Source organism: Anoplophora glabripennis, unplaced genomic scaffold (assembly GCF_000390285.2).
Source record: "Anoplophora glabripennis isolate ALB-LARVAE unplaced genomic scaffold, Agla_2.0 scaffold524, whole genome shotgun sequence".
In the NCBI taxonomy this organism is placed as follows: Eukaryota; Metazoa; Arthropoda; class Insecta; order Coleoptera; family Cerambycidae; genus Anoplophora; species Anoplophora glabripennis.
The window spans coordinates 264,753-336,841 of record NW_019416606.1 but is presented as its reverse complement, the minus strand read 5'-3'; the positions used below and the strand labels follow the sequence as shown (position 1 = coordinate 336,841).

General features: G+C 33.9%; 1 protein-coding gene across 2 annotated transcripts; it reads right to left on the bottom strand.

Annotated features, from left to right (window-relative positions):
* Nucleotides 1-55,684: 55,684 nt before the first annotated feature.
* On the bottom strand, nucleotides 55,685-70,547 carry LOC108912562. 2 transcript variants are annotated; one of them, XM_018717812.1, is made up of 4 exons: nucleotides 70,463-70,547; nucleotides 68,810-68,982; nucleotides 62,874-63,011; nucleotides 55,685-56,308 (listed from the first exon to the last, which is right to left on the bottom strand). In XM_018717812.1, the coding sequence occupies exons 1-4, from the start codon at nucleotides 70,545-70,547 to the stop codon at nucleotides 56,033-56,035; spliced, it is 672 nt and encodes a 223-aa protein (XP_018573328.1). In that variant the 3' UTR covers nucleotides 55,685-56,032. The 2 variants fall into 2 exon arrangements, with proteins under 2 accessions (XP_018573328.1, XP_018573329.1); XM_018717813.1 differs by having other exon boundaries at nucleotides 55,685-56,299.
* Between the last annotated feature and the right edge of the window lie 1,542 nt (nucleotides 70,548-72,089).

The window sequence follows — 72,089 nt, the reverse complement described above, 5'->3', positions numbered from 1 at the left end:
TTTACTACAGCTTTAGGATATTTTTTATTATATTGTATTGCGCATTTGCGAAATATACAGTGAGAAGACTTAAGAGGATAACATGTTGTAAGATGTTCCATGGCCAACCTGGTCCTGGATTTTACTTAATTAATTGGGTAGATTAAAAAATCGATAAGTAAAAACTTTTTTAACTAAAGTACCTACATGCTTTATTAATGTTGTACTACACACCTACCAAACATCGTTGATGAATACATATGTTTTTGACTTTACTGTACATCGTAACGAATTGAATCATTTTCAAATAAGAAATAATATTGTCTGAAATAAAAGGTATAACATAAATTATAATTAAGTAATGCAATTATCAACTAATTATTTGCATTCATTGTAGTATTTAATAGCGAATCATCTGGGTACTTCACATGTGGTTGATGACGGGCATAGTCTAGAAACCAAAAAACACTGACCACATGAGCACAAGTTCCTACTACTCTCGCCCCTGAGTAACACGTGCAATAATATGCTAGGATTGGACCATTATCTTGATCACCACCATAATTCCATTCCACCATAAGTCTTCATCCACGTTGACGTAACTAATGAATATTTGATGTCTTGCAGCATTTCGGAATCTTGAGAAAATTCGTACTCTTAGAAGTCCTGGTTCATCTATATGTTCATCCAATCACCATCTGCTAAAACGCATTCGTAGATCACAATCCGGGGGTAAAATCTGTTGAACTGGTTGCAAATGATAGGGATGGAACAGCTGGAGCTTGAAGATGCGATGTACGGTATGAGATGAGGTTCCTACTTCCTGTGCAAGTCGTCGAGTACTAATTGTGGGGTCTTCGTCAAGATTTTCCAACACTGCATCTTCAACATTAAGGTTCACTTGCTGACCACGTCCTTCTCCTCAAGGAATAACACTTCCCGTATCTCGCAGGCGCTGAACGCACTGTAGAATTATATGTGCACATGGGGGGGGTCACGTTGTGGCCATCGTTCCCGGTACAACCTAGTCACTAACACCATATCGACACGTTGGGAAATAGTAAAGCATTGTTTTCTCTGTTCATTGTAAAACTAGTTTGTGCACAAACTAAAAAATTAAGCAGAGTTAGAAAGAAAGAATCCCATTTTTTATATAATCGGCACGCTATTCTTATTTTTTACTTCTTACTATCTGGAACCTTTAGTTTAATTTTTATAGATTATATACACCCTCTATTTTCTTTATTTCTGAAAATTTTTGTGAAAGGAATTTTTACTAGAATCTAGTGGTTACATGATATGTCTCTACAGCTTCCAATTTTTAATTTATAATGCAAACTTATACATCTTTTTAAATATACCACACTGTACAGGGAGGTACGTGCTCACCGAAACACTAAATGTGAATTATTTTTCTTTAAATCAAATAATTATAAATTTTTGTTTTAAAATATTTGTTGTTGCTATTTTGCTATTATTAATAATAAAAATAAACAAAAATGCTTGCTAATCTGATAAAGACCATGCACACAGTTAATGGAAATCGGCAACCTGTCAAATAGTCTGAAAATGAAATATTTTATAGTTTGAGATGTCTTGATTAAAAGTTGTCACGAGTCTATGACCCAAAAATTAATATTTATCGAGATATATATTCAAGTAATTTGACGGGTTGCTGATTTTCATGAACATTGTGTCCGTTATATTATAATATTTAAGGAAAGTGAAAAACCTTATTTTGCCTCTTCTTAACAATTTACATGCTGCCGTTTTCCCCTTCCTTCATGTACCAGAATTTACAATTGGTGCTACCTCATCAGAAATAAGGCTTGCTGTAGAAGTTACAGAAGATGTAACTTAAAAAAAAACACTTTGTACGTTGATGTGAACAAAATAAAATGTATTTTGAACTTAGAGATGTAAAACGTCTAGAATCCGAGCGATTAAAAAATCAACGTCTCCGTGCCTTACCGTTTGTTCGCGTTCGCTAGCTTGTGGACACACCTTAAAAAGTCGACGGTATCTTGCAATGCGCTCAATTAAGCGACAGAAAAGAAAATTATTGGAAAACGGCTAGGCGTTGCCCCGGGCGTGATCTTATTGTTCGTTTTTTTACGCAACATCCTCGGCGAAGTTCTAGAAAATAAGGCTCGCGCCACACCCGCACCTTCCCCGGTCGTATACGGGGTCACCGTGTCAAGACGGAATTAAAAAAAAACGCTACCGATTCCATTGACATTCCTCCACCCGTTCCCACCGCATCTGTGCCCTACTCCGTATCGTGCCACCGGACCCAGCCCAACAGAGGGCGCACCCATCGCGTGAGAAGTGTCCCACCGGGAATACCCATTAGCTAATAGGATCGTAGCGGGCCACGAATACGCGGAAAACAAAACACTCACGGCCTCCCGGGATGCCCGAGGAAACGACGGTTACGTAACGGATTGACTGGTTGTGGATGGAAATCCGTATCGACTGGGTGACTGAGAATTGTCAAGGGTTCAAACAATTGTGCAATCTGCAATAAATCTCTTTTTTTATACCGCAACTTTTTTCTTAATGTAACCACAGACAATGTAGCTTATGGCGATAGCTATTTTGTCTGTGTTGTAACATTGCGCTACTATTACAACGTCCTACACCCTTGTTTGTATATGTATGTTATAATATAGTTAGATAATCAGCTAAACTGAGAAAGGATAATGTTGCGTTTGTGGACTGTATGAAAAAATTAAAGAAAAAATTGCGAATGTGAAGCTGAACACTTACCCCTTATTTGCAGCAAGCATCCAACGACACCAGAATGACCAAGAAAGCACAAAATAAAACCATAAGCGTAAGCGAGCGGCGAATCGATCGTCTTGTGTGGTACTTTTTCGAATGAATCCTTCACTCGCGGACAGGGTCTTCGGTCCAACCTCACACCTTTTTGCCGCGAGTATTAATATTTAAAATAAAAGTGTTGCTAATTGTAAATATGTATATGTATATATGTATAACTTAATAACTAATTAATCGGCATCAGATAATCCTTGATAGCGACTCTTACATAAAATCCTTGTCACTCTTGCTGGTAGTAAAACTAAGAGGGGGATTTTGAAAGAGAGTTTAGTTTAGACTTTTATAAAGTCTGTTTTTTTCAGAGTACACAGAAAAGTATGTGTAATATATTTTTTTCCACGACTAGCCTATAAGCCTACCATTATCGACCTATCTTTGACGCGTAAACTTCTATCATTTTGACCTGGGTGAATAATGATGACCTTGATTTATTAACTAAGGTAAATAATGAAAATGACATTTAATAATTTTGACACTTATAGAAGTACAGAACCACAGCACGCAGAACGTGGAGGTTATGAAACACGTTTTTAATAGATAGAAAATATCCAGAACATGTCAACAGATAATTATCAGTACCACGAACTTATCGGAAATAATAGTTAATTGTGCAATTGTGGCATGTCATATTGATGCCTGCTCTTCCAATGTTGAGCGACGTAGTAGTGGCACCAGCAGCATCATCAGCTTGATTTCCGGTCACGGAGTGTCTTGGAGAAAACGAAATGCTTGGAATTATATTCGGAGTGGGCGAATTGGGTGAAACATGACACTCAACAGTGGCACTAGTAATAGTTGCAGAGGCAGAAGAGCGACAAGAAATGACGACGACGTTTGAACACCTTGCACCATTCCAGCAATGCGTCTCTTATCGGCTATTGATTCTTCAATGTATCCTTCTGCTACCCCTGAAGATCGCCACCTACCGTGACGCTTTAAGGACAATATATCGCCCCCATTTTCAGCCAATATAGTAGCTGAAGTTCTGAGAAGGGCATGACTGGTGTAATTCCCATAATTTTGGAGTTTCAAGAACTATGCGATCACTTTGGACATATTGCTAATTGTGTTGTGCCCCATATTTTGCCGTGTTGGCATCCATTTCAGAAGCCAATAAATAATGTTTGTAAATCTGGTGTAGGCCATTTCCCCAAGTACTTTTTTACCACCTCAATCCACAGGGTTTCATCACGACAAATTTTCTGGCTAAACCATTCTTAGGCCGTTTTCACACTGGCCGACACGACACCGACACGACAACGACAACGATGCCGGTGGATGCGTATTCTCATATAAATAAATGGTCATGTTTTCACACTCGTCGATATATCGGTATCGTGTCGTGACAGGTTACTCCACTGGCGTTGTCGCTGATTTTCTGTCGGTATCGGTGATGTGCTGATGTCGTGCCGATGTCGGTATCGTTATATGTGAAAACGCCCTTACTAGTAAGTATTTTTATTATAATTATATCGCTTCGAACATCCACCTCACACGTCAACATTTTGCAAAGTTCATCAGTTCTACAGGCGCCTGCAATCCCAGTGACAAGAATTACCTATAGAGCATGGAATTAGTGAGTTTTTAGAAGTTTACTAAAAAAATTACCTTTATTGTCAGAAAGGCGGCATCAGGTGCTTCAGTGAGAAATCTAGTAATATCCTCTTCTGAAATTACAGCCGATTTCTTGGGTCTGTAAGAGGTGTTCTTTCGCTTTAGGTATGCAATTAATTTATAATATTTTCCAACGTCAATATTTTCTTTTAATTTTAGAGTTGCCTTTAACATTGAAAAGTACACCATAGACTGGATGCCTTTTTATTATCCTCGTGCTCTTTAAAGTGTGCTAGTAGGACATTTTCTGAGGTATTGACGACGTTTTTTGTAAGACACCAATCTTTAAAAACTGTTTGGACTTTTCTGGCAGGAAGTGGTTATCAACATTCTCTGCCATTTTCCTCACTTCAGGAGGTGTGTGCAGCTCATTTCACTTTCACTTTAATTTTCCATGATTTATAGCTTTTAATTAAATTAATTGCAAATTTCGTTGTGCAAAAAGTCAAATTAATTGCAAATTTATTTGTGTGAAATGTCACAAAGTTTAATTTCAAACAAAAGAGTACCCACGTGATTTTTGTACATGATTTCAGCGTTTTTAGAGTATTTATTAAAACTGCATGTCAATTATTGAAACTCGATTTAAGGTGTAGTAGCTAGTAGTGGAAAAAATAAATTATCTTTTTTCATATTTATTTTGAACAAAATAGGGTGAAGATCAAAGTTTTCTTCTTTTTTATTTTCTTTTTAAGCCAAATTTTCCAGCAATCGCAGAGAAATACGAACAAAAAAATGAACTTGCGTTTTTGGAAATAGAATGTTACACACGGCGTTTACAAACTTTGGCAGGATTTTTTTAATAGAATCAAAACCGTTTGTACCACAAAACGGTGCTTAAAATTAATAATAATCAAAATTGTTAAAACTTATTGAGAACCACTGGAATAGTTATAGAAAATGAGGTGAATACTTGTGGCTGTAGATAAATAGCGCGCTGTTGACATTTTTGTAACGTTTTTTTGTAATAAGCAAGAAAATTGCTAGTTCAATTTTAGGTTATCATCAGTTCTACTTTACATAAACACTAGTAAACAGAGCCAGATGAGCTATCGGCGTAGTCAGCGGTATGTACCAACATTGTTTCTCTGGATTACAGCGTGAAGTCAGTAGACATTAAAAAAATATTATTTGCAAAATACAATTCTGCCAATCGAATTTTTGTACTTTACTTACTCTTCAAATATCTTTCTAAGTTTATGAACAACCTGTATGTTTATTAATTTAAGAAATACTTTTTCTTCTAGTTTGCACAGTATTTTAGTTCATATATCGATCCTGAGTGGATAACGTCACGAGTGCCATGGAGTCAGAATATGTATGCAATTTTTTTATGTATTTCTTTGAGATCGCAAGAAGATTTTCTTCTATATTATTTTCCATTTTTTTGTTGCAGATAGAATTCGTAAAAGATAGAGCGGCCTCCCATCTTATGGCCAATTGTAAGTAGACATTACTATACACGTATTAGTCGACAATAATGAAACTATTTTTTGTTTTTGTTTCTATGAGTTTCTAACTTCTAAGTAGACATACGAGGTCTGTTCAGAAAATAACCGAACTTTTTGTGACATGCGGTTGGCAGCATTGCGTTGCGCATAAGCTCCTCTGTAACCACACGTTCTTGGATTGTTGATATCTCATTTAGTTTTCGTGATATTGTTATTTGAGTACAACGTGGTTAAGTGTTATTGATGATTTTTGGAATGTGCGATTTTCTGGAACAACGATGCAACTTAAAATTTTGCGTGAAACTGTGAAAAACTTTCGCAGAAACGTTTCAACTTTTGAAACAAGCTTATGAAGATGATGCTCTGGGTTGTAGGCAACGGTACAAATGGTATCATGATTTAAAAGTAGTCGTTAATCAATTGAAGATAATCCTTCGACTTCAACTCATGACCCCCACGTTCAGAAAGTCAAAGATCTGGTGCGTGCAAATTACCTATTCACTATCAGGAAAATTGCAGAAGACATTAGTATGTCAACTGGATCATGCCATGAAATATTGACTGAAAAATTGAACCTGCATCGAGTTATAGCAAAATTTTTTCCTCGTTTGATGACCGAACAGTAGAAAGAAAATCGTGTGGACGTTTGTCGGCAACTCCTTGAACAATCGAATCCAAAGGTCAATTATCACAATGGATTGGCAAATAATCTCCACGACCCAAGAAAGCACGTCAAATTAATATTTTAAAAAATATAAAGTTCAGTTATTTTCTGAACAGACTTCATACGTAAATACATATGATCTTCTTGTGATAGTTTTTAGTCAATCGTTACAGTACATTGTGTGACTGATTGACGTGTGATAATGTTTCAAAAAATTAAGACAAAATATATATTTCATTACAGAGCTTAAATAACTTTTTTGTAATAAAAAGAAATATAAAGTCATTTTTCTGCTAAAGAAATTGACAATAGGTTGGGTCACTACTTTTCAAATAGAATAAAAATTACGAAAAGTAATACTGGAGCACACGCTTTCTTTTTTTTTAAATAAACTTGATTGCCAAAAACTTTTGCTAATAAAATTTTTCAATGATTACGAAAATGGCTTTACCTTTACAGAAAATATTTTTTTGCTCCCGGCAAGGCCTACTTAATTTTTTAGAAGAAAGCTATTTTCTTTCGCCTCTATTTATAACAATTTTTTAGTAAGGTACACCCTGTATATGTTGGCTCTTATAAAACTACAATTTTGTACAATTGAACACAAGCATACATTTTTTAATAAAAATGACACCATAAAATGAAAAATAAAAAAAATATATTTTTGTTAAACTAAATAAATATGAAAATGTAAGTAATTATTTTTTATTTATTTTAAAGGATCCACTTTTGGGCCATTTATTTCAAAGTATTTAATCAATTGGTCACTTTATTTTTTTAATATTTTGAGTTGAAGCTCCGTGATGAAGAACTTCACAAGGTTGATAAAAAAAACTTTTATGAGAAAACTAATAAAACTGAATCAATTTGAATTTTCCATTAAAAAAAGTGTTACAACACCGGCAGAATCTTTTAAAAGTTCTTTCCGCAACATCCTGTATGTGACGAGCGTACGTGTTTTCCTCGGCCAGAATTTTTGTGAATCCTTCAGAAATCCTCGTGCCTAGGAAACGTCGGCGACCTGATGGCAGAGAATCTCTAATCTAGCAGGCGCGCCCTAGCACTATCGACACGGAGAGAAACGCAGTTGATTATTCGGAGGAATCAGAACGGATCGCCGGGCCCCCTACGTCTACCTAATGTCGAGATGGGAGAGGCCCATCGTGTGCATGTGGAATTTAGTGTATAGGGTTGATCTATCTATGGTAAACGTTTGGAGACGAAACTGCTGCTGAATTATCCGAAAAATTCTGCTACTAAATTAATAATATTTTTCACGTTATACAATAACATCGACAAAAACTAAGTACTATAACAATTTTTTAAGTTTCTTGAAAATGTGCTCACCCCGTAGTATTTTTGTAAGTTCTACAGTACCTTCATAAATGATTACAAGCCACGTGATCAGTAATTTTATTTCCTTCGTGTATATATATTTATATTTCGGTAAAATGAAAACAATAAGATTAAGATTACATTAAACATTCTGTTTCACCGACTGGTGATTAGTGTAAATTTTCACGAGATACTAATCGACCAATCAGCGGTCGCATTATCTCGGGCCGTAGAGGTAACGGTTTGTCATTGTTCATTGTAAACGAATAATTAATATTGGTGACGCCAAGATGTAGGGAATTTTCGTTACCAGGATAATCTTTCCGAAGTCAGTTGAGCATGCAAAAAAACGTCTGGTAATAAAATTTAATGAGTTTCATAGGCGTCCCTAAAAAAATTTCTGCTAAAGGCAAAAAATTATAATAATTTATATATAATGTGCAGAAAATTTCTATTATATGTTCATTTGGCCAACAACATATTTTAATTATGTATGTCCTCAAACAATTTTATTATATTGATGGTAAATTTCGTTTTTTTTTTTTCGTTTCAAAATGTCTCCAAAATGCCATGTAATAATATTAGTATCTTATTTCTCCCTTTCGCAATTGTAATATGAATGATTAATAGAAGGTACATATAATAAATTAAAATTACCTGAACCATACCAAATTTCGCATTGATGTACTGCACTGCTAGGTCATTTGTTGACAACTGAATTTATGGCCACGTCACCCAGTGCGGCTGTGTTTGCGCCGCGTTTGCCCGCGCGCTCATTCTCATGAAGAATTGATGTTAACTAAACTCGGCATTAAATTTCTAGCACCCTGTATGCAATTAAGCCACTTTGGAGGTATGGATGGGAAACTTAGGGGTCTAGCTATCCCCCCTGTGAATATTATTGCTTTATCTTTCTTACTATAAAATACACATGGTTTGAAGTTAGTCACTGTTTCTCTCAATTTTTTAAAAAAAATTAAATATCTCGAAAACGGTTAATTTTAGGAATAAGGAAACTTCATAAAGGGCCACCTAAAATAACACGTATAATCCAAAATTGCAATAATATATAGAGTGTTCCATTTAAAATAAGCAAATTGATGGCGATTTCCGGTATAACCGGAAGTGGTACGTGGACGCCATTATTTTAGTTGAGAAGGGCATGCCCGAAAACCCGGTATCCCAAATTTTCAAAATTTAAATCGAAGTAGTCTCTGAAGTAATTCTAATGGGCCGTCACCGTGAGACACCCTGTATAAGTATGCACGTATACCTACCTCAAGACTACAGACAAATGTATTTTTAACATTCGAAACGTTTAAGGATTTAGCAGTGAAACAATAGATGTTATTAAAATATATACAGGGTGTCCGGAAATGATGAGCAAAAAATTCAGAGGACAATTCTAGACCGAAAATAAATGGTACCTCTTTCTATAACATTTTTTCCAAAACTGATTATTAAAGGAGTTACAGGGTGTTAAAGTTAAGTTTTATTTGCAGTTTTTTTGTAAATCCTTTTGCCACACTTATAATATTTTGACGAAATTTCGCATACAGGGGTTTTTCGGGATGAGGATTATAAATTTGCCCACCGTTTTTTCGCATTTTGTAGAGGGCGCCACATACGAACCTTTATTTTGATTTGAATGGTTCCAACTTTTTTGTGCTACACTTTATGCGACTTTTGACTGAATATTTTTGTTCTCCTAACCTTTTGACATAAAAAAGGTATACTTTATTTGTTTCGATAAATCTAACCGTTTTCGAGAAAAACGCTAAAATAACATTGCTTGCATGTGATGAATACGAAATCATTTTAATTTATTTTCTACATTAAACATAGCATGCTTTGGAAACAAGCGCTTAGTTGCCTTGGAAACAAGTTTGTGGAGAATTAGTTTTGACAGATAGTAATTTTTGTGAAAATTTGTTGTTACGCTGATGGTGGTTAATGATAAATAATAAAAAAATAACGTCCTCAACAAATAAAGAATGGTTTACTAACAAAATCATAAGGTTAAAATACATAAGTTACTAGAACAATACAAATACAAATTAAACATTCAAATCAAAGGTTCAAAGTGACGTCCTTCCTCTTCAATGCATAAATTAATTCTTCTTAAAAAATTCCGACGAACTCTATGGAATATTCCTTCCTTTTGCTTAATTACCTCACAATTAGCAACAATTCTTTCTCTCAGTTCATCGACGCTATTCACAGGTGTCCTGTATACAAGCGTCTTCAGATAGCCCCAAAAAAAGAAATCGATTGGGTTTAAGTCAGGGGATCTAGGGGCCCACTGTACAAAACCACCGCGTCCTATCCACCTTTCAGGAAAAGTTTCATTTAAGAATTCTCTGGCCGCTAAACTAAAATGCGGTGGCGCGCCATCTTGAAGCAGCCACATTGCATTTCTTAATCCGAGTGGTACATCTTCCAATAGAATAGGTAAGTGGTTTCTTAAAAAATCCAAGTAAACTTCACCATTGAGTCTTTGTGGAAAGAAATGTGGCCCAATTAAGTAGTCCCCTACAATACCGGCCCACACGTTGACGGAAAACTTATTTTGATAACCACGCTCTATTGATAAATTAGGATTCTCATCAGACCAAAAATGCTCATTGTGGAGGTTTATTAAGCCATCATGGCCAAATCCAGCTTCGTCCGTGAAAAGGATATTACGAACAAAATTTTGGTCACCATTATGAAGTATTCTAATTGTATTGCAGAAATTCACACGAGCAGCAGGATCTACGGCAGATAAGGCTTGCACCTTTTGGTAGTGGTACGGATGAAGGTTTTGTTCGCGTATTGTTTCATGTACGGAGCTCTTTGGAATGCCCTCCTGAATAGCAATTTTTCTTATACTTACATTGGGATTATTCTCTATCGAATTCAAAATACGAGCTTCTGCTTCTGCTGTTCTAGTATTCCGTTGTCGACCTACATCAAAAATTCTAGTTTTGAACGATCCAAATTCTCCCAGTCTTCGGTGAATAGTACTGAAAATTCGCAATTGGGGGTAGGTTTCTATTTGGAAATGCTTCGCGATACAAACGTCGTGCTGCAAGAGCATTGCCAGCAGCTAAACCGTAATAATAATGCGTCCCGCAACTCCACGTTAGAGTAATTGTTGTTAATTTTTATTATTATTTGTATGATAACAATTACTACAAAAGAACTTGTACAAAATTACTATCTGTCAAAACTAATTCTCCGCAAACTTGTTTCCAAGGCAACTAAGCACTTGTTTCCAAAGCATGCTATGTTTAATGTAGAAAATAAATTAAAATGATTTCGTATTCATCACATGCAAGCAATGTTATTTTAGCGTTTTTCTTGAAAACGGTTAGATTTATCGAAACAAATAATAATAAAGTATACCTTTTTTATGTCAAAAGGTTAGGAGAACAAAAATATTCAGTCAAAAGTCGCATAAAGTGTAGCACAAAATAGTTGGAACCACTCAAATCAAAATAAAGGCTTGTCTGTGGCGCCCTCTACAAAATGCGAAAAAACGGTGGGCAAATTTATAATCCCCATCCCGAAAAACCCCCATATACGAAGTTTCGTCAAAATATTATGAGTGTGACAAAAGGTATTGCAAATAAACTGCAAATAAAATTTAAGTTTAACACCCTGTAACTCCGTTAATAATCAGTTTTGGAAAAAAATGTTATAGTAAGAGGTAGGATTTATTTTCGGTCTAGAATTATCCCCTGAATTTTTTGCTCATCATTTCCGGACACCCTGTATATAAAGTAGTACATTTTCAAAGTACCTATAACAAATGTTCGACCGTGACCGCTGAGCGCAGGGGTGGTCCGACCGGAGTGATTTTGGTATCGTTCTGTACAAAGCTCCAAAAAAATATTCGGGTAAATAACTTGTGCAAGAAAATTTTGTCGTCACTATCCATTTCCAAATATTTATTATATCTATAAAATAACATGAGCACTTTACTGCAATTTTAATTATTTTGTTAAATTTCAAATCATGTTTTAAATTCATCTTAAAACGCGGTGAAAATTTTGCACGCTGACATCAAGGGCAAGAATATTGAAAACAGGGAGTCTGTATGGAAAACTTCTCCCTAGTCCAATGCACAACTACTTAGTAAATTCGACCCATGGATCAAGCAGGGTAGTAATTCTTACAATGTCATTTTATTTCACGACTGTATAGCAAATCTGCGTGTCAGTCGTAAAACTGCAGGGATAATCGCGTGAAGTAAGCCCTAATAAGGCCTTATTTGCCAGTCCGACTGTGAAATATAGACCGCCGTACATCACGCCCGATTTGCCTAGGTAGCCCCGACGAAGACGGATCGTCTCCCTGGCAAATGACGTCGTCAACTTGTTCGTTATGTTATTATTACGTTAGGCGACACTCCCGCCAGTCGATATCATACAAATCGGAACGTGTCGGCGGTAATATATGGTCGTTTTGATAAAGTGGAAGGCAAATAAGGTGGACTCGGTTTGTTAGGTTCGTTAGGGGACTGTTTTTCTTTTATTGCGGCGCATGTAGGCCGTAATAATGGGGGGAGAGGGTCGAGTTGCACTGCCCGCGGGGCGGTGTACCTTCAAATTACCGTGAAATAGACGTGTCGGCCGTGGCTCCGGTTTCAAGTGGAATTGTACGTGTACGGGGTGACACAAATATCAGTGAAAATTGCGGATTTATGCAGATATAAATTTTACAAATATAATACCTTTTATATTTTCAGCGGGTGTATAGTCTTTCCGAAGACAGTTGAACATGTATAAAAACGCCTAGAAATAAAATTTAATGAGTTTCATAGGCGTCCCTAAAAAAGTTTTCTGCTACAGGGAAAAAAATTAATAATTTGTATATAATGTGTTGAAAATTTCTATTATATGTTCATTTGGCCAACAACATATTTTAATTATTTATGTCCTCAAACAATTTTATTATATTGATGGTAAATTTCGTCTAGTTCTGTTTCAAAAGGTCTCCAAAAAATCATGTTGTGATAATATTAGTAAACAAAATATCTCTCTTATTTCTCCCTATCGCAATAGTAATATGAAAGATTAATAAAGGTGCCTTTAATAAATTAAAATTACATAGATCACACCAAATTCCGCATTGCTGCACTGCATTGCTAGGCAATTTGTCAACCACTTGTCAACAGCTGAGATTTATTGCCCAGTGGCCCAATGCAGCTGTGTTTGTTTTTCATTGCCCGCGCTCGCATTCTTCAACTGGGCGTATACATTTCTACCACCTCCACGTTTAGTTCGACCAGACCTGTATATGGGTATGGCTAAATATATGGGAACAAGTTTTTCAAATATTTCAATGCCGAGTTGCTGATCAGAAAGACTATACGTTTTTCTATAAGATTAATGTAATCCCACTAATTTTACATTAACGGATGCTGTGACTCTCCGATTTGCTGTTGCAGGGCTGTCTTAAATATATTGTGTGCAAAGTTATAGTATACATTAAATTGAAAATTTATCGATTATTGCGTTACTACATATTACAAGGGGAATTTTTGATTGAATGTATGTTTCTGTATGACTGATGTAATTTTTTTGTAATTTTACGATATCGACAATTATTGTGATTCTCCGACTCGTGTATTATACACATATCTTATAGATACTTTTTATAGCGTTAAAAGGTAATTTATAATTGATGTAATTTTACACTGACTACTGCTGTGATTCTCCAATTTGCTAGTCGCACGCCTCTTTTATACGTGTTCTATGATATTGAAATGAAAATTTGAAGTGGATGTCGACAGTTGTGATTCTCGAAATCGCTCGCTCGCGTAGTGCTCTCTTATAGGTATATTAGGTATACTGTTATATGTTACATTATAATTTCGACGCACATTTTTTCTGTAAGATTAATGTAATTTTACACTAACAACTCACCGATTTACTACTTACACCCCTCTACGTATACGTTTTCTGTACATTATCATATATTCTATTGAAAATTTTCAGTGGATGTGCGTCCTTGCGTGAAATTAATGTACTTTTTTTGTAGTTACCATGTCGACAGTTGTGATTCTCCGATTCGCTTATTATACTATTGTCTTAGGTGTGATCATATATTACAATGAAAAAATAAGTTTTTTTTCTGTAATAATGTAATTTTACTGTAATTTTATATTGACAGTTGCTGTGATTGTCCGATTTGCTGCTTTCAAATTATTCTTGTATGGATTCTGTGCGATAGTGTAAAAGTGAAAATTTGCAATAGATGTACGTTTTTGTCAAATTAATGTATTTTTTTTGTAATTTCACGATGTCGATAGTTCTGATTCTCCGATTCGCTTATTATACTGCTGTCTTATAGACATTATGTGTGATCGATCATATATTACAATGAAAAATTAGTTTTTTTCTGTTATATTAATGTAATTTTACCGTAATTTTATATTGACAATTGCTATGATTATCCGATTTGCTGCTTTCAAATTATTCTTGTATGGATTCTGTGCGATAATATAAAAATGAAAGCAATAGATATACGTTTCTATAAAATTAATGTATTTTTTTTGTAATTTCACGATGTCTACCGTTCTGATTCTCCGAATCGTTTATTATACTGCTGTCTTATAGATATTATGTGTAATCATATATTACAATGAAAAATTAGTTTTTTTCTGTAATATTAATGTAATTTTACTGTAATTTTATATTGACAATTACTGTGATTCTCCGATTTGCTGCTTTCAAACTATTCTTGTATAGATTCTGTGCGATAGTGTAAATGTGAAAATTTGCAATAGATGTATGTTTTTGTAAAATTAATGTATTTTGTAATTTTACGATGTCGACAGTTCTGATTCTCAGATACTCTTATTATACAGTTGCCTTTATAAAATTATGTGTTATATATTTTAAAGATGTTTTTTCTTTAATATTAACGTAATTTTACACTGACATCTGTTGTAATTTTTCGATTCATCTACTGCGTGTCTGCTATATAAATATATTATTTCATCAACAAAATCGTAATTTTACGTTTTGTCGCAGTGTAAATTCTAATATACGCATTTTAGAACTTCCTGCCAAAAATGAATATTACGCTTCACTTGGTTTTTTTTTTGTTCTAAAATGCCATCACTCATTGAATTAATTTCGCCGTAACATATGTACTACAATTGTAATTTACAATCAATTTACTTGAATTATCGTTTGATAAATTAGCCAAAGTTACTACTACAGTAAAGTGGCGAGTAATTTTATATAAAAATGTTACACTACAGTGTAATTGTAAATTCACATTTTAATTGGAATTGATATTATTGTAATTTTTGTAATTTTACCGTATTTCTGTTTGTAATATGAGATGTTCTTCAGTTATGATTTAACACAGAATCATTGCAAAGTAAATTTTAAGCAGATTTTCAAAATGGAAAAATGTGTGTACTTAGTGTCCAATTAGAAAAAACAAATAATATTTCGAAAGCCGTACATTCTTAGGAAGAATATCCCTAGAAGGAAGTAATTTTTAAGCCTTGTCCAGAAGTTCTCCGACCGTCTTTCCAAGTTGATTACGGCGGCTTCGGACTATGACGCTATACTTTTTCATTGTTTCGCGTAAACTTTCTATTTATTCCCCAACTTGGAGGCGGCCGCGGTACCGACCAAAGTCTGAACTTCGCCGGACTCGTCGTTGGAGATATGTTGCTCGGACGGCGCGGCATGGCACACATACAAAGCACGGCGATAAAGAATGTTTAAGTCGTTGCCTGTAAATTTGGCAACTTCGTTTATGATAATCGTAAATTGACGGAAGTCTGGGCGGGTTGGAGGAAATATAGAGTTTCGCTCTAAGGGGACGATGATCGGCTCTATATTGATTGCCTTCTCCGAGTTTTTTTTATTCTTTTGGCAAATATATCGGGATGTTTGATGTAGTCGCGGAAGTTGTACGTCGATACGGACTGGTCAGAGGCGAACTAGGAAACATTTTTCAAATTCTGAATAAAGGTATACAGGGTGTTAATGATAAGTTTTACCAAACTTTAATGGCGTATTCTACCGATGAAAATAATCAACCAATCAATTTGCCCTACAAAACTTTTTGATAGGACGCTTCTCTACGGAGAAACACAGTGTTAAAAGTTTCAAATATTTATATTATTTTTCCTGTAAAAAATATTGAGTAATAAAATTTGGGGGATGACATTTTTTTAGTAGGGACTATTTTTTCATGGATAACTTATTCCAAAATACACAGTGGCGTAGTTATTGGGAGAGTAGGGGACCTTTAAAAAAACGTACGCCACTGGTTTTTTAAATAATTTTAAATGTTTTTAAAATGTACAATCAATTTGTGGCAATAAAGTATCCTTGCTATTTACCACTTTCTATTGATCGCTAAATGTGTAAATAAATTCAATACCTAATATATTGGGCGGATGAAAATCCTCATATTATTTCCCAACGTCGGCGGTGTTAAAAATTTGCTTCTCACTACAGGAATCTCGGAAACGGTAAGAAGTACGAACTAGCTTAAATGGGAGCAAAGTTGCATAATTAGGGGACCAACATTACGCCTCTAAAAAAAACAAGGCTAACATGATTAGTTTTCGAAATATTTGAAAAAAAAAAACAAATTTTGGAAATCCGTTTTTGTTTCATTTCAGCCTTGTTTGAAGCGATATTGAACTTTCTCATGGCAATTTTTTGCCCTCTATCGAACGGCATAATCAATTTTTATATGTAACGTTTCGTCTCCAGGGCCATCATCAAGTTCATTTTTTTAAATACGATGGTACTTCTTCTAGAAGTGGTGGTAATTCTTCTTGTAGTAAACCTTTGTAAACCTTTGATAAGTTCTACCATCAAGGGTTCTGGGTAAAAAGTAGGGACCAATCAAGTGACAATATAATTCCAAGGGCAATAAACTTTTTAATATTAAAAAAAATCGGAATGTTTAGTTAAAAATAATTTAAATATTTAATAATGACAATATTAGGAGAAGTAGTTTTAAAATTATGGTATTTACCTCTGTAATAAAATTACGTTTTATAGGATACGTATAAAAAATCCCCCACAATGCCTGCCCAAACATTAAGAGAAAACTGTTCTTGGAGTCAACCCACGCCTGCAGAGAGACTATTCTCAGAAGCAGGTTTAGTTATAACTAGTGGCGGCTCGTGACAATAGGTGAAGCATTTTGATTGACTAAAAAAAAAGCGCCGCAGGCGAAAATTTTCAAATTTTCAAGACAAACGGCTTTAAATGAATCTGAAAATTTTAGTTGCATTTGCAATATTACCGAAAAACTGACGTTGGCGAGAAGGATTTTCATTTAGATTTTATAAAAAATAGAAATATTAGTTCGGCTCGTGGACTTAATGATAGGTACAGATACAGATGTTAAGCGGGATTGTTAAATCCCTCCTTATTCCACACGCCCGATTTTACACTCACAATTAAACTCCGCAAACAAAAAAGTTTTTTTAAATAAACACATCCGCACAACCACTTATACTCCGAATGCCATTCATTCCGAAACTTCCGAACATACACTTTGTCTTTTGACCTCCCCCTTTTTTCCACATCGAGAGAAGGTACAGGTCTTTCGCAATTTTCTTTTGTCCTCAATTTTCGGTCTGGAAAATGGCATTTCCAATAAAATACATACAGGACCGTGCATAGGAAACATTTCTACAAATTATTGATATAAAACAAATATTAATAAAGAACCATTATAACCGTGCACTGGACAACGTATCGTATAAACTGTTTACACACGATAGACAGGCGATGCGCGATGACGATGAGAATGCTGCTTCAACTTTTGCATCACTCGTTCTCCCAGGCCGTAGTTTACACATGCGTTAGCTACCTCGTTGCCATGACAACCGCTGTACGGAGAGCTACGGAGAGAAGCAGATACATACCAATTTCAATATGAGTCACTTGCTAGTATACGTTGTATGGTAGAGGTCTTTTAATATCTCATGAGCCGCGAAATGCGCGAAAGGCGTGGCGTATCCGCATAATTCTTCTAATAAGCACGTTGTGAAAACATTGACTCAGCACTAGACCATGTGCATTATTACAAGTAGACATGAACTAAGGCGCTCGGACATCAATAAAGTCAACCCGGCGAACGTTCGTTATTTATATTTTTATTGTTTAAATTAAAATAATAAAAAATAGGGCATTTTATTGATATTTGTAATCGGATCAAAGGCTTGTTTACGCTAGAGCTCGAGAGAGACTGTGAATACCAGGTGTAATGTTTTTAGGACGTAGAATAATTTAGGCAACGGTAGGAATTATGTTTCTGCGCATATGAAGGTCAAAGCTCATAAGATTTTAAAACATCTCTACGATGTTGATGTTCGCTCTCAACGAAGGCAATGATTTTTTAGAAGGCGTTCACCGCGGAATTATTCTATTTATTTCTGCGTATAAGACAAACAAACACAATACATTTTCAATATAGAATTGTACCTAAATTATAAGATTTATATAAAATTTAAAATAATTTTAAATTGCACAAACAAACGGAAATTTTTTGAAGCAGTGCGTCACTTGCGTCACCCGACGAGCCGCCACTGGTTATAACTAAAAATAGGTGTTCTTTAAAGGATGAAAGTGCTCAGGCTCTAATTTTAATTAATAGGTGGATGAAAAGTTCTTTGAAAAAAGAAATTTGCGAAGTTAATTTGTAGTGTAAGATTAATTTTTTTGTTCAATTTAATCTTTTAACACTTAAGTTTTTTGTTCTTGTCTCCATAAAATATCTTATAAAAAATTCAAATTTAGTGCAATTTTTCTAGTAATAAAATAAATTTCAACTATTTTATATCAATAAATATTGAATATCGTATATATATTGTATTGAAATCAATATCGATACGATAATATTACAAAAATAATATTTTCGATATCAATATAAGACAATAAATTCAATCATGATTCAATCGATAATTTACAAAAATATCGGTATCGTATCGTATCGGGAAGCCCTAGCCCGAACGCAGCAACCATGGATATTAAAAATTAACTGGAGCGTTACAGACCACAATAAAATTTGAAATATTAAATAAAACAATTTTTTCAAACAATAAAATGTTGAAAATGCTAAGCAGCAAGAATACCAACTAAAAATTGACAACTCGCAAATATCATTGTGAATGAAATTGGTTGGGAGAAAATAGTTAGTTGAAGATAGAGACTATACTTTACAAATTGAATAATGTCTTTATACATTATGAAGGAGCGAGGGGATCAGTTCAGATCTGACACCCTTGTTCCTACAAAAATTCCTTTATTCTCATAAACTATTTATTTTAAATGTAATTTATTATAAATCCAATTTGTTTCCTAAATTCCACATATGTACTACATTTCACCTCTGTACGCGCCACTGTTGTTTACTTGTTTTTTTGGAGGCGCTCTCTAATTGACGGCAAAGCTCGCCAGGTTAGTATTTGACGTATAACCGACCAGTTCGTACACTCGATGCACCTGGGCGACTACAGCTGCTACCAGAACACAGTGCGTATGCAGCGGTATTTCAGATTTTACATTGAATTTCATTTTAAATTTGAAATGATTTATCTTACGCCTCCTAAAAATGATGACACGATTTTCCTTTGATAAAAGACCGACAACTTTTTGCTCTACTTTGCATCGAATACGATCCTACTATAGTTACCTGAAGACTTAGAGTACTCCCTCTAGAAAGTAGGGATGCAAAAATAATTACTTGCAAAAAGCAAATAAGGGAGCAATATACCCTTATCTGGAAACATACGAAATACATACCTGATAAATTAACGTCCCAATACTCCTAAACGGCATTAGATCGGAAGAAACTAGTTACCTGCAGACATAGAGTACTCCTTCTAGAATATCTGGATGCAAAAATAATTACTTGCGAAAAGCAAATAGGGACGCAATCTACCCTTATCTGGAAACATGAAAAATACACAATTGAAAAATAATACCTATCTACTCCTACGCCATTAGATTGGAAGAAACTAGTTACCTGGAGACATGGAGTACTCCCTCTAGAAAGTAGGGATGCAAAAATAATTACATGCAAAAAGCAAGGGAGTAGGAGAGCAATCTACCCGTGATTTAGGATATAGGAGTTGTCTGTCAACCCTGCTTTGATTTGCTAACACAGCCATCCTGCAATTCGGGCATCTTCGACCGAGAGAGCAGTCTGTAACAAAAAGCCTACCAGTATCTATGTTTTCTTACAGATCAGTTGGTGTTTTCCAATCAGTTTCTAAAACAAATCACATCTCCTTGTATTTAACTAAGCCTACCTCAACAATGGCCTACTAAAAATCAATCCTGGAAGATCAGCATTCTATGTATTTATTTAGTTCAAGGGGTTACTGAGGTGCACGGAGTGCATCCCACTTCTGATGTTAGCCAAAGTAACTGGATTTTACCACAAATTGCACAATACACAACAACTTTAACAATTTATTAACAATTAATTAGTATAGAGTTGCTGTAATTAATATCTGTGGATTGCTGCTAGATAGATTTTCCTAGATAGAAAAATAAAAAATAAGAGGGGGTAGAAAGTTATGTGGATGACTCTGTACAGTTGGCTCATACCATTTTTTTCAAAAGCCGAAAAAAAAATAAGTAGAATATTATGAAACCATCAACTTGTATCAGTCTAATTCACGATTTCATTTTTGGCGTGTTTGAGATTTTCCTGTCCGCGACCAACAGCGCGGCGCGCGGCGGTTGTAAAATTTAATATTTCGACCGAAGCGCCTCTAATATTTCGTATTCGTCACCGCCAGGCCCCGTGGATCTAATAGAGCGCCATCCAGGTTACGGCTCGGTCCGCGCGGCCCATCGGGGGCGACCCAACAGGCGCCTGAGTTCGTTTAATCGCTGCGGCGGCCTACATCTGCCGCCATCCCCCTCTCCCCCCCGGCCCCGACGCCCGGCGGTCCTCATTACAATTGCGAATTCTGTATTGTGCCACTGGAAGGAGATATGTCACGCGTGCCGTGGCTGATTAAAGCCGCCATTCCGCAGAGCAGGTCGTGGACCGATCGCACGTTTGCGGGTTCTGGTTAGATAACGGGGTTGGCGGGGCGCTGAGACAAAGAAATTTGTGTCTTCGTTCTTCTGGTGCTCGAATTCGAGTGGTGATTAAGAGAATCGCGTTGGACATGTCAGGATTGACGAGAAACCGACTCAGAGTTATGTAGGGCGATGTTACTGTTACAGCAGATATTTGTTTGGACATAGTAAAGATAAAAATTGTATGTTTTTAATTTTATAATCGTTATTCTAAATACAGTGCCCCGGATCGCATTCTTTCACATCTTGATATTTTTTGGACGCCCTGTATGCTTTCCAAGATAAGCAAAAGTTTTTATCAAGAATAACTTTTTCTCGAAAAATCAACAATAAAAAAGTTTACAAGAGTGCGGTACCCCATCCGGGGACACACTGTATACTCAATATGTAGCAATGTGGGTTTATGGGTAAATATTATTGGGAAATATGTTATTCTCATTGAATTGGAATTTTATAGGGGATATACATTTTCCTGTTGATTTAATATACCTCATTTTCCTGCGTTTGCTTGTACATCAACTATCTGAACGGAGCTTCGTTGAAGTTAGATATAAAATATATCTGCTAATTTACAATTGAATTTTACAGGTTTTGCCACATGTTTTTATATCAATTTTACAATATAGTTATAAATTCATGTTTTCAGTCCACTAAGAGTAATTCTCATTAAATTGTAAATTTACTTTGGATATACCTATATTTTTCTGTAAATTTAATGTAATTTTCCTGTAATTTTATATCAACAAATACTGTGATCCTATTCAATCACGATTCGAGTGTTGGGCGATTTTTCTTGTATTATCGTGTAGTATAAAGTATATTTGCAATTTACCGACAATTTAAATTTAAATGTAATTTTACAGAAGGTTTTATATATAAGTATTTGTAAATTTATATTTTCAGTTCGGTTTGACGTTGTTTTACATGTAATTCTCACTAAATTATAAATTTACGATACATATATCTATCTATTATATCTTCTTTTATAAGTTTAATGTAATTTTTCTGTAATTTTACTTAAATAATTATTGTGACACATCGATTAATTGTTTACTTCCCAGTTATAACTCGAGTATCAAACAGACTTTAGTTGTAGTTAGATATATCCACAATTTTACATTGAATTTAATTTTACAGTAAAATCTTATCAGGTAATTGCTTCTGCTATGATCTTTAGTTTATTTCAAATATGAAATTCCTTCTAAAATCAAATGTAACTTCACAGAATGTTTTCATATGAATTTTGCAATACAATTGTAAATTATTTTCATTTAATTTCATGTAATTGTTAATCAATTGTAAATTTACAGTTAAATTAATGTAATTTTCCCTTGTTTCAATTTTACAGTAAAATACATCGTTTTGGTTAAATAACTAATTTATTTGCACTAGCTTTTTGTTTATTTCAATTGTGATATAAGATCAAATGAAATCTTACAAATTAAAGATACATTTTTAGTGTAGTTTATTAGGTTTATTTGATATATTTTACTACACTTGAGTGCTACTCTTATTTTCAGTATTTTTAGTTTTACATGTAATTGTAATTTTATTCTCATTTTGCACGAATTTTGCAATGTACATAGATGTAAATTCACATGCCATTGTGATCAAATGTAATTTTACAGTTCCATGTGTTCCATATGAGCAGTTCACAGAATTTTACCAGCGCCGCCTCCGTCAGCGATCTCGGCCCGTCTCTATGATAGGTTAATATTATAGGAATATTTATGGGACTATTTTATAAACATAGGTTAAGATTAGTGAATGTGGCACACTTAGATAGGCATTAACTTAGAACACACGTATTATTACAGCACACCATATAAGTCAATTAAAGTTGTTCTAAGAAAAGAATCTGTTTTTTTTGTTAAAAAGTGTTAAATTCTTACATCAGAATGAAGCATATAGTTAGAAATTTACATTTCGAGTTAAATTCGTTAATTTGATATATACTTACCCATACAATTTAAAGTCACAATTTATATTTTAATACACTTTTTCTTTAATTTTACGCTTATTGATTATTTTGACTTTTCATTTCGTCTGTTGCGTTATTCACAATCACTTACTCGAATACGAGACAATTGTAATTTTACATAAAAAAATACATCCCTTTGGGTAGTTAATAAATTTACTGTAGCTTTTAGTCTATTTTAAATGTGATTTTACAAAATGTATAATTGTAAATTTACATTTTCAGTATAGTTCGATAAATTTATTTAATATAAGTGCATTAAATAAACTTACATATACTTTCAGTTTTACAGACGATTTTAATTCGATTCCTTTTTTCATGAATTTTACACTGTAGTTGTAATCTTACATTTTCAGTGCAGTTCAGTGAGTTCATTTGATAAACTTACACGTGTAACTCATATTAAATCATTCGAGATCTCGTTACCTTCAGTTTTACAGACGATTTTATTTCATTCCATTTTGCACGAATCTTGCAATGTAGTTGTGAATTCGAATTTCACTGAAAATTCCGTGAATGTATTCCTGGAAACAAGTAACACATATCTATTATTGTAATTTTACAGCATTTCCTTTTGTAGCATATAAGCACTTGACTGATTTTCTTGGTCGCGAACATCGATTGGGCCGAGACCGTCCCTGCACCTTTTTGGCCAATGCACACTCTAAATTACGCCCTAAATTAGTTTCGCCTTGGTAATGAAGCGGTTCGGCCACACGTTCATTAAACAAGATAGAGTCATAAACAGAGCCACTGGATTCCGCAAAAAAATGGCGCTGTCTCGCTGCAAAAACTTCGGAGGGCCGGTCGCTGACCCCGAGCGCTATTTATTAAATAAGCGTCCCGCTAGGCGCTCCATCAGCGAGTGGAATAACGCCGTCGATTCGGTACGGGCCCCGAGATATTATGACGAATAATATTGGTTATAATGGTTACTTAAAACAGCAAAATGGGATACGGTAAAACTACAACAATTGATATGGATTATTTGTCGCCAACAAAATATACGCTCAATTGTCAATGGAATATAAATGTGTACATTAAAAATTAATGTAGAAAAGGAATAAAATTGCAATTGTAGGTATCTAAAACTTGCTTTACACTTGAGTACATAAAAATGTAGATACATCCACTGCAAATTTACTGTTTCTAAGAATTACATAAGTATGTCGAATGAACTTACCGAATTTCACTGAAAATGTAAATTTACAACTGCATTGTAAAATTTATGAGAAAAAGGAATTAACAGGAAAGAAATTACAATTGTCTGTAAAAATTAAGGTGTACCCGCTATAATAAGAATTACATTTATAGGTATGTCAGTAAACCTACTAAACTGCATTGAATGTAAATTTATAATTACATTGTAGAATTCATGTAAAACATACTATAGTCTATATACATTCAATCTTAATGGCGTTTCACATTTGAAGAAGACTATATAAGAACTATAGCAAAACAAGTTACCCAAAATAATGTAATTTTCCTGTAAAATTTCAATTGTCAGTAAAGTTGACATTTACAACTTCAAAAATCTGCCTGGCATTCGAGTTGTGATTGTGAATGATATAATAAACGTATCGAAGGTTCACATTAACTACTAACGTAAAAATTCAGGGAAATTACATTAAACTACATTAAAAATAATTACATTTGTAAGTATATTAAAAGAACTTATGACCTGCATTGAAATGTAAATTTAGAACTACATTGTAAAATTAGTGTATAACATGCTGTAAAACTACATTTGAACTTAATGATTTTTACACTTCAATCAGATGAAGAATTTAGGCAAAACGGTTTAGCCAAAGTGATGTAATATTACTGTAAAATATAAAATGCCTGTAAAATTGGAATTATAACTACACCGAAAACTTGTATAGTATTCGGGTTAAGTCTGAATGACACAATAATTGAATCGAAGAATCACAGTAACCCTTGGCGTAAAATTACATTAAACTTAAAGGAAAATGTAATTACATCTATTGTAAATTTACGATTTATTAAGAATTACATTTTTAAGCATATGGAAAAGACTTCTTAACTGCACTGAAAATGTAAATTTACACCTATATTGTAAAATTCATGTAAATACATTCTGTAATTGGATCTTTAAAGAAGTTTTGCTTTTAAAATCGACTAAAAACTCATACAACTAGTTACCCAAAAAGATATAATTTTACTAAAAATTTCAATTGTTTGTAAAATTAAAATTGTACTACTATGTATATACATAGTAGTATAATTACTATATACTGTGTACTATATACTACACATTATTGCATATTATTACTTAGACACTTACATAAATTTACAATTATGTTGTATTTTTTAAACTTTATTTTAAAGGTATTACAAATGGAATTAATAAATAATAATAGAACAAAATTATCTTATATAAAACACAAAACTTTTAGAAAAAATTTATGAAATGAAACAAATGTATTGACTATATGACTAGATAAATGTGAATTATTTCTTTACCTAATCATTATTTGCCTTTTTTTACTAAATTCCTTTTTTAAAATATATATTTTATTAGCTCTCGTATGTTTTACTTTATTTTAAACCTATTAAGAATTTGAAATTCAAAAAAGTTCCTAAAAATTTTCTGAAATAAAGTTAAACAGTGTTCTTTGATACCAAAAATCTAGGTACAAAAAAATATCTAACCTCAGACGAGTTTCGAAATTACGATTTATTTTAATGAAATTTCCCATTTGCAGTAGACTAAAAACTGACAAAAATATTTTACTGTACTTCAATGCTCAGTTGACTGTTTTGTACCTCTTCTTCTAAAATATTAAACTGTGATAATGGAATCCTAGTATGTACTTGCTTATTTCTGTGTTTCCTTTTGTTTAATTTAAGCCATTTGTTTCTCCTTTTTTATTAATCATTGCTTGTATGTATATATTTTTCATATATATTTTTTGTTGTTTTTTCTTTGTATAACTAGCCGGTCCTATAAATAGTTTCTGTCTTTGGATAATTGTATTTTGAAATAAAGAAATTATTTAGTCAAGACATCAATAATAATTATTTGCCTTATATGTCTGGTGGCTTTCTACTGGCCAATGACTCTAGCGTTAGTCCGGAGAGTAGTTATTTGCGACAATATCAGTTATAAGAAATATTAACAACAATACCGAGTTTCTTTTGTTTCTTGGGCAAGAGTTCAGGCGGCACGGCGCCTCGGGAAGCATCGCCCCGTAGACGGACCGCTCCGGCGGCGGCCGCGGCGGCGACGACGGCGTGCCGGTGTCCATATTGATCGCCTGTTGCATCCGCAGAAGGGCGCACGCGCAGTATCCGCATGTCCTACTCTGCAACCCAAGTAGGCCACGGCTCACGGCTCACAGCTGACTCGAAACTTTCGTCTGTTCGCCCGCGGTGCCCCCCAGTGCCCCCCTGGCCGTCCCCGCGACCCCCGTGCCGGGGGCAGCCCCTCTCCCCCAGGTGAGTAATCGTTGGTGGTGCATGATCTGTTGTTTTTTGGTGACGCGCCGGTTGGCGTCTAGGAAGGGCGGGCGAGGCGGGGGGCCGAGGTTAGGCGGAGTGGAAGAAGTCTTGGCAGTCTCGGGGACGTGCCGGTTTTTCGATGACGATTGATAGGGGGGGACGAAATGTGTCTGTCGGTGATGACAGCCGTCACTAGTAGCGTGTAGCCTAGGTTCTACATACATTCTTTTTTTTTGTTTTAGTTTTAGGTATTGATTTAGCACAATATGTAATTGATGATCCTTTAACAGGACCTTTACAAATTTTCTAGAAATTGCTTTGGAACGCAGAAAAATTGATTCACAAAAATTTTATTTAAATATTGATTATATGAAATAAATCTTTTAAAGCTTTTAAATCGTTCATATTTGATGTGGTATCTGGTGTCCCACATGAATCTAATTTAGGGCCCTTAGTATTTATCCTATTTATTAATGGTTTACCCAACACTACCTTCTGTTGTAAATTACTTTTTGCGGAAATTTGAAAATCTATTCAAGTATAAAGTTTCACGAAGATTGTAGGTACTTACTTATCAGGGTAACCGTATGAATAACTGGTGCTTCATTTTGTAGAAAGAAAGAAATATACACTGTGTCCCAAAACGATGGAACAAATTTCAATTTTTTTTCCAGTTCAGATTTAAAAAAATGTCTGAAACAGATCAGTTGGTAAATAGAAATTGCCACTTTTCTGCAATATTTTCTATTTTTTTGAGCCATGTTTGACAGACCGATATCCTGTTTTAATAGGAGTAATAGGACGCTCTATAGAGGGTGTCCCAGAAATGATGGGCAATCTCTCGGATATGGATAGATAATGAGAAAATAATGTCACAAGTTCATATAAATTTTTTTCCTCCGGGCTCACCCTGTAGAGTTATTAGCTCTTGAAGTTGAGAATTAAAAATGTTTTTTTTGCTGTAACTTGTATTTTTCAATAAATTTTGAAATTTTTTTGGCTGGATCTATAATTTTTGAAGCTGCTTTGGATGATAATATGAAATCCTCGATAATAATTATGGGGGCCCGGGGGCAAAGCACCCCCCACCAAAATTTTGAGAAAAAAATCTTGAAACCAGAAATGCACTGATATTCATGCACGATGGGGCGCCGCCTCACTTTAGTGCTGCAGTAAGGGACCATTTAAACGAGGTATATCCTAATCGCTGGATAGGTCGCGGTGGATCTATTCATTGGCCTGCCCGAACTCCAGATATGAACCCACTTGCCTTTTTCTTTTGGGGGCACTTGAAAAATCTTGTTTATTCCACACCTGTAACCACTATAGAAGAATTAAAAGAAAGGATTTTTTTATTGTGCAAATGAAATACGACAAAATCCTGAAATGTTATGGAGAGTGCACCAGTCTTCTGTTAAACGAGCTCGTATTTGTATAAGAAAAGGTGGAACTAATATTGAGAATTTATTAGGAATTATATTAGTTACAAAATTTTGATTGTCGTGCATTTTTCGTTTAGTTAATTTAGTTAAGTCCAAATTCTCATAATTTGAAACACTGCTATTGCAAATTATTTGTCCTTTATTCTGATATGTAAAAGCCAACTACGATTAAACCTGTGTTTTTGTTAAATAAACTGTCTCAAATTAAACATTATCGTTTTCTCTAAACTTGTTTTTCTACAAACGTCATTAAGGTTAATTTTAACGCATGCTGTCAGTCAATTTCATTTTATGATACTAGTGTTAAAAGTGAATTATTTTTAGCACTAGTGTTAAAAGTAAGTCATGTGATTTACCTTTAAGACCACTGTTATAAAATCACACTTTAGAAACTGTCAGTACACGTTAAAAATTATACGAAATTATATTTTATGGATATTCAACAAGTATACCTTTTTTACCTTTTAGTGGAACAAAAATTTTTTTTCTAGAAATTTTGGTGGGGGATGCTTTGCCCCCGGGCCCCCATAATTATTATCGAGGATTTCATATTATCATCCAAAGCAGCTTCAAAAATTATAGATCCAGCCAAAAAATTTTCAAAATTTATTGAAAAATACAAAACTTGCAACAAAAAAAACATTTTTAATTCTCAACTTCAAGAGCTAATAACTCACAGGGTGAGCCCGGAGGAAAAAATTTTATATGAACTTGTGACATTATTTTCTCATTATTTTTATTTTTATTTTATTTTTGAATAAGGAACAACCTAATTACATGTTTCTAGAAAAAAAATAAATGTATATACATGCACATACCTATCTAACTTACCTAATTAACATACAAAATAAAATTCAAAATAAACTGCAACAAGGGAGCAGCGAGGCAAATAGAACCAGGACAATCAATTTCAAGTAAAATCTATATTACGGATAACTATTAAATGTTATTAATGTAGTATCAAAAATGTCTATAGATATTCTGTCTGTGTCTATTGAAAATATTACACATATCACTAATAAGAGTACTAGAACTGACATAAAAAATTAATTGTGTTGGACGTATACGGTGGTCAGGTATATTTAAATTTATTTGTGACAATAGATAAGGAGCGTCATAACCTCCATTCAGCACTTTATGTAAAAATGTTAATTTTCGGGTAATTCTCCTATTTTCTAAGTTACAGATCTTAAACTGTTTTCGCAATGGCTCATAGGAAGCAAATGCGGGACTAATATGATATTTTTTGTAATAAAGATACTTTATAAATTTGTTTTGAATTTTTTCAAGAGCATTCCTAAGATACTGTTTTGAAGGGTCCCAAATAATAGATCCATATTCTAAACGACTACGAATAAGAGTATTAAATAAATATAAAATAGAATTAATATTTTTAAAATCAACTGTTACTCTTTTAATGAAACCCAAAAGTTTATATGAAGCATTAGTTAATTCATTCACATGGTTTTTAAAACTCAAATTAGGTTGAAAGTTAATTCCTAGATCTTTAAAGTCATAAATTCTAGACAAAATATTGTTTTATTATCTATCCATATCCGAGAGATTGCCCACCATTTCCGGGACACACTGTATTTTATAGGACAAATAGATAGCCCCTCTAACACGAATTCAGCGATATAAGGTTATACCTACTTTTTTGTCATAGTTGTCAAAAAATGGAGGAATTAAATGAAAACAATAATTTAGTACTACTTTTTATTTTATTACAGCAAATGTTCAAAGTGGCCCCCATTAACCATTACACAATGCCCAATTCGGTGTTCAAAGTTATCATTTTAAATAACATTTGGTGTTATGTTTCGAATTTTTTCTCTGATACGATTTTTTAATCGTTCGATTGTGTCTGGTCTGTTCACATACACTTTGCTTTTTAGATACTCCCACAAAAAAATCAAGTGGGGTTAAGTCAGGGCACCGTGGTGGCCATTCAAGCGGCCCTCTTCTGTCCATCGATTTGGGAAAATAAGGTAATTTCTTACATCGAGGCCAAAATGTGGAGGGGCACCATTTTGTTGCAGAAAGTTGCTTCGTCAGTGATAATTATGTGATTTTTTAAGTTGGCTTGTCTTTCAAATAAATTTCTAATTTCCTCGCAAAACTGTATCTTCTGTCTGTGTCATCTGCCCATAATTCTTGTAAGACGTTAACTTTGTAGCTCAACTAATTCTCTGGTCTGGAAACTTACGGTGAAATAAGTCACATACAAGAGGTATGTGACTACGGATTTTATCTCCGCATCCAATCATAATTAAACTTTCAATTCTCACATTTTCGCTTAAACGGGCAACCCTTTATCAAAATAATTTAACAATGAATGAATTGGAAACGATTCATCTACATGAAAATGGTGAATTTTATGTGTTTATCGATGTTTTTTTTTTTTGAGAAAAAAAACTTTAAAGTGGAAAAAAATTAATAAAGAGTAGGTGCGGTTTTTAAAGTACAGAAGAGACTATGATTATTTGAAATAGTCATCACTACGATATAAAAGACAATTTTGTAAATTTTTTTGACAACTATGACAATAAAGTAGGTATAACCTTATATCGCTGAATTCGTTTTTAAAAGGGCAATCTATTTATACTATAAAATATAGAGGGTTCTATTCAAAGAAAATATCGGTAATGTTATAGATCTGTCAAACATGGCTAAAAAAATAGAAAATATTGCGGAAAAGTGACGATTTCTATTTACTAATTGACCTGTTTCAACAATTTTTTAAAATCTGAATTTTGTTCCATTATTTTGGGACACAGTGTATAATTATGACTATAAATTGTTACAATTTCAAGATGTGACAGTGTGAAGGATTCAGGCATTTTCTTTGATTCGAATTTTTCATTTATTGTTCAAATTAATTAAATAGTGACTAATGCTAATAAGAAATTAAGATTTATGTTATGAATCTGTAAAGATTTTGGAAATATTAATACTTTAAAAATATTGTATTATGTACTAGTTAGCAGCAAATTAGAACTTGGTTCTATTATTTGGTTCAGTTTATACCAGATTGACAGTAAACTAATTCAAACAAATTCAAAAAATTTTTCTAAAAAAATATATTAATAACACAGATCCACAAAAAAATGTCGTGTTCAAATTACCAGAATACAGTATTCTCATTATTTTGAACCGCTGAATTCGTATTCGATGTCAGAATTTTCCCAGCAAGTCACAAAAATTAAATAATTCTTTAATATCCCACAAAATCGATGGATCAGCAAATAAGATTAAAATTATTATAAAATATATTTCTGCCATGCACTCTCACGGAGTTATAGGGTGTTATTAAAAAAAAATAATAACAACTTTCCGCAATAACTCAAAAACCCTTTCAGGGATTTAAGTAATTTTTGGGTGAAGTGTATATCTATTATTCATTAAAACTACATAGTACTGATTTCGATCTGACGCCAGGGCGGTCTAGGCCAACTTGTCCTCAAGGTTATGTCTTCATAACTTTTTCATATCCTAGTTTTATGTAATTGGATTACATTTTCCTGAATATGCAATCGATTCTGAACAAAACTTGGGCTCTTGTTTCATAGCTCAAAAATTAACCGTTTTCGAGTAAATTAGGTCTAAAGTATCGACTGCATTAGTTCGTAAAAAAAAGCATGTAAAGATTTTATTTCTTGTTATCTAGTAGGTACCTGACATTATAAAAAACAAACTTGTTTACCGTTGAGGTACAGTTTCCCATGAATATGAAGAAACTAAACAAGTTTTCTATGAATTATTTAATATTTGGTTACATATAGGGGAACTGAAAATTAAATTGAAAATTATGTAACAGTAACGAAATTATGTTAGCAAAATGACAATATTAATAATAAAAATAGAAAATAATTATTTCAATAAATGCTCCAAATGCTGCCCATTTACTTCAATGCATGCCCGACATCGTTTCACCAAGGAATTGTAAATCCTTCGCAAATCAACGGTTGCTTGAATTTGCTCGGTGGCTGCATTAATTTTTTGAATCGTATCTCGTGTAACTGGGTTTGGCATACACCAGTTGTTTCATATGACCACAGTAAAAAAATCAAACGGGTTGAGATCAAGGAACCTGGGAGGCCACATAATAGGTCCATTTTTCCGAATTCAGCGTTCTGGAAAATGTAAATCGAACCACTCCGATACCTTGTTGGTAGTACATTTGATTTCGCAAAGATAATTGAACATCATCTAGTACGCCATCAACAATATTTTCTAAAAAAAATCCGTATATCTCTCTGAATTCAAACGGTCTACAATAATTTGAGGAGGCAGAATGACTCCGTTGAAGATTCCTCCCCAGACATTTATGGAGCATCTTCTTCGAAACGTGGAGGGCCGTATCACATGCGGATTTTCAATGGATCATATGCGAAAATTTTTTTAATTATTTATAGCATTTCTCGTAAAGATAATACCTTTTGATGGAAATTTTCGCCATTATCGATATTTTTTAACAACCACCTGCAAAATTGTAACCTTTTCTCGGAATCACCAGGATGCAAAATTTGTACTTTATGTAGGTGGTATGGGTGCAGTTCTTTTCGGTTTAAAATTCTCCAGACGCTGCTTCGTGGAATACCTACTGGCGTTGATATTCTTCGGGCACTGGTGGTAGGATCATCAATAACAGCAGCATTCTGTATTTCCAATTTTAACATTCAACTTTGTTTTTTATAATGACAGGTACCTATAAGATAACAAGAAATAAAATCTTCACATGCATTTCTCTACGAACTAATGCAGTCGATACCTTAGACCCAATTTACTCGAAAATACTTCATCTTTGAGTTATGAAACAAGAGCACATTTTTTGTTCATAATCGATTCCAGATTCCGGAAAACGTAATCAAATTACATAGAACTAGGATATGCAAAAGTTATGAAGATATAACCTTGAGGACAAGTTGGCTTAGGCCGTCCCTGGCATCAGATCAAAATAATCACCATGTAGTTTTAATGACCTGTAATAGATACACCCTGTAACTCTGCGAGAGTGCATGACAGAAAAATAAGAATTTTAATCTTATTTTGGTCCAGTCTACCCCCTGGTAAATTTTTGTACGCTGACACTGGTACACCCTGTATAAATCTAGCAAATTGTATCAGTTATTATTATGTCGTCAGTTTTTTGCATTTCTTTCTAATTGTCTTAATTGTGTATCACTAATGTTGCAAAATTAGCACACATAAGTAGAGAAAGAACAATTTTGAAATAAAACGCAAACTGTATTCCCGTTAACATACACATTTGAAAAACACTGCTAAAGTTGATTACAACTTTTTATGTCTTTTTTCACGAAAAATTACCCCCGGGCGGGATTTAACTACAGTTTTTTGCGTTTTTCTTCGAAACCATCACTCTGACGGGAAAAAGATATAGAAACGGAAATATTCTCTATTAAATTCTACACAAAAAATGTGCTATAGATTATTAACCTATCCCCCACTGGTTTCCTTCTATCGGCGTCCAAAGTGGGAGGTAGTTTGGGGCGTTCGGCCAAAAATTAGTCCTCCGCTATTTTTCAGAACGAATATCTTTAAAAGATATTCGTTCTGCTTTGACGTAGAAAGTGATTAGAATCAAAGTTGTAGGGTGGAATTTCCTCTACCACATTCATTTGTCACTGTTTTGTTTTGTTTTTTGGTGGTAATAATATTTATACTTAAATTTATTCTGTAACTATCTGAAGATGATTTAAATAGAAACGGAAACCAAATCCGGTAGGCAAAAAAAAAACACAACATCAACGCTCTTTATAAATTTATTAAATGAACGATTAAACTAGATTTCTTTTATACGGAATCTTTTTTTTTTTTGAGGAATTAGTCTCGTAAGTCGTTTAGAAAAGCCCATGGCATCGCTAACACGATCCGGCCCTCCTCGGTGATCCGCCAAATTTCATAAACCTCCCCGTAACGGGATAGCATCTTGACAAATAGGGTGCCGCTCCCATTTAAAGCGTTACGAATCGATATGCAGCACGTCAACGCGGAAGTAATAAAAAATCGCCTCGAAGGGGTAACTACGTTGGATTAAGTGCTTACGAGCACACGCGACTCGATAGTACTAATACACCTTCCCTTCCTCCACACAGATCTTGGTTTTAGCACTAATTGTTATTAATACTATATGAAAAAAAGCTGCATATTAGATGTTGAAATTTTATTCGAATTAAACTATTTATTATAAATGCTAAAACCTGCATTTATTTCTTGTTTTTATAGTCCAGGGAACGAAGAGAAAAATAGGATAAAACCTCCTAATATTCTCGGATAGATCCGATTTTTATGAAAATTTTGAATTAATCTTATTTCACCCTGTAGATGAAAAGTTATACACCGTGTCCACCTAGTGCGCGTAAGTCCAATATCTAGGTTAATAAAAGATATAACTTCATTTTTTTTTCTACAGAGTTGCCTACTTTCCCGAGCTGCACAAAATGAAAATATATTTGCATATAGGTGTTCAGTTTTTCCTGGGCGGGTACCAACTTAATTTTTTTAAGTGGAAATCTATATTTTTATAGCATTATCGAATTCTACGTGAAAAATTAACGGGACTTTATGTTACGATCCCTATTAAAATATTGATAGTTTTCGAGATAATCGACTTTTCTTTTTTTTTCTTATGTTTCTTCACTTCTAGTAGTTGACATAATTATGATTGTATGACAGCTAGAATTTCTTTTTTCAGGAACTGTAGAGTGAAGATGGCTCTTTCAAAAAACTTATCAAAAGTTGACCTGCGATATACAGGGGGCAAAAAAAGTCGTGCCAAACCTGATAATTTAAAATTTGAAAAATGTCGACTTTTTCAAATAGAATACCCTGTGTTTTATGATTTCACTAGATGCCTTCCTGTAGACCCTACAATTTTTTAATAGCTTTCCCTATACCTAAGTTGCGTAGTTTTTGCAAAAAAAACATTTTTATGTAAAATACCGGATTTGCGACTATGAGTATTCTTTTTTCAAAATTCTATTCATCCAAATTTTTTAATCTCCAATTTCACTAATAACTTTCCTAACTACGGTACTACTAACTACTGCTTGATTTTCAATATGATACGGATGAAACTTCTTCAATATTTTAATTGTCAAGCTTTTGAAAACTCCAAGGTTACTACTAATTTACTGGCACTAATATTTGGATTTTCAACAGCAGACGCCACAACTTTAAACTAAATATTATCGTTGTTACTTTCATGTCTCCTGGTAGTTTTCTCATAATTCGCAGTTGCTGTTCATTCAAACCTTTCCTTCACATTTTCAAAACAGTGGGAATCTCTGTAAATTTGGATTATTTGCTTTGTAAATACGTGCAGCTAGCAAAAATTTCCCATATTTTGCTAATTCTTAATCACTTGTAGCGATTTTATGGTTTTTTGATTTTATTTACAAATAAATGGTAACTTTCCATAAAGACTTATTTATTATACTCAAATATCTAAATTTTTCAGTTATTAATTTTTATTTTAAATAGTGTAGCTAGACAACTAATAAATTTAATAAAAATAAATACCCTTACAATATTTTTCCCGACAAAGAAACGGGCGCAAATCCGGTATTTTACATAAAAATGGGTTTTTCGCAAAAACTATGCAACTTAGGTATAGGGAAAGCTATTAAAAAATTGTAGGGTCTACGGAAAGGCATCTAATGAAATCATAAAACACAGGGTGTTCTATCTGAAAAGGTCGAGATTGTTCAAATTTTAAATTATCAGGTTTGGCACGATTTTGTTGCCCCCTGTATATCGCAGGTCAACTTTTGATACGTTTTTTGAAAGAGCCATCTTCACTTTACAGTTTCTAAAAAAAAAATTATTTCTGTCATACAATCATAATTATGTCAACTACTAGAAGTGACGAAACATAAGAAAAAAAAAGTCGATTATCTCGAAATAACACAAAGTCCCGTTAATTTTTCACGTAGAATTCGATAATGGCATTAAAAAAATGGGAGGCCATCATCAGCAAGCATTTTCCTTTAATGTTTGGACGAGTTATGTAGGAGATCATCAATAATGGTCAATCATATCGTGATTATCTTGAAGAAGACGTTCTGATTCAATTAAGAAACGAAATACGAGTATGGTTCTTGCACGATGGTGCTCCAGTACATTTTAGTTGCGCGTCAATTCTTAAATTAACGGTATCTGCACCGCTGGATAGGTCAAGAAGGCTTGGTCTCCAGATCTAAATGTTTTGAGTTATTTTTTCTTTGAGGTCACTTGAGTATAGTTCACACTACACCAGTTGAAGAACTGAGGAATCGCATTACTACTCCGGGCATGGAGTCACTCAGACGTAGGTTGGAAGCCTGCATTACCGTAAGAGGAGGCCATTTTCAACCAGTGTTGTGATTTTTGTTGCTTATTTGCTTAGTTTTGAAATATTTTTTGTCATGTTTTCCATCATAAAACGCAGTTTATCTTGAAAACGGTTCACGTTAGAGCTTTTGATGATGAGTACCTTTTTTGTGTATAAAACATTGACGGTTTAAAACATGCTTTCAAAATGCCAATTTTCCCATAGTCGTAAAAATTAGGGACAAAAGCTCGCGCAATTATAAAATCTCCGCCACTGTAATGCTAATAAAATTTGAATTAGGCTTCAAAAGTAGCTAGTATTAATGATAATACGTATACAAAATTTGAGTTCTGAAACGGATCCTGAAATATCGTCAAAAAACTGAAAAAAAAACACTTTTTTGACAGCCTATATCTCGAAAACGGTGCGTTTGCGGACTCATGTTAATGACAACTTTTTTTTCTAAGAATCACACCTTTCATTTTCCGACATATGTTTTGAAACACCCTGTATAATACGTCCTATGACGAAACACTCTAGCACTCGTAAATTCTTTGAAATAACCTTAAAAAAAACGTATTGTACTTGAAATAAAAAACTACATTGTAGCTACTTTATAAAATACAGGGTGGTCCCGAGGTAATGGGCCAAAATTCATGGGTAGATTCCCGAAGCAAAAATATTGCGATTTAGCCGAACTTACCTTAGTCCAAATATTGATAGTTAAAGAGATACAGGGTGTTAAATGTAAAATATTATTTTAGTTTATTTCCATTTATTTCTTAATAAATGCAAATAGCTACACAAAATTTTGGGGTTTGGGGTTCTTTGGGTAGAGGAATTGAAATTTGTTCACATTTTTTCTATACTTCATAGAGGGCGCCAGCTGCCGTAGATTGAATATGTTGAAAGCGACATAACTTTTTTGTACTTTAAAGTTTCTAATCTTTAGTATCTTATATTTTTATTTTCCAACTTTTTTTACACAAAAAAGGTAAACTTTATGAAAGTAGCTGTCTCGCACCGTTTCCGAGATATTTGGCTTTACAACTTCCAATGCTAATAGTTGAAATAATTAAAATAATTTAGAGATGTCAAACAGTTATGTTTCGTGGCTCCTCCTATATCAGTACTTTTAAAAAGACTAGAAATGATTAAAGCCTCAGTTTGACCATTTTCTAATCTTGAATGGAAAAAAATTAAAATTTCAAACAGTTTCTTAATTTGTAATAATTTAGAAATGTCAAAAACAGGGGTTTATTTAGAATTAAAAATTGTAATGAACAGTAAAATAGTAAACATTAGTAAAAAAATATGCCTTTTTGACAATAATTGCTTAATAACCTCTAACTTTAATACATTTATCAATGCGCTTATTAAAATATTGTCTTATTTTTAAGTATAAAACCTAAAACCTTAATGCGAAATGACTGCGGCATTTAAAACCTGCTGCTAAAGTTCGTCTCAGGTGTTTATAGTTTCTCCATAAACAACTGATTTCATGTAACTCCAAAAACGAAAATCTCGGCATGCTATCTCACATTTATGTATATGAGTATACAATTTAAATTGTAAACTATGATGTAATTTTAATTAGGTACGAATAATACTTAATAGAAATGAGCGTACAAATGACAAAAGGAATGTGTAAAACGTCAATTATTTGATTTTCGTCCAAATCCTATTTAAGAAACTTTACCGCTAAATTAATAAACCTGTAGGTACTTTATTGTAATTTAATGCAACAGCATTGGAAGTTTCAAACTCAAATATCTCGAAAACGGTGCGAGATGGCTACTTTCATAAAGTATACCTTTTTTGTGTAAAAAAAGTTTGAAAATAGGAATCTGTTGAACAGATTTCAATTCCTCTACCCAAAGAACTCCAAACCCCAAAATTTTGTGAGGATATTTGTATTTTTTAAGGAATAAATGAAAAAAAAAACTTAAATAATATTTTACATTTAACACCCCGTATCTCTTTAACTATCAACTTTTGGACTAAGGTAAGTTCGGCTAAATCGCAATATTTTTGCTTGGAGAATCTATCCATGAATTTTGGCCCATTACCTCGGGACCACCCTGTATATTATTACAATGTAATTATACAATTGATTGTAATTTACAAATTGTAAAAATTTCAATGTAAATATGTATACTTTTTGTATTGTATGACGACAAATCAATATTACAACGGTACGAATTAAATAAATGTATTGTACTTGAAGTAAAAAAACTACGTTGTGGCTCTTTTATAAAATGTATTATTACAATCTAATTTGCGATTTTACAAATAATTGTAAAAATTACAACGTAAAAATACTGCATTATACCTGTATAATCACAAAGTAAAAATACAATAGCAAGACGTAAAATTACACCTCAAATAATAGTAATAACAACAATGGAATTGTAAAGTTACAGTTGGTAAGAATGTTGCAGTAAAAATGAAGGGTAAATAAATTGCCGTCTATTTTTACTATAAATTCTTTTTTTCAGTGTATCTTACCAGTCATTTTGGTACACTTCGTTATCTAATAAAAGTACCACAACGATCCAATCATGTTCATGTTCTTAACGTCCTTATAACATAAACAACAATTATTGTTAACATTATTATTTTTAGTATTTTCCTAAATATTGGTCATGGCAAAGAGTTCCGACCGGTTTTTCTAATTTTTCTGGAAGTTCGGGGGGCATTAAAAATGTACGCCTGGCGTAAAGGGCACCGAGTACCGACAGGAATTAAAAACGAGAAGGGCAAATAAAAGAACATCGGCGAAAGGGCGAAAAGAATAAGGGATAAAAAAAGTTGATGAGAAACCGGCGCCCCCTGCATAATTGAGGCCCTCGTTGGAAAAATAGGGCACCCTGGGAGGGCGCATGTAATAAGAAATCTGGATACTTCAGTAATAACGCCAAATAATTAAGGGCGGGAGGTCGATAAGGCAGCGCTCCACTCTGACCGGTCGAGATTGAGGTCTTTTTCGTGTTGTGCCAGTTTTCCAATGTGAAGCGAAATTTAGTCTTCCAGGAACTTCGTTTTCTAGTTATTTAAGAAATATCTCCGGAAAATAAGAACAATTGCCAGAAAACCTTTATATTGTAATTTCCGCAGAATAAAGATATTTTTTGGAACAGTCCAAGTCTTATTCCAATGTATTTTGACACACTCGATAAGAATTTGACACTAGTTATGTTTCGTGGCTCCTTCTATATCAGTACTTTTAAAAAGACCAGAAATGATTAAAGCCTCAGTTTGACTATTTTCTAATCTTGAATGGAAAAATTAAAATTTCAAACAGTTTCTTAATTTGTAATGTACTGTTTTGTCCTCGGAACGACCTGGGTATTGGGGTTTCAAACTCTTTTCGAACTGCTGTCTTCAGTTTATCTCTTTATTAACCGACAGAAGTCTGCGTTGGTATCTTACAACAATTTCTTTTAAGGCTTCCAAAAGATACGGCTGAATTTTTGGCTGCGGCACTAAAGAATTGAAGATTGTTAGTGCCAGGAACGAAATCAACTTTTTACATCGAAAAATGGAGAGAAGTTCTTTAGTAAAGAAGACAAAGACTGATTGGTGTACTGTACAGATGTTCATGGTTTAATGAACGAATTGAAATCCAACGTTTACAAATCTGATTGGAGATTGTTCATAGAATCTTCCAAACAGAGTTTGATGGCGGTTCTGCACAATGTAAATAAATACGGTTGTATTCCTATTGTACACTCAACCACATTAAAAGAAATTAATGCAAAATTAAATATGCAGAGTATAATTGGCATGTCTGTGGTGATTTGAAAATTATATCAATCATTTTGGGGCAGCGGTCAGGATTTACCAAGTATGCCTGCTTCTTGTGTCGAGACCGAAACAATCACTACAAAAAGAAACAATGGCCGACGAGAGAAGTACTCAACCTCGGAAATCACAATGTTCTAGAGCAACCTTTGAACGAAAATTCGAATATGCTCCGTTCCATAAATAACTTGAATTGATGAAACAATTTGTCAGGACTTTGCATATAAACAAAAATTGTTTCCTATTCTTATCTAGTCAGTTTCTGAATTTAAGTGATGAAAAATTGAAAGAAGGCATCTTCGACGGACTTCAAATCCGATATATATTTTACCATGAACATTTCATAACGACAATGGGAGATATAGAGAGAGCAGTGTGGCTGAGTTTGCGCAATGTCGTTTTTCCAATGGAGATTACAAAACTTTCAATGGAGCTTTATTTCCAGCTTTTCCCAAAATACTTATATAGCCAGGAAGGCCCAGCGTGTCAAAATACATTGGAATAAAGGCGGGTATCCACTTGTGGCAATGCTCCGTAACGTAACAACCAACATGTTACGGCCTGTTGCAAAAGGTGACATGGTTCGCTGCGAAAGTATGTGTGGTTTTGGTCGTATCATTCATTTCATAACGTAACAAAATAAGGTTACGAGACGACACAGGAATATAAACTCGCAGTATGAACTTGACTGCAATAATGGATTCGTCACTACAATTGCGGTTAGCAGCAGCGTCATATATTTTTATTCATCATACAATTTTGAAGAATAAGAAACGGAAATCTCCGTAAATCTTTTCCTTACTCCACTCCATGGCACAAACACAGTAAGACACACTCTTCCTAGTCACTGAAGAAAACAGACTGACCCCAGACCATATAAAAAAGACTGACGAAACAAAAAATAAGACAAAATCACACGTGCAATAGGCAACGTTACGGCCAAAAGGGTAAGCCCGTCTCAACATGTGGCAGAAAGTACTGTTGCATTCCTTTGATGCGACGACTAAAAACCGACAACTGATGGTTTGTCCCGGATTTGTTACGCGTGTCAAATTTGTTACACGTACCATGCAACAATTTTCTGTCTCCACTAGCTGTAATGTAACATGTTCGGTATTACGTTACGGGGCATTTGACACAAATGGATACCCGCCTTAAAACTTCATCCAGTTCATATTTTGATAAACGATTTTTTTGGGATTTTCAGCTGTTTTTGCGATTTATTAAAATCATGTAGGTTTGTTTTACATGCTACTATTTTCAGATGTATATTGAATAAAAAAACGCATCGGAATAAATCTAGGAAGTACTTGTTAGGAAAATTTAATTCAAAGGATTTTAGACCTAGATAGGAGTCAAATCTTTGATACCTTTTCGAATGCGTTCAGATAGGGTCGTCCTCATATGAAATGTTGTACAAGATGTTTCATAATTAGTTTGTCAAAGTTTATAATTAGTTTCAAGGGCAAAAACAAGAAAAAACTTAACATGGGCTCAAAAGGGCTTCCTAAGAAAGCCGCAACCCTTTGAGGGTACGGATTTGAGGATGGTTTTTGTTCAAATTGAAATATTAGAGACCTACTAACTACATTATTCTGGTAGGTGGACAATAATTCCAAATATAATTTTGGTTTGGGAATAGGTCAGAACTGAGGGGAATTGTCCCATTTTTTGTGGGTAGTTTATTCCAAGTTTTATCATAAAATTTTACTTCCAACGTATCGTTTTCAAGTAAAATCGACTTAATAGTTCTGCCGCCCTACGGAAATGTCACAAATCGTATTAGCCTGACAAACTGCAGAAGAAAAATTTTAATAAACAGGTCGTAAAGTGCAAATGAACAGTACAAATTTTTATATAGGGTGTTTCAGTTCGAGTGAATCAAACTTTAACCACAAATAGAACTCAGTAAATAATTGCTTTATAAAGCAAGGTTCTAAGTCTCACCGTTGCACTGCACAGGGCCGTATTGGCCGGTTTTTAAAATCATATTATTTATGAAAACTTTGCTATGCTTATAAAGAATTGATTCAAATTTGGTGTGGTGTTAACATTTACACATATGCGTAATTTACTGTAAAATTTACAAATTTTTGTAGGTCAGTGGCAGGAATGGGTAGTAAAATGCGATTTTTTTACTCCAACTTCTATGGCAATGAACTAATGATCATTTGGGATTCATTTTTAGATTAAATTTAGACGATATTTATTTATTTATTTATTTATTATTTATTTATTTATTTATTACAATAAAATATCCAACGGGACAAAAGCCCAATTACAGGATAAGTAAAACTATGATAAAAAAACACAAAATAAAAAGATAAATAACTACATTAAAAACTCGACACCTATATGACAAAAGTATAAATCATACAAACTTAAAAAGGAATAGGTCAAACGCAAGAAGCAAGAAAAGCTACAAAAAACAGCGCTTCACATCAGCAAGTGTGCATGAAAATATGTTCAAAACATTTTCAACGGCACGATAATTATATATCATTTGATACAATGGAGATTTTAACAATACATTGGTACGGGCTTGAGGTAGAAGGAATGCATTGCTAAATCGATTGTTAAGCCTAGGCACCCTAAAATTCAAATACGCCAGCAAAGCATCGGAAACAACTAAATAATGTACAATCTTAAAGAGAAGCCGTACACAACACATTTGACGCCTCGAAATTAGGCTTTGCAATTCGAAACGGTTATAAAATATAGCCTGTTGTGTTCCTCGCGCAGGATAAACACCGTCCAATATAAATGCTGCCGACTTGAAAAATCTTCTTTGAACCATTTCCATCGCGGAAATCTGAAATTCATAGATCGGACTCCATATGACAGAGCCATATTCAAGTTTAGATCTAATGAAAGTTATATACAATAATCTAAGCGATGTAGACTCTTTAAAATCCCTTGCATTGCGCAGAATAAACCCCAAGTTCTTATAGGCCCGAGATATGCAGTCCTCCATATGACGCGCAAACCTAAGTTTTGAATCAAAAATAATTCCCAGATCCTTTACAAAATCAGGCCTCTCGAGCACACAATCGTCAAGCATGTAATTAAATAAAATTGGATTTAATAAGCGATAAAAAGACATTACTCTACATTTGGATGCATTTAAGGGTAATCTATTGTTATTACACCAATTGCTGAAGGTCAAAAGATTGTTTTGCAGATCGTCACAATCATTAGGGCTGTCAATTCTACGGTATAATTTGACGTCATCAGCATACAGAAGGTAATGCACATTTAGATCTTCAACAATGTCATTAATGAACAACACAAATAAAAGAGGGCCCAATATCGAACCCTGAGGAACACCAGACGTCTGAGAGAACTTGTTCGATCTGAAACCTCGAAATTGGACAAACTGATACCGATCAGATAAATATGATCTAAATACACTCAACAAGTCGGTGCCAAACCCAAATCGATTAAGCTTCTGCAAGAGCAACGCATGATTAATCTTATCGAAGGCTTTAGAGAAGTCCGTATAAATGACATCCACCTGACCCCCTCGATCTAGAACTTCAGATATAAATTGTGTTTTACATACCAGATTAGTAATAGTAGATCTACCCTGAACAAAACCATGTTGTTCAGATACAATCATATTAGATACATGATGCATAATATGTGAATGCAAGATTACCTCCAGTACCTTGCAGAAATTACATAAAATCGAAACAGGTCTATAATTAGCAAAATCATTTTTAGCTTCTTTTTTATAAATGGGTGTAATTCTTGACAATTTCCATAGAGTGGGAAAGTTACCCGATGTTAGTATAAGTCTAAACAAAATCGCCAAAGGTTTACAAAACACCGCTGAGCAGTCTCTGACAAGAAAGGCTGGGATTAAGTCAGGTCCCATGCACATATTAGCTTTAATCCTTTTAATGGCAGCGAGTACATCCGACTCAGAAATGCTGGGTTTATGAAGAACAGAAATATGTGCATCATCAAACAACACATCGACATTGTCTACGGAATCAAAAGCGTTAGAGAAGAAAGTAGCAAACGTATTTATAATATCCTGCGGATCATCAATGTTAACATTATTGAGTGTCATGGTAGATGGAATAGATGTAGTACCACGCTTAGAATTTATGTATGACCAAAAAGTATTTGGATTAGTTTTCAGCGAACGCTCAGCATCAGAAATGAAATTAGTATAGGCAATGCTCGCCCGACTCTTAAAAGAAGCTCTAATATTTTTGAATTCTTCATAATCAAAAGGAGATCTAGTGGACTTATACAGTTTATATGCCTTGTTTTTACTTTTCCAAAGTGAAATAACTTCTCTTGTGAACCATCTAGGAAATTTCCTATTATAGTTTGAAAATTTAGTCTTGGGAACATGTTTCGTTAAAATATCATTCAATATATTATAAAAAGTTTCAATAGCATTGTCTACATGTGTAAATGAAGATATTGTTGCAATTCGGCCTTTTGCCATTGAGGAATTAAAAATTTTTCTAGATGTTAACGTTAGTAATAGAGATTCTACAGTTAAATTCACTTTAGAAATATAAAAAAATATGCTTTACACTTTCTAGATGTTTTAATTATAAAAATGCATCATTCTTTTGAAGCAGGTACATATTATATGAAACTGTTGCACAAAAGAATGTATGATGATTAATTATCTCAAAAATTTTAATCAATGATGAAATTCACAAAAAAATGTACTAATAAACAGTCAAGATCCTGGGAATTTTTATGACATTTTTAGAATATTGAAAATAAAACAAACTCGGCAAGATTAAAAGGAATTACCTATACAGGCTGATTCAAAATTCAGTACAAAGAATTTAGGGGCTATTTTTTGGTCAAAACAAGACTTTTTTTCCTATAAACGTGAGTCCACAAATGCTTAGTTTTCGATATGCAAGGTGTTACAGTTTTTTATTTTTTCGGTTTTTTTAGGAATAATTTCCAAACAGATTTAAATGTTAGTATAAAACTTGAGTTCCGGAGTTTTTTTTAGGATGATTTTAAATATGTAATTGCTTTTGACGCTGCTTGTAGAGGACGACACCTATAAGGGTACGCTTGAAATTGGCAAACTTTTTTGCTACCCTCGACAATGACGTTTCGTATTAGTGCGTTTATTATCCTATCAATTTTAAGCAAATAAGGATTCTTGGTCGAAATCCCTCAGACCAACCGTTTCCGATTGTCTGATGAAGAGTTAAATGCACATCATATTTTCAAATTTTATTAACTATTTACGGAGAAAAATTTTAAAATTTATTTTCACCATCTAACCAGTAATGCAATGATCTTGAATTTTAGCTCTTTATATTTTTTTAATACAACTAACCGTTTTCGAGAAAATCACTGCTAACTAAACAGTAGCACTGTCACTAGTCTTATTTGTCCCTAAATTCTTTGTACTGAATTTTAAATCAGCCTGTATAATGAAAATGAAAATTCCACATATTCGTGCATTATCGAAAAAATTGAGAAGAATAGGTAACAACAATATTTGAACAGTTTTTCAAACAACTAATTCTTTAGGGACTTTTTGTCTGAATAATGATAATCAAAATTCAAAAAATTGCATTATTACCATACATTACCTTATGAATGATGTGAAGTTGTAGATACCTCTCGATATGTAAAGAATAGATAAACCCAGTGGTTTGAGAAAACAGAAATTTGCGAAAATGGTTACATAATTCAATGAGTCGCACTAAATGACGTCACAATACGTTCTTGATCATGTCACAAAATTTAAATCCTTACATGATTTTGAACATCTATAAATAATAATTTGTGTCATTAAAGAAATTAATTTTTTCGCCACTGCAAACCCACGCACTTTTAAAAGAAATTAAATTTTCATTCAAGTTGTCTACTAGAGCTTCAGAATAATCAGTTTTAGAATTAAGAGTGTTTTTAAGGTTAAGAAATTACATTACGTCTACGTCTGGAATCAACTTCATCCACTTTAATATCCTCAATTGCAATTCTTATTGACTACAAAAAAATTAAAGGAGTAATAAAAAAAATTAATATCAAATGATGTCTCTAACAGTGGAAACAGATACACAAAATTGAAACTATTAAACATATTTCAAAGTGACCCTAAATTTTATTTTACTTTACTTTAAAAATGTTTTAGGCATTTGTCTGTTTTTTTTTCATTGAGATTTTTGGTCATACAAAAAGTTCCATAAACTCAGAAAAGGTGGTTAAAAAAATTGAAAAAATTCATACATAGGTTTTTTGGGTCTCCGAGTCCGATGTCGGTTAACCTCTATCACCTCATGTCCAAGGTCATTTAAAGGTTAAAGTAAGAATAGAAGGTACAAAAAATTGGAAAAAATGTCTACGAATACTTATCTGTCTATTTTTGTCTGTTTATCTGTCAGCCTTTTTATTTGCACTCCTGGTTTGTTTGCTTGTTAGTCTGTATTTATCGTCCACCTGTATTTTCTCTCTGTCTATCTACCTGACATCCTGCCTTTCAACCTGCCTTTCTGTCGGTAATCTTCCTGTCTGACTAAATGACTAAATGTTTCTATCTGTCTGTTTTTCTGCCACCCTCTATCTAAGTGTCATATGAATCTGAAACTTCATGTTCTCTATTCTCATCTTGATCGGCTCCCAGAAAATCTGCATTCCAGGAACAACGTAAGCGTTCTCGCCCAAATTTCGATTAATACACTTATGCTGAGAGAAGCTAATTTATTTGTTGAAGGCTTTCAGAAGTTTTTTTTAATCTAGTTTTTGTACAATAACGCAAACCGGGAAAGGATGGTGGGCAGAGGTAAGAAGACAAACTGACAAGGAGGCAGACAGTCAGCGGATATTTATACAGAGGGTGGTAGAAAAACAGACAGATAGAAACATTTAGTCATTTAGACATACAGGAAGATAGACAAAATTACCGACAGGAAGACAGGATGTCAGGTAGATGGACAGAGAGAAAATACAAACTAGCAATGAGCAAACAAATAGGTATGCAGATAAACATACAAATGCAGGCAGGTGGGCATTCGTAAAAAATTTTCCCAATTTTTTTCACCTCCTATTCTTACTTTAATCTTTAAACGACCTTGAACATAAGGCGATAGAGCTCAACCGACATCGGATTCAGTCAGCGAACCAACAAACCTATGTACGAATTTTTTCAGATTTTTTTCAACCACCTTTTCTTAGCTTGATCCTCAAATGACCTTGAACCTGATGTGATAGAGCTTAACCGACCTCGGCATCGGAATCAGCGACCCCAAAAATCCTTGAGTACCTAGGTAGAGTCCGGTGTTTTTTTTTCAAACTAAATGTTGACCTGTATTATTGTTTTACTTTTTTCACAGGTGGGAAAGTACCCAAAAACACAGAGAAACAAGTATTATATATTTTAAAAACCTTATTCTTTTATATCTAAAAAAAAAGAATAGAGATATTTGGAGGGGGGCCTATGATCTTGTAAAGGCGGATATCCATTTGTGTCAAATGCCCCGTAACGTAACACCGAACATGTTACGTTACAACTAGTGGAGACGGAAAATTGTTGCATGGTACGTGTAACAAATTTAACACGCGTAACTAATCCGGGACGAACCATCAGTTGTCGGTTTTTAGTCGTCGCATCAGGGATGCAACAGTACTTTCTGCCACATGTTGAGACGGGCTTACCCTTTTGGCCGTAACGTTGCCTATTGCACGTGTGATTTTGTCTTATTTTTTGTTTCGTCAGTCTTTTTTATATGGTCTGGGGTCAGTCTGTTTTCTTCAGTGACTAGGAAGAGTGTGTCTTACTGTGTTTGTGCCATGGAGTGGAGTAAGGAAAAGATTTACGGAGATTTCCGTTTCTTATTCTTCAAAATTGTATGATGAATAAAAATATATGACGCTGCTGCTAACCGCAATTGCAGTAACGAATCCATTATTGCAGTCAGGTTCATACTGCGAGTTTATGATCCTATGTCATCTCGTAACCTTATTTTGTTACGTTACGGAAAAAATGATACGACCAAAACCACACATACTTTCGCAGCGAACCGTGTCACCTTTTGCAACAGGCCGTAACATGTTCGTTGTTACGTTACGGAGCATTGCCACAAGTGGATACCCGCCTTAACAGTTCTGCGCGGGTATTACGAACGTCCTCAGAGGCAGTTACATAAAGTTTTCTCGAGGGAAAACTCTCCGTCTTGGCCTTGTTAATTTATTTTTTTGAAACGCGCCTTATTTATTCGGTAATTAACGTTCCCATCGTCCGCCCCCTCCTCCCGGCTAACAGGTCGTCGCCGCGGCTCGTCCCGAGTGTTGCGCCGCCATATTTCAAACGGGAACCGCCGGGTCGCTGCCGCAGATATCACCAGACGTATTAAAAATAATGAGGCCGTAACTAATGGGAAATTTTCCGAGCAACCGACTCCGGGGGGCAGCGAGACGCTGCCGGATCCCACGTCTGATTTTCAGCCGGCGCGAATCCACTTCTAACCGATTAATTAAGGTGAGACGGGGGGCGGCAGGGGGGTATCGCGTTACACGCGCGCGGGGGGTACGGTCCCGAAACGCGTAACTCCTGGATGAGAATATTATCCGGTTTATTCCAGGCGGACGTTCTCAAACTCTTCTTACATTTTTGGTCTTGGGAGGGCGTGTTGGTTTAATTAAAGTTAAGAGTAATTTTAATGCGGAACAAAATTAGGAACGTTCTAAATCAAAACCAGAACCGTCCAAAACTAAAACACGTTAAAGAAGTACATTCTGGTCAAAGAAGTCATATTTTGAACGTTACCGAATTGTTTTTTCAGCTATTTTCTGAATAAATCTATAGTAGGATCGTATTCGATGCAAAGTAGAGCAAAAAGTTGTCGGTTTTTTATCAAAGGAAAATCGTGTCATCATTTTCAGGCGGCGTAAGATGAACCATTTCAAATTTAAAATGAAATTGAATGTTAAATTTGAAATATCGCCGCATACGCACTGTGTTCTGGTAGTAGCTGTAGTCGCCCAGGTGCATCGAGTGTACGAAGTGGTCGGTTGTACGTCAAATACTAACCTGGCGAGCTTGGTCGTAAATCAGAGAGTGCCTCCAAAAAAACAAGTAAACAACAGTGGCGCGTACAGAGGTAAAATGTAGTACATATGTGGAATGTAAAAACAAATTGGATTTATTACATTATTACATTTATTACAATATTACATATTGGATTTAATTACATTAAAAATAAATAGTTTATGAGAATAAAGGAATTTTTGTAGGAACAAGGGTGCCAGACGTGAACTGATCCCTTTGTCCCTTCATAATGTATAAAGAAATTATTAAATTTCTAAAACCCTTAAAAGCGTATGGCACTGGATCCCTTGACAGGCAATGATTTATTACTTTGCATCGAATATGATCCTACTATAAGAGTGTTCAAAAACAGAACTGAGACTGTTCAAAACACTATAAAATTCATTCTTATGAAGAACGAAAGTCATGGTCATATTCTGACTGAGAACATCCAGTTGAATTGATTAAAACTGATTGTGAGAATAACTTTAGTGCGGATTTTAAGTATTTTAGAGAACAATGCTAGGAACGCCCTAAGAACAGAACCGCGCGTAACTAAATAGTTCTTTCAGTTTTGTTCTTGAAAGGATATGCTCAGAGAAGCGAATTGATTTGTTGAAGGCTTTCAATTTTTTTTTAATCTAGTTTTTATACAATCACACAAAACCGAGAGAGGATGGTAGGCAGAAAGGTAAGAAGACAAACTGACAAGGAGGCAGAGAAACTGTTAGTGGACATTTAGACAGAGGGTGGTAGAAAAACCGACAGATGGAAACATTTAGTCATTTAGACAAACAGGAAAATAGACAAAATTACTGACAGAAAGGCAGGATGTCAGGTAGATGGACAGAGAGAAAATACAGGCGGACGATAAATATAGATTAACAATAAGCAAACAAATAGGTATGCAGGTAAAAAGACAGACAGATAGACAGACAAAAGTAGGCAGGTGGGCATTCGTAAAAATTTTTTCCAATTTTTTTCACCTCATATTCTTACTTTAACCTGTAAGCGGCCTTGAACATAAGGTGATAGAGGTCAACCGACATCGGATTTAGACTCGGCGAACCACCAAACCTACGTATGATTTTTTCAGATTTTTTCAACCACCTTGTCTTGTAAAGAAATACATTCTTGTCGAGATCAAAAAGCACATAGTCACGTTGTGACCAAGACTATTCTATTTATTTATTTTAGGAATCGCGCGCGTAACTAAATAGTTCTTTCAATTTTGTTCTTGAAAGCATATTGAATTCCTAAAACAGGATAACGAAATACATTCCTGTTAAAACGCAGTCACATTCCGTCCGAGAATATTCCATTTGTTTCTGCATTATTGCGAACGTTCCCAAATCGTTCGTTCAGTTTTATGCCTCAGGACAGTGTTGAATTGATTAAAATTTAATGAGGAACAAGGAACTCCATTCTTGTCGAGAACAGAGAGTACATAGTCATGTTCTGATCGAAAACCTCAAATTTATTTCAGGAATCACGAACTTTCTAGAGAGACACTGAAAACTACACTTTTATTTTTATTTTTGGGAGACGTTTCTAATATGCGAGGTATCCCAGACCAGCCTTCCACCCCTTGTAAAATCCAAAGTACATGGTTATGTGAAAAATGATTCAGATGTAAGTTACTGGTCTCCAAAAGGCACATATTGCCGTGACCTTGAAAGTCATTGTCAAGGTCATTTCAAGATCAAATTAGTTTTTTTTAATGGAAACCCTTCCTTATTTTCAACCCCGGACTCGGAAAGAGCGGAAAATTCTACGTTGAGATGATGTATCATGTGTGGGGTCTATTTGAGATTGAATCTTTCCATCCAATTGACTCCGCAAAGTTAAGGTTTATCAAAAAATGTCAGATAAACGTTGAAACATTTTGAAAATACATGTTTTGACAATTTTCAAGGTCATTTCATGGTCAACTTCGATTTTTTACGTAAACCCTCATTCTTAATTCTGGATTCGGAAAAAGGAAAATTGTAGGTACGTGACCTACAAATAAATCGGGGAAAATAACTACGTACCTAGGTAGATACATAATAATAACAGTAATGAAAAAAAAATCAGTTTGGCGAGATTAAAGTCTTTAATCGGAAAGCATAATACCTCGATTTTTCTTACAGTTGCATCTATCTCAATTACAATTAATGTGTAACATAATAACATAAAATCACTTTCAATGATAATAAGATAAAGCTGTTTTTTTATGTAATACCGCTGAAAAAGTACCCAGATACAAAAAGAAACCACGAACCTCTGTAATCAAACACTTTAGTGTTTTAACTGTGCTCCGCCTCGCAAAATAAACGCCTGCACTCTTCTTTCGAAGTCATCAACAGCTCGTCCAATTTCTGCAGCCTCTAGTGCAGGGGTCGGCAAGTAATTTTAGGTGGGGTCCGGATACTTTTGAAAATTTTTAACGAGGTCCAGAAAAAAAATTCATATTTCTAATTTTTTTAATTTAATTTGGACTCGAATTTAATCTGCTTACTAATTAAGAACTCAAAACACTCAAACAATTGTGAAATACTAGAAAAAATGATAAGATTGGCACTTAAACGTAAAAATCATTTTTTAAATAATTTATTTGAGTAATTTATACTTTCAAAAAATTTTTGGCGGTCCAGTATTTTACCTTCCGCGGTCCGGACCTGGACCGCGGTCCGCCAGTTGCCGACCCTTGCTCTAGTGACTCCGTAATTCTCTGAATCATGTTGGTTCTTGTCGTTCGGACGTTCACAGTAAACTAAATCTTCCTCACAAATAATAATCCAGGACTGTATGATCAGGGGATCGAGGTAGATAAATTGACGGGACCATATTTTCCGATATATCTGTTGAGGCACATATGATTCAAACTTTCTCGGCAGATAAGCGCCATAGGTATGTGAAGGGCATGCATCTTGCTGAAACCACATGTTCTGACGTAACTGTAATGGGAGATTTTCCAAGAGAACAGGTAACTGATTTTCATTGATGTCCAAGTATCCAAAGCCGTTCAGATATTGATTTAAAAAAAGGCTTCTATGACATATATTTATAGGAACTTTTCTTTTTAAAAACATGTGTTCTATCGCCTGTTAAAGTTTGTCTATAAAAAACTGACTCACCCTGTATATACGGAGAAAGGGAAGTATACATACACCTATCCTGCACTTGTATTCAGCACCGTGCTATGAAATCGTTAGCTTCAAAGCTCTATATCTTTAGACCTACACATAGGATCGCTTTGGACCCATGACAACTTTTGCTCAGGAAGGTGAGAGCTATATCATATTTCAATTTCAGCCATTTTGACCGAAAGTCATTTTCCATAAGGTTTGTGCGAGGTCCTTTGTTTTAATGTTACATGTCAAGGTTATCGAAATATGTCACTTTAAAATTTTGCAACGTTTATCTGACACATGTTTCGCTAAACTTTAACTTTACGGGGTCATTTGGGTGGAAAGATTCAATAAAACAAAATTAACCTTCACGTGACCTTGGGTGGTCAAATGGATCCCACGCATGATACATCATCTAAACGTAGAATTTTTCGTTCTTTTCGAATCCGTGGTTTCCATTAAAAATAAAATAAGTTGACCTTGAAAAGACCTTGAAAATGACATTCAACAGACAAAGTCACGACAATATGTGCCCCTTGCAGACCAGTAACTTCCATCTGAACCATTTTTCACATAACCATGTTGTTTGGATTTTAGAAAGGGTGGTCTGGAACACCCCGTATATGGTTATCCGTAAACAGCACGGGTTCATTCATGACCGATCCTTAATTTCGAATATGGGTCAGGAGTTCCTCAAGGGTCCATACTTGGACCTGTACTATTTGTGTAGTACCTACTGTAAGAATCTTCAAAGTAATATTTCCTCACTGAATAAGTGCGACAAAAACAAGTTATGTACCTCTTGTATGCTATATTAGCAGTAGTGTAACGTCATGTCTTGTCACCGCATGTAAGTAGCTATAACATTTATGTTATTACATGGCAGTACTCTTAAGAGGTATGTCAATGTTTAAGGCATCATTTTTTATTCAGCTAAGTTTTTTTACAGCACATATGTGGTTCTTTAGCTGCCGCAAATAAGAATTTGGGATTTGTTTTGCGAAAGTCAATGTATATTACGATTATCATTTACGATATTTGTGAGATCAGAAACTTGAATACTGTTTGGTTGGTTAAATGGAACCCAATTCCAGAATCGTTTCATACAGAGGTCCCAGCAACCTGGAAATAATGCTTTGTTTATGTCTTTTGCTCATACCATATGCTAATAAAATTGCCTTTATATCAAATGTTAAATGCCACTTTTATAAGGCATCCTGAAAGTACATACCTGATTTGGAATCTTTATGAGCTTATATTTGTGAGGGATCCGTAGAGCACCTGGTATGGAAGCTTTAGGTGCTTATATCCCTCAAGATCTTCATCGCAGGCTCAGAAACTCTTGGATGATAAGACTTATAAGAGCTGTGAGAACGTAGAGCTCATTAAATTTTTTGTAACAAATTTTTTTGAATTCGTAAAAATGGTGATTTATTGGAATTTTTGGTAAATTTACAACAAATGAAACAAGTAATAATATCCGTATGCAAGGTGAAAGCAAACATTTCAAAGGTAAATATTAGCATACTGGTCAGGTATCTATGCCTGGTTTATAAGCTACAGGGTTTGGGCTCACGTTCGAACACAGTGCAGGCTGGATCCGCGAAGATTCTGTGATGATGTTCGCTGTGAAAATGAAAAATTGGCCTGCTTGAAAAACCCATCTTATGATTGTGACCGTCTCCCAAGGGTTATTGAACAGAAAATTATTTTGGTTAATGGCGGCCATAAAGGCCTTGTTTCAGTTCGAATTTCGTAAAATATGGAATTATTTTATTTTTCAAAAATTTGAAACTGTTAGCAATCGGTTGCGTGCTCAGTTAGCACTGTTTACTTCGTTTTATGGCGTTTGTAGACCAGCAAAATAAGCTGGAAAATGACCATTTCGCGACTTTTTGTTTCGGCAAGCCGAATTTATTACTATAGATGCTAAATATTATGTATAATAACATATTAGTTTCCACAATAATAAAAATGGGGAGAAGATTGTTTACAGGGTGGTTAATTGTATAATTTTTACGTAAATTCACGTTTTTCGCTTATAACTTTTTCCGTTCATTTCCACAAGAGAACAAACAGTAAAGTCCTTTTTTTTCGTCTTCAAAAGACCTACAAATATAGCCCTCGAGCGTCAAAAAATATTGATTAGAACAAAAGTTATAAACAGAAGTTTATTAATGACGAATTAAACGTTTATAAACTGCGTTATTATTGAAATACATTGAAATCTATCATTTTTTTTAAATTTCAAATTTGCAACCTGGAATTTTTTTTAATTTTTTGGCGTTAGTTGCAAAATGAAATTTACGACGCACGAGCGTGATATAGTTATATATTATTACATATTCGGAAAGTTTATGAAAAGAGCTTTAAGTTAAAAAAATCGTCAAGATTCGTTGAAAAACAACGGAGTTACAGACTGTCAAATATATTATTTTCAAGCGAATTTCGCTTTTTTAACGGCAGAACTATGAATATTATCGTCATTTTCTTCGGACTCGCTGTCATTCGCTTCCCCCACCCTTACGCCGCGCCACGGCTCGCCGAAAATCAAGCGACCCACTGACTTTTGACAATATTGCATATGCACTTAACATACTTCCACAAATAAAATATTTTTCCCTGGGAATGTACTCGGGTTGTCGGTTATGACAATATTTTTTTGCCGCTACCAACGTAATTTGTTTAACAATACGCCGTCAACTTTGACAATCTGTAACTCCGTTGTTTTTGCCGAAACAAAAGTCGCGCCCAACTGTATATTTCCTAGTCTATTGGGGACAATTGGGGCTTCGTATAGGAAAAAATTCAAAACATTGGTGAAATTTTGGTTTTCCGCTCTGCGCCTTCCGATGTGCTTCGTAAGTCATTTGCGACTTCTTGTTCATGGTTTCGTAGTTTTCGGCGGAATTTGTCCCCAAAGGTTTACCAAATAATTTTGAGAAGATGGGTGAAAATTCAAAATCAGCTCCAGACTACATCAAAACTACGATAAAACCGAAAAACGTTCTTAACATTAGAAGAAAATCACAGTCCACCCAGTACATCTCGCATTAAAATAATAGGAACACTCGCAGTTCAATAGGTCATCACTGCGAGTTGTTAACGCTTCTAAATTGGAAGCGAAATCACGGCGAACATCGTGACTAGCAAGGCTAGAGAGATACGCTGGCCTCACCTCTGGGAGGAACCGCAGACGTCGAACCTCTCGATTTGAATATATAAGCACTTCGGAAAGCGTCCACTCCCCGCACGGCGGCAGATTAAACGGGAAAACAAATAAATGCATCATCCGCATCCCTTCGAATATCAAATTTCGAGCCCGGAGAGGGCGGCTTCGGGTAGGCAAATAAAATAAAAATGAAATCGGTGAAAAGCCTTCGCCAATACTTCCGCGGCCTTTTCTCCCTCATCCGGGTTACACGGTCTTACATCTTTTTCAAGTGGCCAATCGATATAATCCCAACTTTTGACTGATGCCACTCAGTGGCGTACGGAGGCATTTTATTATTTTTCAAATAATGTTGGTCTAATAAACACTCCGCATCATCAAATTATGTACTTTATTTATTCATAAACATGTGCAGACATTAGATTAAAATCTTCAGTAACAGTACAGTAGAACTTCTTAAAAAAAAACAGGTGCTTGTAAATAAATTAATAAAACATAACACTTCAACAAAACCATTGAAGTATTCAAGTATTTTTTCTAAAAAAAATATTTCCCTAATCAAAACCATAATCCGATATCCGTTATTCCCGCCAGACCAAAATCCAATTGATTAATTGTTAATACTCGCTTTTAAACGTGAAAAGTGTCGACCATCAAAAATTCTTGTTCAGAATTGACAAAAACGTGTTATTTTTTTATATCGAGCATTTATATCCAGTGGCCGATAGTGGTGGATGTTTCCCTTTATGATCTTAAGGGTTTTAGGGTCCTGGTCGGGGGAGGCGGTATCCTGGAGAATCCCGACGAGTCGAAAACGGGCAGCAGTTTTTCTTTACTGCCTCTAAGCTGTTCCTTCTTCAGCGGCTCCGTGGGGAAGTACGTGGCACCATAAAAGTCGAGGCCTTGCTGGAGGAGGCTGTTGTACTCGTCGAGGGAGGCCACGGTGATGCGAATGGCGGGAGGGGAGCCGGGCGGCTGGTCCATTCTGTTCTGGAGTCTGGTGACTTCCACCTGGAAAAACTTTTTTATGAACGTTTAAATCTATCGATTAAAAGTTACGTTGATTGTTATACCTGGGCGATGATTTAAACGTCTAAAATGTGTATATGTTTATTAATTTGTTAAAAAGTTGGACATTTATCGGAAACTGTTTTTCCCTGTCCTCAAACGTTGCAAAGATTTGCATATTTAAACGTACGAATTCTTGCAAACGTGTAGAAATTACTTCCGAAGAATTTTAATAGTTTTCTGACTAAACAAGGGAAACGTTTTACATATTTCTATAACAGTGTTAGAATTTTGATAAAAAATGTTATACGTTTATATATTTAAACATTTACAATTGACGTAAATTCATTCATAACGAGTTGGTTTGTTATTGTGGATAATGGAAATGTTATAAATACTGAAAAACATTTGTCAACGATTGCACTTCAAAGATGCATGAAACGTTTTTATATACGTTTTTACCTAGGTGCTGCTTTAACATTTAAAGGATGCATGTGTTTATTAATTTATCAAAGAGTTATTTGGTATTTATTGAATACACTTTTGCCTTGTCTCAAATCAGATAATGATTGATATATATGAGATATTTAAACGTAGGAATTCTTGCAAGGGTATAAAAACTGCTTCTGCATATTCAAGCTAGAATTGATTTAAACGTGTATGTCTGTAACGGAATAGTTTACTTTGTGAATATTATACTAAAAAACATTTATCTGAACGTTTAAATATCGTCACTTGGAAGAATCATTAAAAGTTTTTAAATATATTTTTACTTAGGTGGCGATTTAAACGTCTAAAATATACATCTGTTTATTAACTTATAAAAAAATTATACGTTTATATATTTAAACTACAATTGATTTAGACATATATAATGTCTGTAATGGAATGGTTTGACATGTGAATATTCAAATTATTCTGAATATTGAAAAAATATCTGGACGTTTAAATATTGTCACTTGGAACGTTTAAAATATGCATCTGATTATTAACTTGCCAAAAATTTGTTTGTTATTATATACACACCGTTTTTGCCCCCAAACATGACAAAGACTTACGTATTTAAACGTGCAATGACATAAGGACTATTTCAGTAAAATGTAGTAAACATTTTTGATGCGCGCAAATAAAGCAAACGTTTTAAGCATTACTGAAATAGTGTTACAATTTTTATAAAGTTATACGTTTATATTATTTAATCGTTTATAATTGTCCTACACATACAGAATGGGAAGAGATGCCTTTGTGCTTATAGAAAATATTTAAAATATTGAAAAACATTTAAATACTGTGATTTTAAAGTTACATTAAATAGTTTTTTAAAACGTTTTTATCTAGGCGATGAGTTAAACGTATAAAATATGCATATTATTAATTTATCAATATGTTATATGATACATACAGTTTCGTCCTGGCTACAAACGTAAAAACGATGTACTTATTTAATCGTGTGTATTTTTGCAATGATATACAGATTACTCATAATAAATATAAAATGTTTACATTATAAATGAAACAAAAATTTTAAATATTCCCGAAACGGTATTGAAACACCTATATTTTCATATTTAAACGTTCACTTATTGATTTAAAGGCGTAGGATACCTGTAACGGGTGCTTTGCCACCGCGAATATTATTTTATCGAGCAGAGCATCCGAACATCGGCTTAAGGGTATATTAGAGGAACAATCTAGGCCACAAAGGCGTTCCAAATGCACATTCGTTATGTACACGAGCAGGGGGAGGCAGTCACCTCATGAATACGTTACCGAATAGTGTTACAAGCAAAGCGTGGCACCGGCGAACCAACGAGGCAGTGCATGAGCCCCATCCGCATTCAGAAGCCGTTCGAGGAAGCCAGTTCGCACGTTTCGACACGTGCACACGCTCGGCTGCACGTGTCGCCTATCATAATTTGCCTTCTGTAATAAATAACGTGTATATCGATGGGCGATAAGAAAGGCGATCGCGGGGACGGAAATAGAAACATCAAAGCTAATCGAAAGTGTCGAGATGGGGTGGTGCGTATACGCGGTCGTCTTTTGTTTTAGTGTAGGGCTGTTTAACGGTCTGTAAATGTTTCTTTCTCGACACTGATAGGAATTCTGGAAATTTACATGGGTTTATGTGTTTGCAACGCTTTTTTGTACACATAGAATGTAATTGCATTTAACATGCATACTACATTGTGTAAAGTTTTCTTTTTAAGATGCAATGTTACTTTTACCTTGTACTCTTATATTTTTAAAATCTATTACTCCTAATCTTTTGTGTTTTTACTATATTTTGTAAATGTTATGAATAAAAGTTTGAATTTACACTTTCTTATTTGTTTTGGTTCAACTACAACGGAAAAAAGTTTAATATTTTAAGTAAACTAATATACAGTGTGTCTCACGGTGACGGTCCATTAAAATTATTTTAGAGACTACTTCGATTTAAATTTTGAAAATTTGGGATACCGGGTTTTCGGGCATGCCCTTCTCAACTAAAATAATGGCGTCCACGTACCGCTTTCGGTTATACTGGAAGTCGCCATCAATTTTTTTATTTTAAATGAGATACCCTATATATTATTGCAGTTTTGGATTCTACGTGTTATTTTAGGTGGACTTTTATGAAGTTTCCCTATTCCTAAAATTAACCGTTTTCGAGATATTTAATTTTTTTCAAAAAAATGGAGAGAAACAGTGACTAGCTTCAAACCATGTGTATTTTATAGTAAGAAAGATAAAGCAACAATATTTATAGGGGGGGCAGCTAGACCCCTAAGCTTTCCATCCATACTTTCAAAGTGGCTTAATTGCATACAGGGTGCTAGAAATTTAATGCCGAGTTTAGTTAACTTCAAACCTTCATAAGTCGGTTTTTTTAAATGGAACACTCGGTATGTTTTTCTATATTCTGATACACAATTTTATTCTCTTTCGAACGGTATCAGGGTTCCCTATACCTATCTCTACTAGTTTTTAAGTTATCTACTATTTTTTTGTATAATCACCTAAAATCATATAATTTCTTGCGAGGATAGCTGTAGAATTTTTACCAAAACTTCAAAACAAGTGAAATTTACGATGTTGCCGTTTTATAAATTGATAGTTCTGACTTAACAAAATTAATTTTATAACATTAAAAAAGGACAAAAAAATGGGAAAAAAGTTGGTGGTCATATTTTTAGTTTCGTTTCCCTCTGATAGATTGGTTGATTATAAACTTCAAAACAAACAACTAAACTATCAACTTGTTGTTAGTTTCTTGCAGTGACAGTTTAATTTAGTGTTTATAAGAAATGGAAAACAATACATATTCAAATGCTGATATTTTAACCATACTCTATGGTCGAATTTGTGCAGAAAGAATTTTACCAAAACCAATAACTTCAAATGAATAATGTAATAAATATGCTAGCCTATTTTGCCGCAGAGTTTGATTTAGGCATTTCACGAGCGTCCATTTACAGGATGCGAAGAACTAATGATATGCATCCATACAAATTTAAGCTACTTTCTGCTCTTCATCCGGGTGATGCCGTGCAATGTTTACAATTTTGTGAGAGGATGTTAGTGCGATACCAAAAGGATCCACAATTTCTGCAACATATTATATGGACAGACAAGTCAAAATTTACGAGGGAATGTATTTTTAATAGACATAATACTCATTTGCGGTCATCTGAAAATCCTCATGTTATCTGGGAAAGAAAGTTTCAAAATTTTAGCGTAAATGTTTTTTGTCTAATTAAAGATAACCAAATTTCTTACCATATCTACGAAGAAAATTTAAATGCCGGCAGATATCTCGATATTTTGCAAACGGTTGTGGCAGATTTTCTAGATGATATACCTTTAGACCAACTAAGGAAGTGTTTGTATCAATTAGACGGGGCTTCACCTCACTGTCACAATCAAATCGATTAACAGCTGACTGAAATGTTTGAAGATAGATGGATGAGACGCCTAGGACCGTGGAATTGGCCAGTGAGGTCTCCCGACCTCACTCCATTAGATTTTTATGTTTGGGGAGTAATAAAGCAAAAAGTTTATTGTACACCCTGCTTCAAAAGTGGATTTGATTGCTCGAATACGAAGAGCGTTCTATAAATTGCCTGCAGCTGAAACAGCAAAGGCGGTGACTGCTGGTATTATCTCTACAATCCACGAGTGCTTAGCTGTTAATGGGGGTCATATTGAACACTTATGACTTTTTTAAGTCATTTTTTTATCTTAGTGCATTATTATTATCAACATACATAATTAAAATTGTGTACTACTATGAATGAAGTTGATTTTTTAGAATTCTTCTTAACTTTATTCTGCTCATTGGTGGAAAATTGGGATATGTCTCATGCCCGAAAAGTAGTCTCTGAAATAATTCTAATTGGCCGTCACCGTGAGACACCCTGTATGTATACAGTTGGCACAATTGTCCGCTCACCAAAGGCGGGTCATAGTAGATACGTAACATAAAATAAAGTAAACTTGGTAATATTTACTCAGGGTTGTATTTATTCCAGAGAGGACTAAATATTTTATTATCTAATATGTGAAATGGTACATGCGATCAGCATGAAAATTATATCAAACATAAATTGGTCTTCTAGTTTCTGTCAATTTTTTTTATACGTGTTCTGTGCATTGTTGAATATTTATTATTTTTTGTTTATTAATATTGATTTTATATAAGGTTTTTGTATATATTCAAGTATGTACAGGGTATCCTACTAAGGTCGGCGTAGTACAATATTAGAGAAAGTATGGGCTCTAGAGCTTCAGGAAAATTATTTTGATTAATAAATCAACCAAGAAAAATCGCTGGAAGTAGTTTTCAAGTTCGTAGCTCGGCCGCTAAGTGGCGCAATCTACATACTAAAACATAGAGTTGAATTTTTCTCGGAAATGTTTCCTATTCAGGTATATTAAATAGTATAAACATGGATAGCCGGATTTATTGCGCATAACTTTTGTTATTGACATTTTATTCTCTCTCTCGACAGGAAGGGTGGGGAGAGCCCCAAATGTCTTATCAGAAAAATGCATTTTTTTAAGGATTGGCTCATCAAAAGCCCATAGTGTTATACTTTGTTAGAAAGGTCTTTTCATTCTTTATCTCGTGAATACGTAATGTCATTTACTTCAACATGAAAACCGTATATCATATGGTGTTATTTCAAAAGAATACCGTTTTATGGATTTTTCTCAAAAATTTTAAATGCAATGCTATAGTTTTCTTTACATAAATGAATTCACCACAAAAAATTGGAGAATATAGTATAAGTTTGAAATTTCAACGAAAGTGTTGTTTATTTATTGGCACTATTTATCCAAGTTTAGGTTGTTTCACTTTGTCTTAAAAAAGTGAAATAGCAGGATAAAACTTTTTGTAGGTAAGTTTGAAGAGCATAAAAATATGTACTTAGCTACATTTTGACCTCAAAAAGTTATTCGCAAACTAGTGAGCAAAAAATAAATAATGATAGTGATTTGAGTAACACGATGCTAACCAAAAGACATTTAATTCCCAAAACAAAATGCGTTAAGGTAGGTTCTTTTATAAACGAATTTTGCTAATCTAGCGCAACGGTTCATAACCTTTTGTTTATCTTTCAATTTTCAATATTTTTTGTTGTTGCGGACCCCCAGTTATTTACTTATGTTAGATAGAATTTAAATGGGTTTGAAATATTAATTATTATCAATTGCACACTAAACGTAAATTTCGGAAAGATAGACAATAAGTTACACTCTGACATATAACAACAGCATTTTCGTAATTAGTTGTTATTAGGGATTAAATGTTCCTAAAAACTTCACGAATCCCTTGGGAGGAGATGGCAGACCCCCAGGGGTCTTTGGATCACAGGTTAAGAACCACTGATCTAGTGTGTAATGTTACATAAAATTCTCGTGAATGCAGGGCTTTGTAATAGATTTTACATTGACAATTTATTGATGAATAAATTGACGAAGTTCTTCATAAATTAATTCACGAATTTATTGGTAAACAGTGTGGTTCTACACTGTTACAGACTTCGTCAAGTTTTTTGACGCATGAATCGGTTGTACCAACGAATCAAAAAAGCAAATAAATTTCAAAAATGTTATCTTTCCACTCATAATTGAAGTGATACAACAGCGGTACCGTTTTGACACATATTATATAAATATTAGTGTTTGTAAGTAACAAATCAGTAAAAACAATGCAAAAGTAGTACGACGCCACACAATGATTTACATATTCCAATACCATAACCTCATTACTGATCTGAGGCTCGAAATCTGTTGGGTTGGTACCTTCAAACTTCACGAAGAAATTGACGAAAATTAGAACATGCTCTAATTCGTCAAGAACTTGATGAATAAATTCATGAAGTTATTTGACAGCAAAATTTGTGCATTACACTTGTCCAATTTCTTGATGAAGCAACTTCATGAATTAATTCATCAATAAATTGTCAATGGAAAACAGCTATAAGCCACTGTGTCAATATTATGTTACTTTATAAAAGTTTTTGCATGGAATTTTCATATGTGTATTTTCGAGATTTTCGTTTCGTTGATAAGGCCTGCAAAAACTCACCACCGCCCCATATCTGTAGAGGCTAGCCCTGATGTCGTCTTCGGGTAGATCGTGAGGGACTTCGTGGACCAACAGAGAGAAGGTCTTTTGGGGTCTGCAGGGTATGGCCACTTTCCTGTACAGGCGTCCGCCTGTCACCTGCAAAATATAAACCATGTAATTTAAAACCAAAACTTTTTTAATAAGAAAAAGTTTTTTTTTTTTCGCGCGGCTTATGGCATAATAATAATATCTGGTATATTATTATTATGCCCTAAGCCGTACAAATGTACGACGAATGTAGGAAATAGATTTTGTTCGCATAAATTGGCAGGATTGGACACCCTGTATTTCACGGAACGTTCAAAATTCAATGTGGACCGCGTCGAACTCGATTCAGACTAATTTTCAGTAGACCGTAAAGAATCCGCACATAATCTGAATTCTTACTATTTGTCGAGTTGCGCAATCTGATATAAATAGAATTATTTTTTTGGTATACTGACAATCACTTAAAAGTATGCGAAACGTTTCGCCAAATGTTGTAAATAGTCTCAAGATGATGGGAAACTTGAGTAAGATTGTCAATAAAATTTTAGCGTTTCTTTTTGAAGACGGTACTACTAGGTGGTCCGTTATAATTGCCTTCCTTATTATAATAAGAAAAAAAGTCGAGAAACAAACATTTTAGTTTTTTATATGTAGTTTATCATGGCATACTTAGAAGTTTTATAAACTGTCACATATTTGACATATGAAAACAAGTAGGGTTTCTTAATAGAACACTGTATATTTTTAGATTTTTGGAACTCTACATATTTTTCTGAATCTAACCATACATATCCATATATCATATAATCCCTTCAGCGGTTTGATCAATATTATTAGAAAAAGTATATTCTGAACGTAATACACATCTCCAATAGTTTTATTTAATCGAGAAACAATAAAAGCAGTATAATGCCTTGTGATGACAATTAAAACTTATGGTCAAATATGTTACTGCTCTTTCTCCGCCTATTTGTAACGCGTTATTACAAAATGCATTTTTCTATTAATGGAAAATTTGACATAATTTGTGTATATATTGGAAATAATAAAAATGGTGTAGGTGGTAATATTAGAGAAGTTTCATGCAAAAAAACTTTTGCACGAATTTTTAGAGAATTTAAAGAACGAAAAACTTTAAAAAGAAAATTAAAGCATTGTGCTAGGAATGAAGATGTAGAATTGAATACTTTATTATATTTTCATGAAAATCCCGAAAAGTCTACTAGAAATGCATGTACAGGGTGATCAGTAAATATAGAAATCGTTCAAGAATAAACTGCCTTTGTTTTTAACAATACAGAAATATGATGTTAAGAAAAGTTGCTTAGAATTGATTTATATTATAATTTCAATTTGTGTATGATTCGGCCTACTTTGATATAAACTGACAGTAAAACATTTTTATTGTTCATTGAAATTTTTGCTTATCTTTAAAATGCGGATGGCATGGAGAACTTTGCTGTACAGGGTGATCATAAAATCGGTAAATATAAAAATCGTTCAAGAATAAATTGCCTTTTGCTCATTATTCAAATATAATTTGACATGAAGAACTTTATTCTGTAATTTTTATCTAATGCCGTTGTTCTAATGTGTATGACTAACGGAAATATTTCCAAACTTAATAAATTATATTTGTTTCTTAGTTTCTACTTAGCAATTCACACACTTGCGGGAAATATATGCACACTAATATCTTACTACAATATAAACTAACGTTATAACTAACTGCATATTTTAAATGCTTTTTCTCGTAAAATGAACAATAAAAATGTTTTACTGCCCGTTTCTATCAAAGTAGGCCGATTCATACATAAATTGAAATTATAATATAAATTTCAATTCTAGGCAACATATTTCTGTATTGTTAAAAACAAAGGCAGTCTATTCTTGAACGATTTTTATATTTACCCATTTTCTGATCACCCTGTACATGCAAGATGAAAGTTTTCCGTGCCAACCGCATTTTAAAGACAAACAAAAATTTTAATCAAGAATGCCTCGTAAAATGAAAAATAAAAATATTTTCCCTCTTTTTCACTCTAACCGTGGACATATGTACTGTTAGATTCAGAAAAATACGTACATTCTAAAAATATACAGGGTGTTCCATTTTAATAAACCTTACTTGTTTTCATTTGTCAAAAACATGATAGTTCATAAAAATTTAATAATGCCATGATAAACTACATAAAACATACTAAAATTTTGGTTTTTACATATTTTTTCTATACATATATTAATAAGGGACGATTATAACGGACCACCCGGTGCAGGCAAAATGGCTATTTAAAAATTAAATAATCACTAAGGCAGATACAGATCGTGTCATTCTATATGCCATATTTAGTCCCAAATCTTTAATGTCAACGAACGTTATACATGGTGGCCTAAATATTGATATTTTTTTGTTAAACCCGGATTTATCACAAAGTATAAAGAGAAATACAAATTTTGAAAGAATGGGTACCCATTTTTGAATAAAAAATGTTTCATCCTCTTTCAGTTTGAGGATCGGAGTTCCATGTCTAAACAATATTGCATTACACGAATTTCTCAAATTCTTAGTCGACGCTTGAAATCCTATCCTTCATTGACAAATACCCTACATTATCATTAATAAAATAAACTAATACCCGAAACTAAATCCCTCCTAAGTGCTTCTTTTAACCGTCCGTTTCCCAGACGCAAATCAAACCATAAACAATTTAAAAACCGATCCGCGGCACACTAGACTAAATAACAAAACAAACAAACGACGATCGACTGCGTTGAATTTCCCCGTCAGTCCACAATGGCCAATCTCATTAAATCAAATGATGTCTCTTTTTCAGCGGTAAAAACTTTATTATGTAATAAAACAATCGGTTGCGCGATTTGCATCGTTAATTAATGACGAACGGAACGGTAACTACCGGTAATACAGATCCCTATTGTTGTCGGTGGCCTGTATGCGTTGTTAGTTTACTGACGAATGTTAATTGTTGCGTTACGTAATCGTGTATTGGTAAAATACCACTTAAAATATCCAAATGCGTACGAAACTAATGAGTCAGTAAAAAACGGGACGTACAGGGTGTACAAATTTGTCGGAGATTAAAAATATTACTTTTTTCTACGGTGGATGTCAGTACATAACGAAATAAGGAATTTTTTAACAGTTTTCTGTTGTATTTTACTATTGAAAACGTTTTGTAATAACGAAACAAAAGCTATATAGCTTTAACTGTTTCGAAGGAGTTTTTTTACAAACGTTAATGTTTAAATACGTTTAAAACACAGTTTAAATGCATTTGAAGAACTGTTTAAAGGTTAGACCAGGGTCGATAATTTTTGAAACCAAAAAAAATTATAGTAGGATGAAACCCATTGGAAAAGAAAGAGAATATAACAGAAATGAAAGGAAAAATAATTTACGGGCGATCTGAGGTCGGGAAGGGGAAGGGGGTGAGTTTTTAAGGGTAAAAAACGGTTTCCCTTGATTTCCGGAAAAACTACAAGTCTTATGGAAAAAAGTTAAATGGCAAAGTTGTAGGTAATAAAAAGATCTACAACTTTTGTATTTACACTTTTTTCACATAACCTCAAAATTTATGTGAAAAATTCAAATAACCAAGTTTTTGGTTTTTTATTTTTATCTTTTACAAAAAAATTTTTTTTTCACGAAATTTGGTGAAAACTTACCTATTTATGTCCCAAACACGCTGTAATTTTTTTGATTTGAAATATTTATTTTTTCACCTTATTTTTACTTAATATCGAAAAAGCACCCTAATTTTCAATCGAAAATTCTCACGTCAAAATATCTGCTTTTTTAAAAACGTCGGTGGGCTTTTTCTTCGTTGAAATCTCTACTTTCTGATGGTGTAAAAAAAAATATACATTACTATGGTAAGTTTTCTCAGGAAATGCAAAGAAACGAAAGAAGATTCTACAACTTTCTCAAAATATTGTAGATGTCTTATTAAATATTAACTTTATTAACTTATTTGGTTGTTAATTATAATAGTATATTTCGACTTGTAATTTTTTTGTTTATCAATGTAACATGGAATCTTACGTTTTTCGAGTAATTAAAGTGTAAATTTTAATAAATAGCTCAAAATTGTACATAATGATTAGAAAAAAATTTTCGGATTCTAGTTCGTTTCTTTGCATTTCCTGAGAAAACTTACCATAGTAATGTATATATTTTTTTACACCATCAGAAAGTAGAGATTTCAACGAAGAAAAAGCCCACCGACGTTTTTAAAAAAGCAGATATTTTGACGTGAGAATTTTCGATTGAAAATTAGGGTGCTTTTTCGATATTAAGTAAAAATAAGGTGAAAAAATAAATATTTCAAATCAAAAAAATTACAGCGTGTTTGGGACATAAATAGGTAAGTTTTCACCAAATTTCGTGAAAAAAAAATTTGTTTGTAAAAGATAAAAATAAAAAACCAAAAACTTGGTTATTTGAATTTTTCACATAAATTTTGAGGTTATGTGAAAAAAGTGTAAATACAAAAGTTGTAGATCTTTTTATTACCTACAACTTTGCCATTTAACTTTTTTCCATAAGACTTGTAGTTTTTCCGGAAATCAAGATAAACCGTTTTTTACCCTTAAAAACTCACCCCCTTCCCCTTCCCGACCTCAGATCGCCCGTAAATTATTTTTCTTTTCATTTCTGTTATATTCTCTTCCTTTTCCAATGGGTTTCATCCTACTATAATTTTTTTTCACTTTTTACCATTTTTGAAGGCTTAAGCACTGGTCTAGGTGTGTAAAGGAACATTTTGATTTCATATTCACAATATCAAAATAAATTTTTTAAAAATAACTTTGTTATATCTATTTCAAAGAATGTTTTTTGTATGTATGGCACATACCATACAAAGATGTGTTTTAAATAAGTTGTCCTTATATGTACTTCAAAAAACGTGTTCACATTGATATGTTTAAAGAAATGTTTAAGCTTCATTTGTGCATAACAATAAAGGAGAAATATTAACAATTTACTGATATGTCTTTTATAAAAAAAACGTTTTCTTCAAACATTAACGTTTAAGTCCAACATTTTAGCATGTTTAAAAAAACGTTTCAACTTTATAGACACCTGCAGTACCAAAGCAAAAGCTTCTTTATAATTTGTCGTCTTGTTTTAAAGGACGGTTTTAATTTTTTCATTATTTTTTAAAAAAATTTTTCATTATATGTATTTTTCAATATATGTATTTAATAAAACGTTTTTTTACAAACATCAACATTTAAGTACGTTTAAAAAACGTTTAAGCTTCATCTGTGCAATACAGGAAAGCAGAAATTTTAACAATTTCACTGTTAGGTCTTAAGAACGTCTTCAAACGTTAACGTTTAAATACGTTTAAAGGAACATTTCAATATTTTTAAAAAACGTATAGACACAATACCAAAATAAAGTTTTTTAAATAATTTATCTGTTTCAAAGAATGACTTTTTGCAAACGTTAAAGTTTAAATACATTTGACAGAACGTTTATATAAAGATCCTGTTGCAGGAAGGTGAATAGTGTATAATTTTGAAACATTATTTTCTTCTGGTAAAAATATTGTGTTGATTGGTAGTTGTTTTCCTAACGTTAATAAACGTTTAAATGCGTTTCAAGTAACATAAATTACAACGTTTTGTTTTAATATCTATTGCGAACGTTAAACATAAACGTTTACGTCAAACGAAAGCAAATACTTTTTAAACAACGTCAACGTCATACGTATTTAGAAAAACGTTTTTTTCTAAGTATTAACATTTAAGTACGTTTAAATAAACGTTTAAAACTTATCTGTGCACAACACCGAACTCAGACATTTTAGATACCGTTTGAAAATTATCCGAAAACATTCCCCTTTAAGCATCAGGAGTTTGGAGTGAAACTTGGTGCTCACCTTGTGAAAGCCCTTCCTGAAAACTTGCTGAAAGTCCTCTGGCTCCGAGAATTTGAACAATACGCCGGTCGCCGTCTTCGTCAGGCTGAAGCTTCCCCTGAAGTTCAGTTTGTCGCAAATGTTGGCCGCCTTGTCTAAAGTGAGGTCGTGCGAGGGTGTTAGAAGGAAGGCGCCTGAAAAATAATTCGCGCTATTACGCTGAAAAGTGCTGAAAATCCGTACGGAGGGATGCGTGTGGTGTAGCTCGTTTCAGAGGTCTTAGGAATAGCCACTGAAAATTTTAAAGTTCAGTTTCAGTGAGAACTGTATTAAGTATTGGTTGCGGGCAAATCCAGTGGCGCACCCGTTTCGATTTGAGCTTCAAATAATTGCCTTAAAAATAATTATATGCTGAAAGTTACGTATTTTTTTCACTTTTTTACTGCCCATGAAAATTTAGACGACTTATCGGAGAAGCAGTTATTCTATGTCGTAGACAATTTAATGTACTTAAAGTCATATTCCACCAATTTGTTAACTGTAAAGTTAAGGTCGAATGCGGAAAAATTAGTTTTCAAAAATTGCGCATTATTATTGCAAAGCAAAGCGATGGATGTTGTTGAAATTTATGGAAAAGACGGTCAGTTCAATCCAATGACCAACATATGTGCCAAAGGCCGACTCGATTGACCGTGGTGAAATTGTTGCTCCAGGTATTTGTTAATTAATTTCGTTTGTTTTTAATTGTTTAATTACTAAACGTTTATTTTAAAAGTTAATATTGTAAGTATATGTTCTAATTGATCCAAAGAAACGTATCAAAAAAGATTTCAAAATGTTGAAATTACAACTAAGGATGTGCAAAACAGCGTTATAAATAAATTGTGTCAGGGTCAGGCAAAAGCCGCTCGGGAATTCGCTCTTTTTGCGTTATCAATAACTCGGCAACGACTCATCTGTCCAATAGCTGGTTACGGGAGCTTAATATACATGAATTGAAGATTATTTTCCGAAAGTTTCATGAAGTTTAATTAATATTTAAAAAATTGACAACAATTTTAAGAAAAACATCGATTTTTGCCATTTTTTGTAAATTGCGTAATTATTTTTACAATAAAAAATTGGGGCGATACTATTTTGTAGAAAATTTGATTTAGAATAAAAACTATTTTTTGCATTTTCTTCTCAGAGTGGGATTCAACCGAGACATTGAAGAAATATAATTAAATAAACTTTTTTGCGACTTGAATTGTTAATAACATTTTTTTCTCACTACATGGCGCTTGTGCGTTTTAATATGTTATTCTATAACATATTTATAGCTGATCTGTAAAAAATGGGGTTTATAGAAAATTACTGCCTCTGCTTCCCCCCCTGCCTATGAGTAAGGCTTTAAAGAAACTTCAAAACTTTGCAGAATAAAAGAAAAAAAAACGCAATTAGTACCTACTGAAACCTAAATAATATATAATTTTATGTCTTGGTGTTAGTATAAAATAGAAAATAACTGGTTAACTATAATTAATACGTAATATTCTTGACTTTACATCACGCTCTTGTTTTTTTCCGTTTCACTATAATTAATTCACTTTTTGACATACGACGTAATGACAATATGTCGTCGTCCAACTATTTATGGCACGCACATGGTATCACTTCACTGACGTCACTCACCCTTAGTAAGGAACCGCCCGTGTTCGCTCAGCTCGCTGTTGTCGTCGTCGTTCTCCCCCATCATGTCGGACAGCATCAGCATCATTCGCAATCACACATACTTCTTCCTGCTACTGTCCCAGAATTACCTTTTATATCCTATGGAAACCCACGCCAATATAATTTACTATTTCTATCGATATAATTGGCTTATTATAGTTTATAGTAATCTTCGATCGTCGTTTATGATTTTAGATTGTTTAATTCTCTAATTGCCCTTTGTTTTGGTTAGTTGGCGGGATAATTGGACGGCAGTTGCGTCACCCTAGTTTAGATACGAGCAGATGGCACGGTTTCGTGGTGTTTTGGAAGGTTTCGTAATGCTACGCCTCTTCTGCACCACCAATAACGTCTTTCAACTGAAAAAAAATTGGACTCAGATCGGGTCAAGTAGGCGGCGTGGCCCTAAGTGCGTTTTCTCACTACAGAGCTATCTTAATTCTGTCTTAATCTGTTAGTTTGTAACGTAAAAGTGGCGTTTTATTTTGATTCGACGTATCTGTCACCTATACGAAAAGCCATGAGCAAGCGGCCCGAATTGCGCCCTTGCGGAACCCCCTTTAGGGGCTGCTAACGAGACGGTCGTAAAGCTACGGACTTAAAGGTCATAACTCGCGACGTTCTCTTTAAAAGGTCAGTTAAAAAGCAACAAAAACAAATGAGGGATGTTCGCCCGAAGGGTAGTTGGCAGTTGAAGTTCCTAATTGAATCAGCTCCGAGACTGGAAAGAGTAAGTCCTCGGGGGACGCAGGTAATTGCCGAGGATTTTGAATCGCGGCGGAGGCTTTTAGCTGGTGGAAGTTTGTCGGGTGTGACCGTTTGTACGGGGCTGGCACGAATGAATACGAAAATGTCATGTGACGATGTCATATTTATCTGTAGTATTAATTTTGTTGCTCACCTTTTAGAATGGCATTGGAAATTTGTTATTTCACAGTGTATGAAATCGGAAGAACGTAGTGGTTAGTCCACGGGGTTTTTCCATGTACCTACACTTTTTTTCTTCACTTCGTAATTTTTTAGTTCTGTTCGTTTTAATGCAAAAGAGGGTAAACAAATATTTTATTTTAGATGAAATACATATTTACAAGGTTATTCACATAACATTCTGCCCCTTATCTTTTTTATCTTTCTCTCCAGGATAAAATGGTAGACGTTTAGGATATTTTCTTGTGATTTAAAAATTATTATAAAAAAACAATCGACGTTGCATTTCGAAGAAATAAATTAAAATTATGTTCTTAAATGGAAAACCTGTCACTTTTTGAAATTACTCCTTTTTCTTCTGTAGTTTTTTCAACATTTTGGTTTATTTGCTTTTCCACTATTAAATTCACTACTTTACTAACAGATCTCTAAATAGTTAGTTAATACTGTACAAAAATGGTTTATTTTTATTGTGCTCTATTGTGTTATCCTTAACATATTGTATATATAACACATACTTAGTCAAAACTTTATTGGTTCTTATTATATACAGGCTGTTACAAATTCGCTTCTCACTACAGGTGATATTGAAAAAAGAATACTAATTAAACAAACAATAAATTATAAAAAAAAACAAATCAACTACAGAAAAAAAATTGTA

Excerpts from the sequence above, each read along its gene's own strand:
- LOC108912562 (XM_018717812.1), bottom strand. The coding sequence starts at position 70,547 with ATGATGCTGATGCTGTCCGACATGATGGGGGAGAACGACGACGACAAC. Across the intron at positions 63,012-68,809 it reads TCAGGAAGGGCTTTCACAAG|GTGACAGGCGGACGCCTGTA; the intron begins GTGAGCACCAAG and ends TATATTTTGCAG. Across the intron at positions 56,309-62,873 it reads TCTACAGATATGGGGCGGTG|TTTTTCCAGGTGGAAGTCAC; the intron begins GTGAGTTTTTGC and ends TTCATAAAAAAG.